The sequence below is a fragment of the Lonchura striata genome, chromosome 35, assembly GCF_050655825.1.
Source record: "Lonchura striata isolate lonStrDom1 chromosome 35, ASM5065582v1, whole genome shotgun sequence".
Classification (NCBI taxonomy): domain Eukaryota; kingdom Metazoa; phylum Chordata; class Aves; order Passeriformes; family Estrildidae; genus Lonchura; species Lonchura striata.
The window spans coordinates 1,765,819-1,823,225 of NC_140737.1; the positions used below are offsets into that span (position 1 = coordinate 1,765,819).

At 53.9% G+C, this 57,407-nt stretch overlaps 2 protein-coding genes across 4 annotated transcripts; both read right to left on the reverse strand.

The window, feature by feature from the left end:
- Positions 1–1,678: 1,678 nt before the first annotated feature.
- LOC146764240 (class I histocompatibility antigen, F10 alpha chain-like) lies at positions 1,679–14,498 on the reverse strand. Of its 3 annotated transcripts, none has more exons than XM_085565268.1 (7): positions 14,367–14,496; positions 10,598–10,861; positions 3,740–4,012; positions 3,203–3,475; positions 3,016–3,123; positions 2,883–2,918; positions 1,679–1,872 (listed from the first exon to the last, which is right to left on the reverse strand). In XM_085565268.1, exons 1-7 carry the CDS (start codon positions 14,434–14,436, stop codon positions 1,859–1,861), a joined length of 1,038 nt encoding a protein of 345 aa, XP_085421394.1. In that variant the 5' UTR covers positions 14,437–14,496; the 3' UTR covers positions 1,679–1,858. The 3 variants fall into 3 exon arrangements, with proteins under 3 accessions (XP_085421394.1, XP_085421392.1, XP_085421393.1); XM_085565266.1 differs by lacking the exon at positions 1,679–1,872 and adding an exon at positions 2,527–2,763 and having other exon boundaries at positions 14,367–14,498; XM_085565267.1 differs by lacking the exons at positions 1,679–1,872; positions 14,367–14,496 and adding exons at positions 2,527–2,763; positions 12,743–12,879.
- Positions 14,499–30,229: 15,731 nt separating this feature from the next.
- On the reverse strand, positions 30,230–49,365 carry LOC146764241 (class I histocompatibility antigen, F10 alpha chain-like). Its single transcript, XM_085564986.1, has 13 exons — positions 49,198–49,365; positions 48,371–48,421; positions 39,397–39,524; positions 39,115–39,255; positions 38,297–38,359; positions 37,783–37,928; positions 35,645–35,908; positions 34,092–34,364; positions 33,556–33,828; positions 33,375–33,476; positions 33,242–33,277; positions 33,090–33,122; positions 30,230–32,678 (listed from the first exon to the last, which is right to left on the reverse strand). The coding sequence occupies exons 1-13, from the start codon at positions 49,363–49,365 to the stop codon at positions 32,665–32,667; spliced, it is 1,692 nt and encodes a 563-aa protein (XP_085421112.1). The 3' UTR covers positions 30,230–32,664.
- Positions 49,366–57,407: the final 8,042 nt, after the last annotated feature.

The following is a 57,407-nucleotide window of genomic DNA, read 5'->3' on the forward strand; positions in this document are numbered from 1 at the left end:
ATTTTGAAATTGTGGTAATTCAGAGGGAGGGGGTTTACCTTTTCCATTTCATAGGAGGGTCTTACCTTCCTTCACAGACTCCTGTCTTTTCAAACCAAGACATTGCATCAGCCCATTCATGGAAAATGGCTAAAGATGTCTCTAGAACTTCACTGCTGCTTTTGTAACTCTTGGTATACCACCTGAAGTAAAGACAATGGCCCAGCTTATACTTCCTGCTGAGTTGCTACCTTTTTTGCCTTATGGGGAATTATGCACAAAACAGGTATTCCTCATTCCTCAAAAGGCCAATCTGTCACTGAATGGGCTCATGGCTCCCTCAAGCATCTCTTGGCACAATAGAAATGGGGGGGCAGAGAGAACAAGCCTTCGTATTATAATCAGCTGAATATCCATTACGGCTGTGCAATCGTGTTTCCTTAACTGGGTCTTTGGGATTTTGAAATAAGGGAGTGGGTGTAAGGGAGGAAGAAAGCCGTCTTCCTCAAGGTAAACTCTTCACTCATGGCCAGTTTGCAGGACTTTTTGATCTGCTGGTCACGGTAGCCTCTCCTAACTGCTTTATTCTTAAGGCAAGATATTTCTATGGTCTCTGCTCCTTCACAATTCCTACATCTATCCCTGTCACTCCTAGCTTTACTTTTCAATATATTTGCTACTCTTTAACTAAGGCATGTGATTTTTGCTAGCTAACTTGACTTCTTAACTAATTTTAGAATCTTAACTAAAATATGTAATCTTCTGCTATCTCAGTTATATTCCCAGCTGTCCCCTCGACTCATCCACAGTTTTCAATTATCCTAAATACATTTCCAGCTGACCCCTTGGCTCATTACGATGAGATAGGAGTGGAAACCACTTCCTACACTTGGGACACACATAGGGCCTCTCCCTGGTGTGAATCTTGTGGTGATTGATGAACTTGGAGATCTGCCCAAAGCCTTTCCCACACTCCCCACACTTGTAGGGCAAATTGATTCCCCATCTGGATCACCTGGTGCCACATCAGGTCTGATCTCTGGAGCTCCGGCGGAGGCCCTTCCCACATTCCAAGCACTTGTGGGGCTTCTGCCCGCCATGAGTCGTCTCCACCATCTCTGAGTGCCAAATGGATCTTTGGCTGACTTCTAGGCACAGAGGGGCTCTTACCTCCTCACAACTCCCAGGGCTGGGTTTGCAGATCCTTCTTGTGTGGGATGCTGTCCTAGGTTGACTGTATGATGCCTTTATCCCCAATCGTCTGCCCTGTTCATGTTGAATAATAAGTTCTACACCTTTAAGACTTGTTCCAGGAGGGAAGAGGGGGGTGGGAAGAAGCGCGGAGTTTGTTTTCAAGAACTGCACTCCCTCCTCCACATTCCTGCTCCTGGACTGAGTTGTCTGCATCCAGACGGACAACGAGACGGAGCTCTCCTTTGTTTTTTTTCCTAGTCTAGTTAGTTTTAGCTAGCTGAGGCAAAGAAGTTCCCTGGACTGTGGTTTGTTCCCTTTCTCTGGACCTGCTCTGGACTGCACACCAGAAGAGCAGCAGCGCTGGTGGCCCAGCGGCCGGGCCTGGGCCGTGGCATTTCCAGCGCCGGAGGGACTGAGCAGAGACTGAGTGAGCCCAGCTGCGACCTGAGGGATCTTTCTGGGATTGTCTCTCTCTTGGAGTGGCAAGAAGTTTTGTTGTTCAATATTGTCTAAGTTTGCTAGTTTAATAAACAGGTTTTTTTCCACTTTTCTCCAAAGAGGTATCTTTCACGAACTGGTTGGGGGAGGGGCCAATTGAATCTGCTTTCCGGAAAGAACCCTTTTGGGGGTCTTTCCCTAAATTTGTCCTGAACCAGGACAGGCCGGATGCAGCTCCATGGATCACTCAGACGGTGATTCCTGTCAGGATGAGAGAGGATCACAGTGTCACCCTGTCCCTGTCCCCATTCCACAGGACAGATGTGGCTGGAGCCCATGGGGAGCGGGACCTGCTCCAGAATCCCACCTGATCCCACCCCAATCCTGCTCCATCCCATCCCATCCCATCCCATCCCATCCCATCCCATCCCATCCCATCCCATCCCATCCCATCCCATCCCATCCCATCCCATCCCATCCCATCCCATCCCATCCCATCCCATCCCATCCCATCCCATCCCATCCCATCCCATCCCATCCCATCCCATCCCATCCCATCCCATCCCATCCCATCCCATCCCATCCCATCCCATCCCATCCCATCCCATCCCATCCCATCCCATCCCATCCCATCCCATCCCATCCCATCCCATCCCATCCCATCCCATCCCATCCCATCCCATCCCATCCCATCCCATCCCATCCCATCCCATCCCATCCCATCCCATCCCATCCCATCCCATCCCATCCCATCCCATCCCATCCCATCCCATCCCATCCCATCCCATCCCATCCCATCCCATCCCATCCCATCCCATCCCATCCCATCCCATCCCATCCCATCCCATCCCATCCCATCCCATCCTGCCCTGATCCTGCTCCATCCAGCCCACCCAATCCTGCACTGGAATCTCTCCCTGATCCCACTCCATCACTCCTGCCCCAATCCCGCTCCATCCATCACAAATGATCTCACTCCAGAACCCAGCCCCAATTCCACTCTACAATTCCCCCTGATCCCACTCTGGACCCCTGCTCTGATCCAGAATTCTTCCCTGATCCCAGTCCATCCATCCTGCCCTGATCCCCCTCGAATCCCACCCTGATCCTGCTCTGTACTTGCAGCTGAGCCATTAATTCCCACATCCTTTCCTTCAGAAAGAGAAGATCCATGAGATTCCATCATAGATCACACACTGGGATTAACCCCAGGATCCATCCTGGGATCCACACAGAGGGGACCCAGAGCTGGATCCGCCACTGGAACTCACCGGCTGCCACGTTGTATCCACTCCTGTCTCTCCTCCCTGTGGAAACAAAGTGGGATCAGTGTCGGTGGCACAGGATTCCCAGAACAGTGTGGCTGGATCCGTGCCCCTTCCCAACCCCCATCCCGTGTGTTACCGGATTGGAGCTTCCAGACAACGACTCCGATGAGGACAGCAAGGATAAGGATGGCAGCGATGACGGACACAGCGACCACCACGGTGAGATTGCTGCCAGACTTCGGCTCTGGGAAACGTGGGATAGTGAGGACGGGAATCCCCATTTGGGAATTCCAAATTCCCAATTCCCACATTCCCAGCCTCACCCCAAGCGAAGATCCCGGGCTCCAGCATTCCGGGATGATCCACCCTGCACCGGTACTGCTCCCGCTCCTCCGGCAGCGCCTCGATCCTGGCCCAGGTGTGGAAGGTGCCGTCGCTGTTGGGAACGATCCCGCCCCACTCCGTCTCCTGATTCAAGGTTGTATTCTCTTTCATCCAGCTGACTGCAATGGTGTTGGGGTAGAATCCGTACGCGTGGCAGGACAGGATCAGCGTCCCATGTTCCTCTTTTCCGGACACGTGGACATCAGGGGGCTCTGGAATGGGATAATTGTGGAATTCATGCACGGAATTCCACGGGAATGGCATTGGGGTGAGCTCTGCCCATGGAATTCCCATTAGAATGGGACTGGGGTGAGCTATACCCATGGAATTCCCAGTGGAATGGGATGAGAGTGAGATCTGACCATGGATTTCCATGGGAATGGGATGGGGGTGAGATCTACCCTTGGAATTCCCACAGGAATTACCGTGTTCCCAAGTTCTCCATTCCCAAATCCCCGCGGGAATTCTGCTCCCACCTTTGCGCTCCAGCTCCTTCTGCCCGTATCCAACATATTTCCAGAGCCATTCCGGGCAGACGTGCTTCAGGTAATTCGTCCACCTCTCAGCCACCTCCTCCTGCTCCCAGCGTCTCCTGGTGATCTCGGCAGCGCTGTCGGCCGCCACGAATCCCCCGGATCCCAGGTCAAAGGAGATGAAATCCCGCCCGTCGTAGCCATCCTTGTAGGATCCACGGACAGTCCCGTCAGACAGGAGGTCACAGCCATAAACACGCAGCCAAGTGTGGAGACCTGGGGGGATTGTACCCACAGAGACCCATGGAATTGTGTCCCGGCCACACAGAGCCCCATCCCAGCCCTATGGAGCCCCAGAGTCTGATGGAGACCCACAGAGCCTCATTCCAGCCCCCTGGATCCCCATGGATCCACATCCCAACCCCACGGATCCCATCCCAGCCCTACAGATCCTATCCCAGCCCCACAGATCCCATCCCAGCCCCACAGATCCCATTCCAGCCCCATGGATCCACATCCCAGCCCCACAGATCCTATCCCAGCCCCACAGATCCTCATCCCAACCCCATGGATCCCATCCCAGCCCCACAGATCCCATCTCTAGCCCCATGGATCCACATCCCAGCCCCATAGATCCTATCCCAACCCCACGGATCCCATCCCAGCCCCACAGATCCACATCCCAACCCTATGGATCCCATCCCAGCCCCACAGATCCCATTCCAGCCCCATGGATCCACATCCCAGCCCCACAGATCCTATCCCAGCCCCACAGATCCTCATCCCAACCCCATGGATCCCATCCCAGCCCCACAGATCCCATCTCTAGCCCCATGGATCCACATCCCAGCCCCATAGATCCTATCCCAACCCCACGGATCCCATCCCAGCCCCACAGATCCACATCCCAACCCTATGGATCCCATCCCAGCCCCACAGATCCTATCCCAGCCCCAGAGATCCACATCCCAGCCCCACAGATCCTATCCCAGCCCCACAGATCCCATCCCAGCCCCACAGAATCCATCTCTAGCCCCATGGATCACAAGATATTCCATCCCAGCCGAATGGATCCCCATTTCAGCCCCTTGGATCCCTGTGAATCCACAGCTGAGACCTACAGATCCCATCCCAGCCCCATGGACTCTCACCCCACCCTCACCCCATTCCAGCCCCACAGATTCAATCCCAGCCCCATGGATCCCATCCCAGGCCCATGGATAACAAGATAGTCAATCCCAGCCTAGTGGAACCCTATTTCAGCCACTTGGAGCCCTGTGAATCCACAGCTGAGACCCACAGATCCCACCCCAGCCCCACAGAATCCACCCCAGCCCCACAGAATCCACCCCAGCCCCACAGATCCCACCCCAGCCCCACAGAATCCACCCCAGCCCCATAGATCCCATCCCAGCCCCACAGGTCCCATTCCACCCCACAGATCCCACCCCAGCCCCACAGATCCCCATTCCACCCCACAGATCCCCATTCCACCCCACAGTTCCCATCCCAGCCCCACAGATCCCATTCCATCCCCATGGATCCCATCCCAGCCCCAGAGTTCCCATCCCAGCCCCAGAGTTCCCATCCCAGCCCCACAGAATCCACCCCAGCCCCACAGAATCCACCCCAGCCCCACAGATCCCACCCCAGCCCCACAGATCCCATTCCACCCCACAGATCCCATCCCAGCCCCACAGATCCCATCCCAGCCCCACAGAATCCACCCCAGCCCCACAGATCCCATCCCAGCCCCACAGATCCCATTCAATCCCCATGGATCCCGTTCCACCCCACAGATCCCCATCCCAGGTCTACAGATCCCCATTCCACCCCACAGATCCCACCCCAGCCCCACAGATCCCATCCCAGCCCCACAGAATCCACCCCAGCCCCACAGATCCCATCCCAGCCCCACAGATCCCTCCCCAGCCCCACAGAATCCACCCCAGCCCCACAGATCCCATCCCAGCCCCACAGATCCCATCCCAGCCCCACAGATCCCATTCCACCCCACAGATCCCATCCCAGCCCCACAGATCCCACCCCAGCCCCACAGATCCCACCCCAGCCCCACAGATCCCATCCCAGCCCCACAGATCCCACCCCAGCCCCACAGATCCCATCCCAGCCCCACAGATCCCCATCCCAGCCCCACGGAATCCACCCCAGCCCCACAGATCCCATCCGAGCCCCACAGATCCCACCCCAGCCCCACAGGTCCCATCCCAGCCCCACAGATCCCACCCCAGCCCCACAGATCCCATCCCAGCCCCACAGATCCCACCCCAGCCCCACAGATCCCACCCCAGCCCCACAGATCCCATCCCAGCCCCACAGATCCCATTCCACCCCACAGATCCCACCCCAGCCCCACAGATCCCACCCCAGCCCCACAGATCCCATTCCACCCCACAGATCCCATCCCAGCCCCACAGATCCCATCCCAGCCCCACAGAATCCACCCCAGCCCCACAGATCCCATCCCAGCCCCACAGATCCCATCCCAGCCCCACAGATCCCCATTCCACCCCACAGATCCCCATTCCAGCCCCACAGATCCCATCCCAGCCCCAGAGATCCCCATTCTACCCCAGCCCCACAGATCCCATCCCAGCCCCACAGATCCCATCCCAGCCCCACAGATCCCATCCCAGCCCCACAGATCCCCATTCCACCCCACAGATCCCCATTCTAGCCCCACAGATCCCATCCCAGCCCCACAGATCCCCATTCTACCCCAGCCCCACAGATCCCATCCCAGCCCCACAGATCCCCATCCCAGCCCCACAGAATCCACCCCAGCCCCACAGAATCCACCCCAGCCCCACAGATCCAACCCCAGCCCCACAGATCCCATCCCAGCCCCACAGATCCCATCCCAGCCCCACAGATCCCATCCGACCCCACAGATCCCACCCCAGCCCCACAGATCCCAGCCCAGCCCCACAGATCCCACCCCAGCCCCACAGATCCCATCCCAGCCCCACAGATCCCCATCCCAGCCCCACAGAATCCACCCCAGCCCCACAGATCCCATCCGAGCCCCACAGATCCCACCCCAGCCCCACAGATCCCACCCCAGCCCCACAGATCCCATCCCAGCCCCACAGATCCCATTCCACCCCACAGATCCCATCCCAGCCCCACAGATCCCATCCCAGCCCCACAGATCCCATCCCAGCCCCACAGATCCCCATTCCACCCCACAGATCCCCATTCCAGCCCCACAGATCCCATCCCAGCCCCACAGATCCCCATTCTACCCCAGCCCCACAGATCCCATCCGACCCCACAGATCCCACCCCAGCCCCACAGAATCCACCCCAGCCCCACAGATCCCATCCCAGCCCCACAGATCCCACCCCAGCCCCACAGATCCCATCCGACCCCACAGATCCCACCCCAGCCCCACAGATCCCAGCCCAGCCCCACAGATCCCACCCCAGCCCCACAGATCCCCATCCCAGCCCCACAGAATCCACCCCAGCCCCACAGATCCCATTCCACCCCACAGATCCCATCCCAGCCCCACAGATCCCCATCCCAGCCCCACAGAATCCACCCCAGCCCCACAGATCCCACCCCAGCCCCACAGATCCCATCCCAGCCCCACAGATCCCACCCCAGCCCCACAGATCCCACCCCAGCCCCACAGATCCCATCCCAGCCCCACAGATCCCGTTCCACCCCACAGATCCCATCCCAGCCCCACAGATCCCATGCCACCCCACAGATCCCATCCCAGCCCCACAGATCCCATCCCAGCCCCACAGATCCCGTTCCACCCCACAGATCCCATCCCAGCCCCACAGATCCCATGCCACCCCACAGATCCCATCCCAGCCCCACAGATCCCATTCCACCCCACAGATCCCACCCCAGCCCCACAGATCCCATGCCACCCCACAGATCCCATCCCAGCCCCACAGATCCCGTTCCACCCCACAGATCCCATCCCAGCCCCACAGATCCCCCTTCTACCCCATGGATCCCATCCCAGCCCCAGAGATCCCACCCCAGCCCCACAGATCCCATCCCAGCCCCACAGAATCCACCCCAGCCCCACAGATCCCATCCCAGCCCCACAGATCCCACCCCAGCCCCAAAGATCCCATTCCACCCCACAGATCCCATCCCAGCCCCACAGATCCCATCCCAGCCCCACAGAATCCACCCCAGCCCCACAGATCCCATCCCAGCCCCACAGATCCCATCCCAGCCCCACAGAATCCACCCCAGCCCCACAGATCCCATCCGACCCCACAGATCCCATCCCAGCCCCACAGATCCCATTCCACCCCACAGATCCCATCCCAGCCCCACAGATCCCGTTCCACCCCACAGATCCCATCCCAGCCCCACAGATCCCATCCGACCCCACAGATCCCATCCCAGCCCCACAGATCCCATTCCACCCCACAGATCCCATCCCAGCCCCACAGATCCCATCCCAGCCCCACAGAATCCACCCCAGCCCCACAGATCCCACCCCAGCCCCACAGATCCCATTCCAGCCCCACAGATCCCATTCCACCCCACAGATCCCACCCCAGCCCCACAGATCCCCATTCCACCCCAGAGATCCCATCCCAGCCCCACAGATCCCATTCCACCCCACAGATCCCATCCCAGCCCCACAGATCCCAGCCCAGCCCCACAGATCCCATCCCAGCCCCACAGATCCCATTCCACCCCACAGATCCCATCCCAGCCCCACAGATCCCACCCCAGCCCCACAGATCCCATCCCAGCCCCACAGATCCCATTCCACCCCAGAGATCCCATCCCAGCCCCACAGATCCCATTCCACCCCACAGATCCCATCCCAGCCCCACAGATCCCATTCCACCCCACAGATCCCACCCCAGCCCCACAGATCCCCATCCCACCCCACAGATCCCATTCCACCCCACAGATCCCATCCGACCCCACAGATCCCACCCCAGCCCCACAGAATCCACCCCAGCCCCACAGATCCCATCCCAGCCCCACAGATCCCATCCCAGGCCCACAGATCCCCATCCCAGCCCCACAGAATCCACCCCAGCCCCACAGATCCCCATTCCACCCCACAGATCCCATCCGACCCCACAGATCCCATCCCAGCCCCACAGATCCCATCCCAGCCCCACAGATCCCATCCCAGGCCCACAGATCCCATCCCAGGCCCACAGATCCCCATTCCACCCCACAGATCCCCATTCTACCCCAGCCCCACAGATCCCATCCCAGCCCCACAGATCCCCATTCCACCCCACAGATCCCATCCCAGCCCCACAGATCCCATCCCAGCCCCACAGATCCCCATTCCACCCCACAGATCCCATCCCACCCCACAGATCCCATCCCAGCCCCACAGATCCCATCCCAGCCCCACAGATCCCATTCCACCCCACAGATCCCATTTCCACCCCACAGATCCCACCCCAGCCCCACAGACCCCATTCCACCCCACAGATCCCACCCCAGCCCCACAGATCCCATCCCAGCCCCACAGATCCCACCCCAGCCCCACAGGTCCCATCCCAGCCCCACAGATCCCACCCCAGCCCCACAGATCCCACCCCAGCCCCACAGATCCCATGCCACCCCACAGATCCCATCCCAGCCCCACAGATCCCGTTCCACCCCACAGATCCCATCCCAGCCCCACAGATCCCATCCCAGCCCCACAGATCCCAGCCCAGCCCCACAGGTCCCATTCCACCCCACAGATCCCACCCCAGCCCCACAGAATCCACCCCAGCCCCACAGATCCCATCCGAGCCCCACAGATCCCACCCCAGCCCCACAGATCCCATTCCACCCCACAGATCCCATCCCAGCCCCACAGATCCCACCCCAGCCCCACAGATCCCACCCCAGCCCCACAGATCCCATCCCAGCCCCACAGAATCCACCCCAGCCCCACAGATCCCATCTGAGCCCCACAGATCCCACCCCAGCCCCACAGATCCCATCCCAGCCCCACAGATCCCAGCCCAGCCCCACAGATCCCAGCCCAGCCCCACAGATCCCCATTCTACCCCATGGATCCCATTCCAGCCCCACAGATCCCATCCCAGCCCCACAGATCCCATTCCACCCCACAGATCCCACCCTAGCCCCACAGATCCCACCCTAGCCCCACAGATCCCATCTGAGCCCCACAGATCCCAGCCCAGCCCCACAGATCCCATCCCAGCCCCACAGATCCCAGCCCAGCCCCACAGATCCCATCCCAGCCCCACAGATCCCCATTCTACCCCATGGATCCCATTCCAGCCCCACAGATCCCATCCCAGCTCCACAGATCCCATCCCAGCCCCACAGATCCCCATTCCACCCCAGAGATCCCATCCCAGCCCCACAGATCCCATTCCACCCCACAGATCCCAGCCCAGCCCCACAGATCCCAGCCCAGCCCCACAGATCCCACCCCAGCCCCACAGATCCCATCCCAGCCCCACAGATCCCATTCCACCCCAGAGATCCCATCCCAGCCCCACAGATCCCATTCCACCCCACAGATCCCACCCCAGCCCCACTGATCCCAGCCCAGCCCCACAGATCCCATCCTAGCCCAGAGTTACCATCCCAGCCCCACAGATCCCACCCCAGCCCCACAGATCCCACCCCAGCCCCACAGAATCCACCCCAGCCCCACAGATCCCATTCCACCCCACAGATCCCACCCCAGCCCCACAGATCCCACCCCAGCCCCACAGATCCCACCCCAGCCCCACAGATCCCCATTCCATCCCACAGATCCCCATTCCACCCCACAGATCCCATCCCAGCCCCACAGATCCCATCCCAGCCCCACAGATCCCCATTCCACCCCACAGATCCCATCCCAGCCCCACAGACCCCACTCACCCCCGCTCTGGTTGTACCGCTCCCGTGCTGTCTCCAGGTTCCTGGCATCCACGTGCTGGCTCTCCACACCAATCTGGGTCTCCTCATCCCAATATCCCGGCTCGGCTCCATCCTTTATCCACTGCGTCAGTGGCTCCATCCGGCCCCGCTCGCTGTCATAGCGCGTGAAGGGGATCCCATCCACAAACCCAATGATCATATACTGGGGGACCCCCGGGCTGGGCTCTGACACCGCCACGTGCAGGTTATGCAGGGAGTGGAGAACTGGGGGGAAACAGAGATTTGGGGCGGTTGAGGGGGTCATGGATCAGTGAAAGGGGAACTGGGAGAGCTTGGAAGGGGTTTGGGGATGCTGGGGCCAAGGAAAGGGTGTGCAGGGGTGGGAGAGCTGGGATGGACAGAAAAGGGCGTGCAGGGGGGTCCTGGTGTCCAGGAATGAGGGCTCAGAGGGATCCAGGGCTATGGAAGGAGCGTGCAGGGACTGGGAGAGGCAGGATGGGGGTTCCAGGGGATCCCTGTGCCCAGGAAAGGGCATCCAGGGGTCCCCAGTGCCAAGGAAAGAAGGGTCACAAGGTGGGCAGACCTGAGAATAGGAGGCTCAGGGGTCCTTGATGTAGAGGTAAGGGGGGGCTGGGGGCTGAGAAAAGCAGGAATGGGGGCCATGGGGGCTCAGAGACAAGGAAAAGGGGGGTCTGGGGACTGGGGAAGCCAGAATGGATGGGAAAAGGAGGCAGGCAAAGGGGAACTGGTAATGGATAAGGGGTTGCAGGGAGGTGCCAGTGCCCAGAACTGGAAATTCAGGGGGGTCCCAGTGCCCACAATCTCCCTGGGACCCTCCCGGACCCCCTGGTGCTCCTCCACAAGACATGCCAGGAGCGAAGAATGGGGGGAACACAGAGACTTGGGAGCTGGGGGCATCCAAGGTCAGAAGTGGAACTGGGAGAGTCAGAAGGGTCTAAGGTTCAAGGAAGGGACTGGGAGAGGCAGGATGGGATCCAGGGGGTCCCTGGGCCCACAAAAGGGGGTCTAGAGGTCCCCGGTGTTGAGGGAAGTGGAGTCTGGGAGCTGGGAAAGGCAGGAATGGGGAACCAGGAGGTCCCTAGTCTCGGGAAAGGGGGGCCTGGGGCTGGGAGAGGCGGGCGGATCCCGGGGACGAAGCTTCGGAGACGGGAAAGAGACCGAGGGAACGTGGGGGGATGGGACGGCTGAAAAGGGGAATTCCAGGGAGATCCTCTGGATTCCTCTGGATCCCTGCAGTGGCCCCCCGAGATCCCTGGGGACCCCGGGACCCTCTGGGACCCCGTTTCGGGAAGTGGTGGGAGTGGAAAGCAGGAGAGACACGGAAAGTTAGGAGATCTGGGGGGTCCAAAGGTCAAGGAAAACGGCGGGTCTGGGGTCTGGGAAAAGCAGGATGGCCGGAAAAGGGAGAGCAGGGAGTCCCCGAGCACTGTGGGTGTGCAGGGGGATCCGTTTCCCGGATAAGGGGGTGCAGGAGGGTCCCAGTACCAGGAAATGGAGATTCAGGGGTCTCCCAGTGCCCAGGAACGGGGGTTCAAAGAGGATTCCCTGCCCAGGAATGGGGGTTCAGGAGGGTTCCTGTCCACGATTTGGGGTTCAAAGGGATCCTGACCCCCAGGAATGGGAGATCCGGTGGGTCCCGGGGCCGGATAAGGGGCTGCAGAGGGGTCCCACTGCCAGGAAATGAATGTTCATGGGGTCGATGCCGAGGAATGGGGGTTCAGGGGGGTTTCCCTGCTCAGGAATGGGGGTTCAGGGGATTCTCTTCCCGGAATTCGGAGTTCAGGTGAGTCACGTTGCCAGATAAGGGGGCACAGGGGGGTCCTGGTGTCGGAAATGGGCGTTCAAGGGGGTCCCGATGCTCAGGAATGGGGGCTCAGTGGATTCTGAGGCCCGGGAATGGCGATTCAGGGGGCTTTCTCTGACCAGGAATGGGGATTCAGGGGGATCCCAATGACAGATATGGCGGTACAGGGGGTTCCGTTGCTGGCGAAGGGGATTGAAAGGGGTCAGTGGATCCAAGATGGGGTTCAGGGGAGCTCCCCTGCCCGGTAATAGAAGTTCAGGAGGATCCCGGAGCCCGGAAATAGAAGTTCAGGGGGTCCCGGTTTCGGGGTTCCCACTCACCTTTCGTCGCGCCCCCCGGGTCCGCCAGGAGCCCCAGGAGCCCCAAGAGCAGCCCCAGCCGCAGCGCTGGAGCCATGGCGCTGCTCCGCTGCAGCCCCGAGCACTGCCCTGGCCCCGCCCCGGCCCTGGCCCCGCCCCCAGAGCCGCCTCCGGCCCCGCCATTGGCCCCGCTATTTCCTGTCCACCAATGGAAGCTCGCTCTGTTACTGACGTCACCGGTCGCCGGGTAGATCCCGGCTTCACAGGTTGGGACGCGGAAACGAAAGGGACCGGGGAGGGCGCGAGGGAGGGGGGACGGGGGAATTCCACAGAATTCCTCTGGATCCCCGCTGCGACCGCCCTGGAGCCCTCTGAGAACCACCTGGGGACCCCTGGGACCCCCCTTAAGAAAGCGCCGGGAGTGGAGAACTGGGGGTCACGGAAATTTGGGAGCTCTGGGGGTGCAAAGGTGAAGGAAGAGGGCGAGTTTGGGGCCTGGGAGGGGCGGGATGCCCGGGGAGGTGGGCAGGGGGTACCAGAACACGGGAAGAGGGTCCAGGACGGGATCCCAGTCGCGGATAAGAGGGTGCAGGGGGTCCCTATGCCCAGAAACTAAGGTTCAGGGGTTCTCCGGTCAAGAAAAGGGGGGTGAGGGCAATGGGGGACCAGGGGGTCCCCGGGCCCAGGGAAGGGGTGCACGGGGCCCCGCTGTTGAGGAAGGTGGTGGGTGGGGGCTGGGGAAGGCAGAAGTGGGGGTCCAGGGGGTGCCGGGCTCAAGGAAAAGCGGGGGCTGGGGCTGGGAGAGGTGTCTGAGAGCGTCTCCCAAGCTGCGTCCCCGGGATGCGCTAAAGCGAGACCGGGGAAAGGGGAATTCCAGGGGATTCATTTGGATCCCACTGGATCCTCGCTGAGATACCCTGGGGCGTGGGGGGAACGCTCCAGGAGCCCCTAGAACCCCTTCCAGGAAACGCCGGGAATGGAAAATTGGGAGGACACAAAAATTTGGGAGATCTGGGGGTCCAAAAGCCGAGGAAAAGGCGGGACTGGGGCCTGGGAAGGGCGGGATGGCCGGCAATGGGGGTGCAGGGGGTCCCAGAGCACTGACGGGGGTGCGGGGAGATCCCAGTCCCGGGGTAGGGGGTGTAGAGGGGTCCCGGTGCTGGAGAAGGGAGTACAGGGGATTCCCCGTGCTCGAAAATGGGGGTTCAGGGTGTTCCTGTGCCGGGAAATGCGGGTTCAGGGGGAGTTTCCTTCCCGGAATTCGGGGTTCAAGGGAGTCTCCACGATCGCGTTTCCGGGGGCGCCGGTGACCAGAAGTGGGGGTTCAGGGGTGTCCCGGTGCCAGGTGAGGGGGTACAGGAGTGTCCCGGTGCTCCCGAAGGGGTTGCAGGGGGGTCGGGGTGGTAAATGGGCGCTCAAGGGGGTCCATGTGCTCAGGAATGGGGGTTCAGGGGGATCTCATTGCCGGATAAGGGGGTGCAGGGGCGTCTCGATGCTGGGGAGGGGGATTGAGGTTCGGAGGGCTTCCCCTGCCCGGGAACGGAGATTTAGAGGGGTCCCGGTGCCCGGAAATGGAAGTTCAGGGGGTCCGGGTGCCCGGGAGTTGCCGTTCTGGGGGGGTCCCGGTTTCGGGGTTCCCACTCACCTTTCGTCGCGGCGCTCGGGTCCCCCAGGAGCCCCAGGAGCCCCAAGAACAGCCCCAGCGCCGCAGCCATCGCAGCCGCCCCGATCGCGGCTCTGGCGCAGCTGGAGAGACGCGAAAGCGAAAGTGCCGAGGGAGCGCGGGGGGAGGGGAAAAGGGGAGGGGAAAAGGGGGAATTGCAGGGAACGGACCGGGATCCCCTCCTGGCACCCCTCCGGATCCCTCGGGGATCCATCTGGGACCCTCCACGGCCGCGCCCTGCGGGACCCCCGGGCCGGGCCGTGCTGAGCTCCCGGGCCCTGCGCTCCAGCTCTGCCCGGACCCCGCTGGCTCGGCCCAAAGCCGGGCAAGCACCGGGAGCAGCGGATCCCATTTTTCCTGCGGGTGCGGGTCTGACCCTCGGCGGAGCGGGACTGGGCACTTGGATCTCGATCTCTGATTCCTTCTCTCTCTCTGCTGTTCTCTCCCTTTCCTTTGGGGGATCATAAATCCCAGAGCGGCTGCAGAGCCCCGTGCCCAGGCCGGGTTTCCCAGCAAAGGGAGGCATGGGGGTGATGTGCCCCGGGCTGGCTGGGAATGGGGGCCCGGGGGTCCCCGGGGTCACGGAAACGGGGGATCCAGGGGCTGGGAGAGGAGGATACCCGGGAAAGGGGGTGCAGGGGTGTGTTGTTGCAGGATAAGGGGGTGCAGGGGGGTCCCAGTGCCCGGGAATGGGGTGAGAGGGGGCAGAATCTGGGAAATGGTAGTGGCTGCCAGGAAAGGACCAGGACAGGCTGGGATGGACTGGGACAGACTGGGAAAATAACCCACTGGGAGCAGAACTGGGGCACCAGGGATCATACTGGGATATACTGGGACCCCACTGAGGGCCACCGGGAACAACTGGGACCATGCTGGGGACAGTTGATATACTGGGAGAGACTGGGAGTGGTTTGGATCATCCTGGGACTGACTGGAATCATACCGGGAGTGATCAGATCTGTAGTAGGGGTGAATAGGAGAAACTGGAATAAAGCAGGGGGCAACTGGGATCACACTGGGAGCAGCTGGTCCATGCTGGGGTCATACTGGGATCATACTGGAACTGACAGGGTAACACTTGGAGTGACTGGCATTGTACTGGGAGTGTCTGGGAGTAACTGGGATCATACTGGAGGCGACTGGGATCAAACCAGACTCATACTGGGAGCATCTGGGAGTTACTGGGATCATACTGGAGGTGACTGGACTTATACTGGGAGCGGCTGAGACCCAGTGGGGCCAAATGACATCGTGTAAGATGCGACTGGGTTCATACTGGAAGTGACTGAACTCAGGGGCCACATCGAACTCTTCCTGAGAAGGACTGAAAGGAACCATACCGGGGATGACTGGGAACACTGGGACCGTGTTGGGGGCAACTGGGATCCTGCTGGGAGTGATTTGGACCATACCGGGAGTGACCGGGAACCACCGGCGAGGCGGCGGCGGCGGAGCTCGGAGGCGGCCCCGGCGCAGGTGGGAGCCGCGCTGGGTTCTGCGGGGGCTCGGGGCTGGCTGCGGGCGGAGGGGGCGGCAGGGGGCTCCGGCGGCTCGCCGGTGCCGTGTCCGGCCCGTGCCGGCCCCGGGCTGAGGGCGCTGCGGGAGCGGCTGCCCGCGGTCTCCTTCCCGCCGGGGCTGGGCAGGAGCCGCTGCCGGAGCAGCGCTGGCTCGGCCCGGCTGCTGCGGGCAGGACGGAGGGGCTGCCCCGTCCCCGGAGGCTGCGCTGGGGCCGCTCCGAGCTCCGCCACCGCCGCCTCACCGGGCTCCGCTCATGGCGGCTCTGCGGAGCCAGGGGCGCCCTGGGCGCGGCACCGGGGCCGTGCTCGGGCCCGCTCTGGCCAATCAGCGCGCCAGATCCAGGAGTGACGGCAGAACCAGCCAATCGCGGCGAGGGCGGGCTCTGCACACGGCGCGGCCTCGCCTCCATTCCCCGAACTCCGGCGTTTCCCGGAGCCCGCGGGGGAGGAGCGGCCCCGCCTGGGCCCGGCCCGGGCAGGAGGCCCAGAGCCGCCGCTGCCGCGCACCGCCGGGAGCTCGGCTGACCGCTGTTATGGACGAATTCAATTGTGGGGCTATGTATAGATAAATTAATTAACAAGAATTTATTAAGCAAGCGGTATTAAGCAAAAGAAGAGCGCTGGGCGCCCGGGGAGCCTCTGCTCTGCCACGGCGCACCTTCCCCCTTTGACCTTTTTGTTTTTATAATCCCTTTTTTTTGTCCGTTGACGTATTTTCCCTCGATGCACTCTGCGCCGATGCAATTGGTTCCTGGGGGTATTTTTTTCTGCCCTTGGTGGTCATAGGAATGAAGACTCCTCATCTTCCTTGCAGATTGTCCTTGGCCTAAAAGTTAACTTGTATATAATTAGTTACACAGCCTTCTATGCTAGTTGCATTCCCTACTCAGTTCAAATTCTTACCTCCATTAATTTTCATTTTGATGAACAAAGACCTTTTTATTTATTACAATCCCCCCTTTTTCTCTTGACCAATTTGTTCATTAAAACACTTTAACTCTTGGTAGCTTAAGACCAGGGTTTCATCTACTTGTAAGTCCCTGGGCAATGTTTCATACCTATCTCTAATAAGCATTAGATGAGCTGTCTCTAGTCTTCCTTTTTATAAAAATGTAAGTTCTGAAGGTTAAATTTAGTAACAACAATAGTATGGGACCTGCAATCCCCCTTATACAGAATTTCTCCTTGAGTGCCATACCCCGGAGTTTTGCACCTCTCAGGTGAGACCTTTAAAAAGTTATCTGGATGGTGACAGCCAAGGCGGTTGCTATGGTTCCACAGCCCCAATACTCACACAGATATTCCCCAGGATAATGACAATATCCCCTCCCAGGATTGGAACTAGGACACCAATAGGTAGCCCGGAGTTCAGGTTTACTCCATCCCCACATAGAGTTTACCAAGTCTTTGTTAGTAACAAAAAAATGGGAGCTACAGTGGTGGCATTATGCTTAACAACTTTCCCTTGGTCTGTTTTGGTCAGAGTCCAATTAAATGGCTGGTGTGCATAGTCCCCTTGTACAGGCCAGGTACAACATATAACTAATATGCACAGGATTTGCCAGCAAGGGTGGAGTCCAAACTGCCCCAGGGTTTGATTATCATTATCTCCCCATTCCCAGTGTTTGTTTTGACATGTTATTGCTGGGCTCACCTTTACCCTTGGGAGATCAGTATCCTTGAGGCAGTTCTTGAAATACTTTGAATTGTCCCATTTGAGGGCTCTTTCCTCCACCGCTTCTCATCCCTCTGCCTCGCTCGCCGACTCGGTTGCTCCGGGCCGTGAGGCGCACCATCTTCTCGGAGCAAGGATATTCTTCAGGAGGACCCAAACTCTGTTTTTGTTGCCTCTTTTTGAATGATTCCCAGCTTTTATCCTTCACTTGTGGTGAGTCACACTGAATCCCAGGTAAAGGTTTCCGGCAATTCCCTTTGATAATTTGAACAATTAGGGGAATTGGTTCATTGGAGTGGAAACAACCATTTTCAGGCCTAGCCCCCTTAGTAAACACCTCCCACCACTCTTGGGATTCCCTTGGTAGGGTCCCGTTCTCTTCTCCAATCCTTAGGACTGACTCTGTCAGTTCTCTTTCTAACTGATAACACCTTTACAAATACCCCTAGGAGGAGTGCCTCTGTAACTATGGACCCACCACCGTTCCTGCAAATTTTACAAATATAGCATACAAAAGGGTAACAATCACAATCCTTATTTGTACAATATACTCTAAAATCATTAGTTATAGGATATCCATAGTCCAATATCTCTCTACCAGCTGGTTGGTACAATTCTTACTGAGTCCATTCAGTCCATTTAAATGTGACCTTAAGGTCCCCGGGCTGGCTGGTTATTCTCCACGGCTCTTGGGCAGCAGCAGGAATCGCTCCCTTTATTCGGCTCGCATGGGTCCACCCCTTCTCGGCGGTTCTGACTGCAGTTTCTGTAGTGAGTAAAACAACATAGGGGCCTTCCCAGTTTGGGGTTAGTGAGGTTTCTTTCTAGGTTTTTTATTAACACCTTATCACCTGGATTTATATTATGGATTGCTAGGTCTAAAGGAGGTTGTTGCACTAGTAACCCAGCTCTTCTAAGCCCTTCCCGAGCCTTCATAAGTTGCATGACATATTGGTTAATTTGTTGATTACTTATTTCAGGGTAATCTATAGGAGAATCCATGTCATAAGGCATCCCAGAAAGCATTTCAAATGGAGAAATTTCAATATCGGTTCTGGGCTGAGTTCTTATATTTAACAAGGCTAAAGGTAAACATTTTACCTAAGATAACTGTGTTTTATACATCAATTTGGTTGTTTCTTAATTTTCCCATCTACCCTTTCCACTTTACCTGAGCTTTGTGGATGTCAGGGGGTATGATATTGCCACTTTGTTCCTAGAGCTGTAACTACTTCTTTAATTATTTTGGAGGCAAAGTGTGGCCCTCTGTTTGAGTCTATTACTCCTGCTAGTCTGTAGTGGGGGATTATCTCTTCTAATAGTATTTTTACTACTGTTTGTGTAGTTGTCCTGGAGGTAGGGAATGTCTCTACAAAGTGAGTCAAGTGATCTATTATCACCAATAAATGTTTATACCTTCCTACTTTAGGCAAATCAGTAAAATCAATTTGAATGTGGGAAAACAGTCTATGTGCTAATTCCTGTGCCCCCCATTTCCCACACTAGTCAGGATTTCTCACACCTGGGTCTACTCCTGGGTCAGGTGTCTCTTTAGCCCCTCTAGAAATCTCAGCCCTCATTCTAGAGAGACTGCAGACTGTAGAGAGAGAGCTTACCAGATTAAACACCAGGAAGATGGTCTCTTTAACAGTCAGGGGAAATGGAACATTCTCTAATAGGGAGCTGAGAGATTCAGAGGAGAAGAAGGAAAGCAACAGCTGAAAAGCCTCATCCCCTGCTTCCCCTCTAACAAACTGGCTGCACAACCATGACCATGAGCCATGCATTCCTGGAACAGACTTCAGCACCCTCATAAAACCCTGAAAGCCATGACACCCAAGCCCAACCCGATGGATATTCTGGTCAGTGCCCTTCTACTCCAAAAACTACGTATTAGGGACAATACCAGAGCTATTCCTGGATAAGAAAATAAACCTAGGGACCATAGAGGGATTAAGATCTCAAAAAACCCTAGGGACCAGAAACATATACAGGCCTCCACTCTAAAAGACACTATGAATTCAAACAACATAGCCAGTAACTGCTCCATACTAACACAAAGTAATTGGAACAAAAATATGATTAGAACAGGGTTTTTTTCCACTCTCTCCAGCCATGAGATGGGCAGCAAAATATTTGTCCTTGTTTAGGGCAAATTTGGGAGAAAAACCTCTGGAAGGAGCCCCCAGAAAACAAACCCCCACGGCCCCTCCCCACCCACCTGATTCAGGAAGAATTTTCTTGGAGAGAAGTGGAAAAGAACCTATTTATTTAACAAACAAATCCCTTCCCAGCACTAAAAAAATGAACAACACCAGATGACAACAAAACTCTTTCACCACTCTGAAGAGATGACAAATCCAGAAAGTCTCTCCTGGGGGTGGTCGCCCGGGTCTGGGCGCTGGGGATTGCTCTGGGCGCTGGGGATGGCTGCTGCAGATCACAGAGCGCAGGCTCCCGGTGCTCCTCGGGGTTCCCAGGTCCCAGTCTGGAGCAGGCTGGATGGTATTCAGGAAAGGGAAAGGAAAAAAAAAAAAAAACAGTCTAGGGAAAGAATTAGACTGCTTAGCTAAACTAATTTAAAAAGCAAAGGCAAAAGCAAAAGCCAGCAAGCAAAGCAAAAGCCAGCCAGCACTGGCCTCTTCTAGACAGCAGAGCATGGGGGGAGGTGAGCCAGCTGATAACAAGGCAAAACAAACCTTCTCTTTCTGAGTCAGTTCTGAAAGCACAGAACAGAATATCAAACATGAACAGAACACACAATTGGGGATACAAACACCAGAACCTCACCCTAGGACATTCCACCCCATATCTCCTTATCTTCAACATCATGTAAAAACTCCATCAAGTTAAAACTTCTATCTTTCACTTACTCATACATATTTCCTTCCATCTCACTTGCTCATACCTTTGACACTTCCTCCTATTTCACTTGCTCAAACCTTTGACACTTACACATTTCCTTCTGTCTCACGTCTGTGCGTTTTCGTGTACAGACACTGGCAGTAACACCCAGCAAACAGTGATATTTGCACGAGTCTCACCCCACAATCAGATTCCCCTGAGGTACACATCGTGTTGCTCCATCTCTCTGCATTATCCACCATGTACAACCTGGTCCCTGAGCAAAGACAATCCCACAAATGGGTTTGTCTGTACTCGAGGCAGAATTGATCCACACTGATTTCCCTAACAAACCTCTGACATGTGCCACTGGGACTTCTTGTGGGACGGACGGGTGGATTTTGTCTGGAGGATTTGTGCCATCTCCATCTCTATCTCCATCTCCATCTCCATCTCCATGCAGAGCTGGTCTCATCTTTTGGGTCTTCTGTGCTGGTCTCAGGATTTTTTGCCACTGGTATATTTGTTGGTCCAAGAAACAGTTTTAGAAATTTCCCTGGGAGCCACCTGGGTCCTGATAGTGTTGAGATATAGGCATATCCTCTTCCCCAAGTTATTAAAGGGAAAGGCTAGAAATGTGTTTGGTGTCTGGGTCTTTGATCAGTACCAGCACTTTTTCAACTAGTTTTCCTTGGGACGAGTTGGAAAAGTGCCAGCGGACAAGCTTTTAAAAAAATTTATTGCATAAAGAGCCTTACAGAGCATCTTAATTGCAGAGGTTGTCCCTGTCCCTCCCTGTTGCTGATTGAGGACCCATTTAAGGGTAGAATGGGCTCTTTCAATGACAGCTTGGCCCATGGGAGAATGAGGTATACCCATATTGTGCTTTACCCCGCACTGATTGAAGAAGTCTTTGAGCTTGTGGGAGGTATAAGCCGGACCATTGTCTGTTTTAATCTCTCTGGGGACTCCCAAGGTGGCAAACAAAAGGAGAAGGTGCCTGATGGTTTCTTTGGCGCTTTCTCCTGCCCAGGCCAAGACAAATACTGCACCTGAGAATGTATCAGTTGACACATGTAAGTATTTGGATTATCCAAAGGCAGGGTAATGTGTAACTTCTGTTTGTCACAATTGGCAGCTGTTCAGGCCTCGGAGGCTAACCCCTAAGGCTAAAGGTGGAATTTTATAAACTTTGCAATCTGAGCAGGTGGACACCATTGCCCTGGTTTGATCCTGAGGTAGTCTGAATGTTTGCATTAACGCAGGAACATTTTGATGAAAGAAATCATGGCTTAGTTAGGCCTGTGAAAGGATATCTGGCGTGTTGGCATGGTGCACAGACATGGCCAGGGCATCTGCTCTATGGCTGCCTTCCGCAAGGGGTCCTGGGAGGTCGGTGTGCGACCTCACATGCATAATGTGAAACGGGTGCTTTCAGTAGGAGAGGAGGTATATTAATTCTGAAAGCAACTTGTAAAAATTTGGGTTTGTCACCTCCCTTAATAACTAATGTTCTGCCCTCATAGCTACTCCAGCAACATAGGCCAAATCAGTGACTAAATTAACAAGTTCTTGGAACCTCTCTGACACGGTGCCAGAGTCTCACAGCTAGCTCAGTCACCCCACAGCACCATGCTGAGAGTGGGACCCACCCCAGAAGCAGGGTGATCTGGGGTGCAGCTTAGAGTGAAAGCTCTACGGCACTTGGATGAAACAGGCACAGAGTGTGGAGGCAAGGATGAGGAGGAGGCTGTCAGTCTGGGTTCCAGGGAAAGGTTTATTTCAGGGAAGATGCAAGGACGAAGAGCCCTGATCAGAGGTTTGCAGACACCTTTAAACAGGGGAGGTTTAATAGGATAGTACAAAGCTTCAACCAATTAGGGATATCCTGGGGAGGAGCAAAAGGTGGGGTCTTACAGTGTATCAACCAATGAGGGAGATTAGGGGAGGAGAATGGGTCACATAGTCCAATGGGGCATTGAGGATGAGGGAATTTCCAAAGGGGAGGTCCAAGCCAGGGTGGTACAAAGAGAGATTGGCAGGGAACTTGCTAGAACAAGGGGCTGGTATGAAGGGGGATTGACATGCATGGGCTGGGCTGAGGGAGGATTGACACAGAACATTCGAGAGCAGTGGGCAGGGTTAGTGTTGGAACTCAAAATGTCTCTCAGACATTTTTAGAGGTTCCAGGCCTTGGTCAGAAGCATTTTAGACTCAGACAGGCAGCTGGAAACAGCTGTGATTTTGAGTTTGAGCCATGGAATGAGTTACCAACTTTGGAGGTGGAACAAGCAGTCACAAAAGGTTAGATAGTATAGTAAAAGTATTTACAAAACAGAGGGAAATTTTTTTAGTATTGTACAGGGGGGTTTTAGCACTTGTACAGGGGGGCTTTTACTTTTTACATGGGGTCAGAAGTTCTAAGATGGAGGAAAGTGGGCTGATCCTGTTCTTCCTCCTTCTTCTTCCTTGTCTCCATGTTCTTGGTGATGTTGGCACTGACAGATTGGTTTAGAGTAGAAAAGCACTTTGTAATATAGGTAGTAGGTACTGGGGGAAAACTATAAACATGTAATACGTAATATATCATATAAAAGATAGCAGCAGCCCTGGGCGGGGAGGGGAGAAGAAGAAGACAGCAGACAGAGAGGATGTCAGGGTGTATGTGTGCCTCTGCCCGGGCCACTGACCAAGCAGCCACAGCCCGAGAAGACAATCTTTTAGATAACTCACAATAAACTGCCTTGAGACTGAACAGCAAGAGCCTGCGCAGTTTTTCTTTGGAAGCACGGGTTGGAGGAGGAATTTCACCACCACATGGGACCCCAGAACAAGCCTGGGGTTCCCACAGGTTAGGTGAGACAGACAACTCAGGGGAAGATTACAATTTCAGGGACAAACCATTAACTCTGGGGAATAAGGGGGATACAGAAAAGTCCATTAAATGTAAACATGCACCATAACACCTCTCAAAGGCTCTGATTATGGCAGCAAGTTCATCCATTTGAGGGAACCCCTCAATAATTTGGACATCAGACTCCCAATTCTGGATCAAAGGATACCTCCAAGTCATCACTGATGTGTGGGTTGCTCCTGAGCTGTCTGTGAAAATTGTCAATGCCTTTAGAGGTTTCCTACTTTGGACTAGTTTTGGGACCAAATTAAAAACTTAATTGAACAGCTTATGACTTGGTGGATGGATGGATATTTGGCCTGGGTAGCTATTCAGGGAGAACTGAAGGTGTTTGTCCGGAGCAAATTGTCCAGACCTCTAGCTGTCAATGGCACAGATATGCATGTGAAGTCACACCCAGCAGGGTGGGAGGCATTTTCTGGCTCTAGCAATTAGTTGTGCCTTTAGTTCCTGCGAGGTGGTGACTGTTTTCGTCAGTTGATCATGAAGAAAGACCCACTCAATCATGAGGAGTGGATGTCTCAGCTGTGTGTCCCAACAATAAATATTAGTGCATGGAATTTGAGTGATTTATCCAGAATTATAAGTTCCCTTCAGGGAAGTGTCGGATACATTAGATGAGCTGTCGGGAGGAGAGGGCTTCTTGCACTTTTTTGATGGATTCCTGGGCCTCCAGAGTGATGCTCCTTGGGGAATCAAGCTCCTTGTTGCTGCAAAGGAGGCAGAAGAGCAGGGCGAGGTCTTCCATCGTAATCCCCAGCAGCGGATGCACTCGGCTGATGGATCTGCAAAGCAGGTGAAGATCACAGAGGGTCCTGGCGTTGTCCTTGATGGAAAGCTGCAGGGGTATGATGGTGTGCTCATGGATCCAAAGTCCCACGTAAATCCAAGGGCAGGTATGTTGGATTTTGTCCTCCCAGATTTCAAATCTGGCTTCCTCAATTGTCTTGATGGTCTTGGAAAGAACTATATTAAGGTAAGTCTCTTCCGGGGCACAAATAAGAGTATGTCTCAGGTTTAGCTGGGTATTAATTACTCGGTGTTGAATTACCATCTGTTAAAGGTGGGGCAGTTATCCTGTTAATTGGGCACTTTTCTTTATCTCTTCCACAACCAATCCTCCCTCCAGAGAAGCATCTACTGTTAATGAGCTATTGAATGTCACTGCATGACTGATAAAAATTACATCATCTCATTGTAAAATGCTCCACCCAGAGGGAGGGGCCAAGCATTCCTACCTGGATATAATCTGATGTTTGGAACACCAAATCAGCCTTTTCCCACCGGATTCCCAGAGGAGCAGCTTTCTTCCTTACTGGATTCCCAGGCCCATCTACACCACCACTTGACCTTCAGAGGAAGACTACATCCTTCTACAGGATTACTGCTTCAACAGAACCACAGCTGTCACTCCAGGAGCACTGAGCCACCATTTAATGGGACTGCTACCACCACCCTGACCCTCAGGGTGTCAGGTCATATTCTGACTCTTTCAGTCGTTTGGGGATTTATTTTGTTTGTACTATTGCATTCGTACTTTTAGTTTTCCCAGTAAAGAACTGTTATTCCTATTCCCATATCTTTGCCTGAGAGCCTTTTAATTTCAAAATTATAATTCAGTGGGGGGGTTTACATTTTTCATTTCACAGGAAACTCCCGCCTTCCTTAGCAGACACCTGTCTTTTCAAACCAAGACAAAATGTCATCCATATAATGTCGGATGATGGCATCTGGGATGGCCTTTCAGATGGAAGACAGGACATGGGCCACGTACCACTGGCATATAGACAGCGAGTTTTGCATTCTTTGGGGGAGGACTCACCAGTGGTACCTCTTCCGTCGTGCCTGTCTGATCAGGGAGGGGACTGGAAAGGCAAATCTGGGAGCATGTTGAGAATGGAAAGGGATGCTAAAAAAGCAGTCTTTGATATCAATGGCTGCCAGTGTCCAGTCACGAGGAACATGGAGGGAAAAGGAAGACTGCAAGGGACCCAAGTCCTCAATTACCTTATTAATTTTACAAAGGTCATGGAAGAGCCTCCACCTGTCCTTGCCAGGCTTTTTAAGAACAAAAACAGGGGAATTCCAAGGGCTGTTGGTAGGTATGATGTGGCCCTTGGAAAGCTGCTCCTCCACAAGGAGCTCGAGGGTACATAATTTCTCCATTGAGCGGGGCCACTGATCCACTCATGCTGGGGTGTCAGTCTTCCAGGTGAGTAGTGTGTTGGTGCACTCTGCAGTGGCCCCAGCTAGAAATCCCAGGATGGAGGTGGGATTTCTAGCAGAGCTCCCCATTGAGACAATACATCCCTGCCCCACAGGGTGATGTCAGAGTGACTACAAATGGCCTGATGCTGGCAGTTTGACCCTCTGGTCCCTCTAGTATGATAGCATGTTTGCTTCTCATGGAGACAGCGGCTCCTCCAGTGCACAAGATGACTCCAGTGACAGGAGTCAGCTCCCTGTTTGGGGGCCATTTAGGTCGTGTGATAATAGTAATGTTGGCCCCTGTGTCCACCATCCCTTCTAGGTAGATGTTATTACCTTTATTTGACAGGCTGCACTCTATAAGGGGTTTTTCTTGGCCCATGATGTCAACCCAAAATGCCATCAGGTGCTCCAGGATATTGTCCCTGTTTAATAGCAATAAAATGGCTTGGGGGATCACAGTCTCTTTGCGCAGGAAGTATGGTGGTTTTGTACAGCAGACAGTGACTGTGATTTTGTTGGTTGGCCCAACAGGTTGTACTTGTTGGTATAACGTGTATTTAACTTGGTCCATCGTCCTGGCTTGTAAGATGAGCATGTATTCTATTTGCCATCTGTTGCAGGTGGGGCAGATATCTTCTGTTAAGCTGGGCAGTTTCCTTATCACTTCCAAGAACAATGTCTCCCTCCAAGGAGATATCTTCTGTTAATGGACCATTAAATTATTCACTGCATGACTGGCAAAGTTACATCATCCCATTGTGAGATGCTCCACCGAGAGAGAGGAACCAAGCCACCCTACCTGCATAAAATCAGCATTTTTGGGAAACCAAAGCAGCCTCTTCGCTGCATTCCCAGAGGAGCAGCTTCTTCTCTGCTAGATTCCTAGAGGAGCAGTTTCTTCCCTGCTGGATTCCCAGAGGAAGACTGGGCCCATCTATCACCAGACCTTCAGAGAAAACTATACCCTTCTACAGATCACTGCTTCAGCAGCAATTCATCTGCCACTCCAGGAGGAGCAGCCACCATTTAACTGGACTATTACCAGCACCCTGACTCCTCAGGGTGTCAGGTTTCTGACTCTATCAGTAGTTTTATTCATATTAATTAATTTTTTTTATTTAGTTTTTTTTCCTAGTAAAGAACTGTTATTCCCATTCCCACATCTTTGCCTGAGAGCCTTTTAATTTTGAAATTGTGGTAATTTGTAGGGAGGGGTTTACCGTTTCTGTTTCACAGGAGGCTCTTCCCTTCCTTCACAGATTCCTGTCTTTTCAAACCAAGACAGATTTTGGCGCCCAATGTGGGGCTCGAGGGCATTGAGAGGGAAAAAGCATTAACAGTTCTTAAGTAATTAAATTTTTTGTGTGTGTGTGTGTGTGTGTGTGCTGCTATAGACATATCTTTAAGTGTCACCATATGGTCTAGTTTACCTTGGTTTGGGTGGCATGTGGTTGCAGCTGTATTTCTCTTATTTGCAGGTCCTTATCTAAACATTGGTCCTATAACTAAGGCTACTGTGTCTGTTATCCAGTTTGGCTTATGGGTTAATAAGGTGAGGAATTCATGGATCTTTAATTCCCTCTGGAAGGCAGATACATGGATTCAGAGCTATCACACGCTATGTTTTTGGGGTTACTTTAATCATGGTACCTACTGTGAGGAAATGACACTGGGGGAAACTTTCTCCCAACTTTTTAACCATCTTTTTGGGTCTGCTTCACCAGTTTTCAAAGGGTTAAGATCCACTCTAAGTGCTAATGATATCACACAATTGGTAGTGTTGCTGATATGCCTGTCAAGCCTGTTATATTTAGCACTCAGAGATAAGGGAAGACTAACCTGGATAACCACCCTGACACCTACACCAGAGACTGGAGATGCTGCTGCCCCGGAGCCTGACCCTGCCCCACAGCCCACCTCAGAAATGAGCCACACAGATTGGGTGAGGGTTCCGGTTAAGGAGATACTGAAGCGATATGCGGAATAAATAAATAGACTCCACAACTCAATGTAGTTATGAAGTAGGTATGTATGACAGCGCCCGGCACAAGTAAGATAGCTCTCCAAAATCTTGTGCTCCGAGCTGGAATTTGTCCCACAATTTTATTCACAAAGGTGTTTCATATGCAATACATTACACAACTTTTCTATGCATATTCAACCCCTGGCCCCACCTGTCTTCGCCTCTCATGCTAAATAGGTCCATGCCATTCTGGGCATGCGTGGTTTTTTGTGGTGGTCTTTACGGGGGTCTCTGATGGCCTTTTGAGGCTGAAACCATAGTCTTCTTCTGCATTAAACTTTTGAACTCTTCTCCTCCGCGCATGCGCTTTTGGTCTTCTGCTCTGTTATCTGGATAAGTCCATCATCCTTGACAGAGGGGCCTCCTTATCTGAGTTCTTTGCATTCCTGATCTTCTCTGGTATTTGTCTTTATGCAAGAAGCTTTAAAGATTTTTTTTTTTTTTCCTCTCTCTTTCCTATGCCTTTTGCGCCATGGCAGAGGTTTCTTAAAATTCAACACAGGATTCTACAAACATGATACATTCATTTTGATACATTCATTTTTGATACATTCATTTTTGATACATTCATTTTGTTAGCTCAAGTGATCTCTGGAAGATCTCTTATTTCAATACGAGAGATGCTGAAGGAGTGCATTTCCCCAGCTGGTGAGAAACCTGCTCCTTGCCTTGAGGAGGGACAGTCTAATAGTACAGCTGTGGAACCCACAGATTTTACAACTGCCCAGGTGCCAGCAGAACCACAAAGGCAGTCACAGCCAGCAGAAGTTGTCTTGGTAGAAACAAGGAGGTCTAAGATGAAAGCAGAGCGCCCAGATAGGGGTAGGAATGGAGGAACCTCACAACCCACAGGGGAGCCAGAGGTTGCGATCATCACCAAGTGCCTGACGTACGAAAGTCTCAGTAATCTGCACAAAGACATTGTAGGGCGACGTCGTGAGGCTTATACTACCTGGTTACTCCAGGTCTAGGACCTTATGGGTACAGGCGTGCAGCTGGACGGTGGTGAGGCAAGGAACTTGGGACCCTTGACCCAGGACTCAGGTGTGAATCAGATTTTTGTACGGGAGCCAGGGTCACTTTTCCTCTGGGAGTGGCTTTTAATGAGTGTCAGGGAGAGGTTTGTCCACAGGGAGAGAATGCAGGAGCACCATCATAGAATGTGCTGGAAGACCCTTGAGGAAGGGATCCAACAGCTGAGGGAAGTGGCAGTATTGGAGGTACTCTTTGGGAAGGATGGACAGCATAATAATGACCCCGACAAGGTCAGGTGCACAGGGCAAATGCTGTGGAGTCTGGCAAATCTTGGGCCATCTCAATACACCACTTTCATTGCAACAATCAATGCTGACACTCACCGAGAGACAGTGGGCTCTGTTGCCAACAAACTTAGGAATTATGAGAGTATGATCAATGGCCCAATGCAGGCTCATATCTCAGCTGTGATTAAGAAGTTCAAAGAGGAGATGAAGGAGGATATGAGGAAGGTTAATGCAGCACCTGTGCGAGTCATAAGCCCCAAAGTCAGAGCCCAACATTATCCAGCTAGACAGAGAAGGTCCACCCTAAGGGCTAATCTGTGGTTCTTCCTGTGACCATGGAGAAGACATAGGGAGGTGGGATGGGAAACCCACTTTTGTTCTGGCAGCACGGGTGTGTCAACTCAAGGAGGGAAACTCTAACTGGGGGAGTTCCACCAAAGTGAAGGTAGCCTCAACCTCCCATGACCAAGCTTTTGGGTACGATCTGTCAGATCCCCTTGAAGGAACCTCTAGTATGATGCCTCTGGTTATCAGGGTAGAGATGCCACCTACAAGTGGGCACAAGAATGAGGGGTGGATCTAACCATAAACAGTATTTCTCAGGTCATCCATGACTCTGAGACCTGTGCTGCCATCAAACAGGCCAAGCGGGTGAAGCCCCTGTGGTATGGTGGGCGGGGGTCCAAGTACAAGTATGGGGAAGCCTGGCAGATTGACTACATCACACTGCCCCAGACACACCAAGGCAAGCGCTACGTGCTGACCATGGTGGAAGCCACCACTCGATTGCTGGAGACCTACCCTGTGCCTCATGTCACTGGCCCGGAACACCATCTTAGGCCTAGAAAAGCAAGTCCTGTGGAGACATGGCACCCCTGAGAGAACTGAGTCTGACAAGGGCACCCATTTCAAGAATGTCCTTATCAACACCTGGGCCAGAGCACATGGTATCGAATGGATATATCATATTCCCTAACATGCTCCAGCTACCAGCAAAGTTGAACAGTGCAACGGACTCCTTAAGACTACCCTCAAGGGACTTGGTGGGGGAACATTTAGAAACTGGGAAATGAACCTGGCAAAAGCAACCTGGATGGTCAACACCCGAGGGTCCATCAATCGAGCTGGTCCCGCCCAGTCAGAACCCTTGCACACAGTAGATGGAGATAAAGTCCCTGTGGTACATATGAAAGGTATTTTAGGAAAAACTGTTTTGATTAATCCCACCCCAGGCAAAGACAAACCCATCCGTGGGATTGTTTTTGTTTTGGTGGGTAATACAGAAAGATGGGGAAACTCATTGCGTACCACAGGTAAACCTGGTCTTAAGTGAGAACTGGGTGTAAGATTTCATTGTGATGCAGATGGAAATAGAATAACGGGTGGATGATGTCCGGGCTTGTAAGATAAGCATGTGTTTTATTTGCCATCTGTTGGAGGTGGGGCAGGTATCTTCTGTTAAGGTGGGCAGTTTCCTTATCACTTCCAAGAACAATGTCTCCCTTCGGAGAGGTATCTTCTGTTAATGGACCATTAAATGTCTGCACTACATCATCCCATTGTGAGATGCTCCACCCAGAGGGAGGAGCCAAGCACCCCTACCTGCATAATATTAGCACTTTTTGGGACATCAGGACAGCCTGAATTCCCAGAGGAGTAGCTTCTTCTCTGCTGGATTCCCAGAGAAGCAGTTCTTCCCCGCTGGATTCCCAGAGGAAGACTGGGCCCATCTACTCTATCACCAGACCTTCCGAGAAAACTACACCCTTCTACAGGATCACCACTCCAGCAGCATTTCATCTGCCACTCCAGGAGGAGCAGCCACCATTTAACTGGACCATTACCAACACCCTGACTCCTCAGGGTGTCAGGTTTTTGACTCTATCACTAGTTTTGTTTGTAATAACTGCATTTTTTTTTTTAATTTAGTTTTTTCCTAGTAAAGAACTGTTATTCCCATTCCCACATCTTTGCCTGAGAGCCTTTTAATTTTGAAATTGTAATTCAGAGGGAGGGGGTTTACCTTTTCCATTTCATAGGAGGGTCTTACCTTCCTTCACAGACTCCTGTCTTTTCAAACCAAGACATTGCATCAGCCCATTCACGGAAAATGGCTAAAGATGTCTCTAGAACTTCACTGCTTTCACTGCTGCTTTTGTAACTCTTGGTATACCACCTGAAGTAAAGACAATGGCCCAGCTTATACTTCCTGCTGAGTTGCTACCTTTTTTGCCTTATGGGGAATTATGCACAAAACAGGTATTCCTCATTCCTCAAAAGGCCAATCTGTCACTGAATGGGCTCATGGCTCCCTCAAGCGTCTCTTGGCACAATAGAAATGGGGGAGCAGAGAGAACAAGCCTTCGTATTATAATCAGCTGAGTATCCATTACGGCTGTGCAATCGTGTTTCCTTAACTGGGTCTTTGGGATTTTGAAATAAGGGAGTGGGTGTAAGGGAGGAAGAAAGCTGTCTTCCTCAAGGTAAACTCTTCACCCATGGCCAGTTTGCAGGACTTTTTGATCTGCTGGTCACGGTAGCCTCTCCTAACTGCTTTATTCTTAAGGCAAGGTATTTCCATGGTCTCTGCTCCTTCACAATTCCTACATCTATCCCTGTCACTCCTAGCTCTACTTTTCAATATATTTGCTACTCTTTAACTAAGGCATGTGATTTTTGCTAGCTAACTTGACTTCTTAACTAATTTTAGAATCTTAACTAAAATACGTAATCTTCTGCTATCTCAGTTATATTCCCAGCTGTCCCCTCGACTCATCCACAGTTTTCAATTATCCTAAATACATTTCCAGCTGACCCCTTGGCTCATTACGATGAGATAGGAGTGGAAACCACTTCCTACACTTGGGACACACATAGGGCCTCTCCCTGGTGTGAATCTTGTGGTGATTGATGAACTTGGAGATCTGCCCAAAGCCTTTCCCACACTCCCCAAACTTGTAGGGCAAATTGATTCCCCATCTGGATCACCTGGTGCCACATCAAGTCTGACCTCTGGAGCTCCGGCGGAGGCCCTTCCCACATTCCAAGCAGTTGTGGGGCTTCTGCCCGCCATGAGTCGTCTCCACCATCTCTGAGTGCCAAATGGATCTTTGGCTGACTTCTAGGCACAGAGGGGCTCTTACCTCCTCACAACTCCCAGGGCTGGGTTTGCAGATCCTTCTTGTGTGGGATGCTGTCCTAGGTTGACTGTATGATGCCTTTATCCCCAATCGCCTGCCCTGTTCATGTTGAATAATAAGTTCTACACCTTTAAGACTTGTTCCAGGAGGGAAGAGGGGGGTGGGAAGAAGCGCGGAGTTTGTTTTCAAGAACTGCACTCACTCCTCCACATTCCTGCTCCTGGACTGAGTTTCTGCGTATAGACGGACAAGGAGACTGAGCTCTCCTTTGTTTTTTTTCCTAGTCTAGTTAGTTTTAGCTAGCTGAGGCAAAGACGTTCCCTGGACTGTGGTTTGTTCCCTTTCTCTGGACCTGCTCTGGGCTGAACACCAGAAGAGCAGCAGCGCTGGTGGCCCAGCGGCCGGGCCTGGGCCGTGGCATTTCCAGCGCCGGAGGGACTGAGCAGAGACTGAGTGAGACCAGCTGCGACCTGAGGGATCTTTCTGGGATTGTCTCTCTCTTGGAGTGGCAAGAAGTTTTGTTGTTCAATATTGTCTAAGTTTGCTAGTTTAATAAACAGGTTTTTTTCCACTTTTCCCCAAAGAGGTATCTTTCACGAACTGGTTGGGGGAGGGGCCAATTGAATCTGCTTTCCGGAAAGAACCCTTTTGGGGTTCTGAACCAGGACAGGCCGGATGCAGCTCCATGGATCACTCAGGCGGTGATTCCTGTCAGGATGAGAGAGGATCACAGTGTCACCCTGTCCCTGTCCCCATTCCACAGGACAGATGTGGCTGGAGCCCATGGGGAGCGGGACCTGCTCCAGAATCCCACCTGATCCCACCTCAATCCTGCTCCATGCATCCCATCCCATCCCATCCATCCTGCCCTGATCCTGCTCCATCCACCCCACCCAATCCTGCACTGGAATCTCTCCCTGATCCCACTCCATCACTCCTGCCCCAATCCCGCTCCATCCATCACAAATTATCCCACTCCAGAACCCAGCCCCAATTCCACTCTACAATTCCCCCTGATCCCACTCTGGACCCCTGCTCTGATCCAGAATTCTTCCCTGATCCCAGTCCATCCATCCTGCCCTGATCCCCCTCGAATCCCACCCTGATCCTGCTCTGTACTTGCAGCTGAGCCATTAATTCCCACATCCTTTCCTGCAGAAAGAGAAGATCCATGAGATTCCATCATAGATCACACACTGGGATTAACCCCAGGATCCATCCTGTGATCCGCACAGAGGGGACCCAGAGCTGAATCTGCCACTGGAACTCACCGGCTGCCACGTTGTATCCACTCCTGTCCCTCTTCCCTGTGGAAACAAAGTGGGATCAGCCTCGGTGGCACAGGATTCCCAGAACAGTGTGGCTGGATCCGTGCCCCTTCCCAACCCCCATCCCGTGTGTTACCGGATTGGAGCTTCCGGACAACGACTGCAATGAGGACAATAAGGATGGCAGCGATGATGGACACAGCGACCACCACGGTGAAATTGCTGCCAGACTTCGGCTCTGGGAAACGTGGGATAGTGAGGATGGGAATCCCCATTTGGGAATTCCAAATTCCCAATTCCCACATTCCCAGCCTCACCCCAAGCGAAGATCTTGGGCTCCAGCATTCCAGGATGATCCACCCTGCACCGGTACTGCTCCCGCTCCTCCGGCAGCGCCTCGATCCTGGCCCAGGTGTGGAAGGTGCCGTCGCTGTTGGGAACGATCCCGCCCCACTCTGTCTCCTGATTCAAGGTTGTATTCTCCTTCATCCAGCTGACTGCAATGGTGTTGGGGTAGAATCCGTACGCGTGGCAGGACAGGATCAGCGTCCCATGTTCCTCTTTTCCGGACACGTGGACATCAGGGGGCTCTGGAATGGGATAATTACGGAATTCATGCATGGAATTCCACGGGAATGGCATTGGGGTGAGCTCTGCCCATGGAATTCCCATTAGAATGGGACTGGGGTGAGCTGTACCCATGGAATTCCCAGTGGAATGGGATGAGAGTGAGATCTGACCATGGATTTCCATGGGAATGGGATGGGGGTGAGATCTACCCTTGGAATTCCCACAGGAATTACCGTTACCCAAGTTCTCCATTCCCAAATCCCCGCAGGAATTCTGCTCCCACCTTTGCGCTCCAGCTCCTTCTGCCCGTATCCAAAGTATTTCTGGAGCCATTCCGGGCATTCGTGCTTCAGGTAATTCGTCCACCTCTCAGCCTCCTCCTCCTGCTCCCAGCGTCTCCTGGTGATCTCGGCAGCGCTGTCGGCCGCCACGAATCTCCCGGATCCCAGGTCAAAGGAGATGAAATCCCGCCCGTCGTAGCCATCCTTGTAGGATCCATGGACAGTCCCGTCAGACAGGAGGTCACAGCCATAAACACGCAACCGTGTGTGGAGACCTGGGGGGATTGTACCCACAGAGACCCATGGAATTGTGTCCTGGCCACACAGAGCCCCATCCCAGCCCTATGGAGCCCCAGAGTCTGATGGAGACCCACAGAGCCTCATTCCAGCCCCCTGGATCCCCATGGACCCACATCCCAACCCCACGGATCCCATCCCAGCCCCACAGATCCACATCCCAACCCCATGATCCACATCCCAACCCCATGGATCCCATCCCAGACCCACAGATCCCATCTCTTGCCCCATGGATCCACATCCCAGCCCCAGAGATCCCATCCCAGCCCCACAGATCCACATCCCAGCCCCATGGATCCCATCCCAGACCCACAGATTCAACCCCAGCCCCAGAGTTCCCATCCCAGCCCCACAGATCCCTATTCCACCCCACACATCCCATTCCAGCCCCATGGATCCCATTCCACCCCAGAGATCCCATCCCAGCCCCACAGATCCCCATTCCACCCCACAGGTCCCATCCCAGCCCCACAGGTCTCATCCCAGCCCCACAGATCCCATCCCAGCCCCACAGATCCCCATTCTACCCCACGGATCCCATGCCAGCCCCAGAGTTCCCATCCCAGCCCCACAGATCCCATCCCAGCCCCATGGATCCCATCCCATTCCACAGATCCCATCCCAGCCCCAGAGATCCCATCCCAGCCCTACAGATCCCATCACAGCCCCACAGATCCCATTCCACCCCACAGTTCCCATCCCAGCCCCACAGATCCCACCCCAGCCCCACAGATCCCATTCCACCCCACAGATTCCATCCCAGCCCCACAGTTCCCATCCCAGCCCCACAGATCCCTATTCTACCCCATGAATCCCATCCCAGCCCCACAGGTCCCATCCCAGCCCCACAGATCCCATCCCGGCCCCACAGATCCCATCCTGGCCCCACAGATCCCATCCTGGCCCCACAGATCCCACCCCAGCCCCACAGTTCCCATCCTGGCCCCACAGATCCCATTCCATCCCACAGATCCCATCCCAGCCCCAGAGTTCCCATCCCAGCCCCACAGATCCCCATTCTACCCCATGGATCCCATCCCAGCCCCACAGGTCCCATCCCAGCTCCATAGATACCATTCCACCCCACAGATCCCACCCCAGCCCCACAGATCCCCTTCTACCCCACAGATCCCATCCCAGCGCCACAGGTCCCACCCCAGCCCCACAGATCCCCATTCCACCCCACAGATCCCATTCCAGCCCCATGGATCCCATTCCACCCGACAGATCCCATCCCAGCCCCACAGACCCCACTCACCCCCACTCTGGTTGTACCGCTCCCGCAGTGTCTCCAGGTCCCTGGCAGCCACGTGCTGTTTCCTCTCACAGATCTGGGTCTGCCCATCCCAATATCCCGGCTCGGCTCCATCCTTTATCCACTGCATAAGCGGCTCCACCCGGCCCCGCTCGCTGTCGTAGCGCACGAAGGGGATCCCATCCACAAACCCAATATCCACATACTGGGGGACCCCCGGGCTGGGCTCTGACACCGCCACAGACAGGTAATGCAAGGAGTGGAGAACTGGGGGGAAACAGGAGATTTGGGGGGGTTGAGGGGGTCATGGATCAGTGAAAGGGGAACTGGGAGAGCTGGGAAGGGGTTTGGGGATGCTGGGGCCAAGGAAAGGGTGTGCAGAGGTGGGAGAGCTGGGATGGACAGGAAAGGGCGTGCAGGGGAGTCCTGGTGTCCAGGAATGAGGGCTCAGAGGGATCCAGGGCTATGGAAGGAGCGTGCAGGGACTGGGAGAGGCGGGATGGGGGTTCCAGGGGATCCCTGTGCCCAGGAAAGGGCATCCAGGGGTCCCCAGTGCCAAGGAAAGAGGGGGCACAAGGTGGGCAGACCTGGGAATAGGAGGCTCAGGGGTCCTTGATGTAGAGGAAAGGGGGGGCTGGGGGCTGAGAAAAGCAGGAATGGGGGCCATGGGGGCTCAGAGACAAGGAAAAGGGGGGTCTGGGGAAGCCAGAATGGATGGGAAAAGGAGGCAGGCAAAGGGGAACTGGTAATGGATAAGGGGGTGCAGGGAGGTGCCAGTGCCCAGAACTGGAAATTCACGGGGGTCCCAGGGCCCACAATCCCCCTGGGACCCTCCCGGACCCCCTAGAGCCCCCCCACAAGATATGCCGGGAGTGAAGAATGGGGGGAACACAGAGACTGGGGAGCTGGGGGCATCCAAGGTCAGAAGTGGAACTGGAAGAGTCAGAAGGGTCTAAGGTTCAAGGAAGGGACTGGGAGAAGCAGGATGGGATCCAGGGGGTCCCTGGGCCCACAAAAGGGGGTCTAGAGGTCCCCGGTGTTGAGGGAAGTGGGGTCTGGGAGCTGGGAAAGGCAGGAATGGGGAGCCAGCGGGTCCCTGGTCTCGGGAAAGGGGGGCCTGGGGCTGGGAGAGGCGGGCGGATCCCGGGGACGAAGCTTCGGAGACGGGAAAGAGACCGAGGGAACGTGGGGGGATGGGACAGCTGAAAAGGGGAATTCCAGGGAGATCATCTGGATTCCTCTGGATCCCTGCAGTGGCCCCCCGAGATCCCTGGGGTCCCCGGGACCCTCTGGGACCCCGTTTCGGGAAGTGGTGGGAGTGGGAAGCAGGAGAGACACGGAAAGTTGGGAGATCTGGGGGGTCCAAAGGTCAAGGAAAACGGCGGGTCTGGGGTCTGGGAAAAGCAGGATGGCCGGAAAAGAGAGAGCAGGGGGTCCCCGAGCACTGTGGGGGTGCAGGGGGATCCCTTTCCCGGATAAGGGGGTGCAGGAGGGTCCCAGTACCAGGAAATGGAGATTCAGGGGTCTCCCAGTGCCCAGGAACGGGGGGTCAGAGAGGATTCCCTGCCCAGGAATGGGGGTTCAGGGGGGATCCTGTCCACGATTTGGGGTTCAAAGGGATCCTGACCCCCAGGAATGGGAGATCCGGTGGGTCCCGGGGCTGGATAAGGGGCTGCAGAGGGGTCCCACTGCCAGGAAATGAATGTTCATGGGGTCGATGCCGAGGAATGGGGGTTCAGGGGGTTTCCCTGCTCAGGAATGGGGGTTCAGGGGATTCTCTTCCCAGAATTCGGGGTTCAAGTGAGTCCCGGTGCCAGACAAGAGGGCACAGGGGGGTCCTGGTGTCGGAAATGGGCGTTCAAGGGGGTCCCGATGCTCAGGAATCGGGGCTCAGTGGATTCTGAGGCCCGGGAATGGCGATTCAGGGGGGTTTCTCTGACCAGGAATGAGGATTCAGGGGGATCCCAATGACAGATAAGGCGGTACAGGGGGTTCCGGTGCTGGCGAAGGGGATTGAAATGGGTCAGTGGATCCAAGATGGGGTTCAGGGGAGCTCCCCTGCCCGGTAACAGAAGTTCAGGAGGATCCCGGAGCCCGGAAATAGAAGTTCAGGGGGTCCCGGTTTTGGGGTTCCCACTCACCTTTCGTCGTGCTCCCCGGGTCCGCCTGGAGCCCAGGAGCCCCAAGAGCAGCCCCAGCCGCAGCGCTGGAGCCATGGCGCTGCTCCGCTGCAGCCCCGAGCACTGCCCTGGCCCCGCCCCGGCCCTGGCCCCGCCCCCAGAGCCGCCTCCGGCCCCGCCATTGGCCCCGCTATTTCCTGTCCACCAATGGCAGCTGGCTCTGGTACTGACGTCACCGGTCGCCGGGTAGATCCCGGCCTCACAGGTTGGGACGCGGAAACGAAAGTGACCGGGGAGGGCGCGAGGGAGGGGGGACGGGGGAATTCCACAGAATTCCTCTGAATCCCCGCTGCGACCGCCCTGGAGCCCTCTGAGAACCACCTGGGGACCCCTGGGACCCCCCTTAAGAAAGCGCCGGGAGTGGAGAACTGGGGGTCACAGAAATTTGGGAGCTCTGGGGGTGCAAAGGTGACGGAAGAGGGCGAGTTTGGGGCCTGGGAGGGGCGGGATGCCCAGGGAGGTGGGCAGGGGGTACCAGAACACGGGAAGAGGGTCCAGGACGGGATCCCAGTCGCGGATAAGGGGGTGCAGGGGGTCCCTATGCCCAGAACCTGAGGTTCAGGGGTTCTCCGGTCAAGAAAAGGGGGGTGAGGGCAATGGGGGGACCAGGGGGTCCCCGGGCCCAGGAAAGGGGTGCACGGGGCCCCGCTGTTGAGGAAGGTGGTGGGTGGGGGCTGGGGAAGGCAGAAGTGGGGGTCCAGGGGGTGCCGGGCTCAAGGAAAAGCGCGGGCTGGGGCTGGGAGAGGTGTCAGCGTCTCCCCAGCTGCGTCCCCGGGATCCGCTAAAGCGAGACCGGGGAAAGGGGAATTCCAGGGGATTCATTTGGATCCCACTGGATCCTCGCTGAGATACCCTGGGGCGTGGGGGAAACGCTCCGGGAGCCCCTGGAACCCCTTCCAGGAAACGCCGGGAATGGAAAATTGGGAGGACACAAAAATTTGGGAGATTTGGGGGTCCAAAAGCCGAGGAAAAGGCGGGACTGGGGCCTGGGAAGGGCGGGATGGCCGGGAATGGGGGTGCAGGGGGTCCCAGAGCACTGACGGGGGTGCGGGGAGATCCCAGTCCCGGGTTAGGGGGTGCAGGGGGGTCCCGGTGCTGGAGAAGGGAGTACAGGGGATTCCCCGTGCTCGAAAATGGGGGTTCAGGGTGTTCCTGTGCCGGGAAATGCGGGTTCAGGGGGAGTTTCCTTCCCGGAATTCGGGGTTCAAGGGAGTCTCCAAGATCGCGTTTCCGGGGGCGCCGGTGACCAGAAGTGGGGGTTCAGGGGTGTCCCGGTGCCAGGTGAGGGGGTACAGGGGTGTCCCGGTGCTCCCGAAGGGGTTGCAGGGGGGTCGGGGTGGCCGTAAAAGGGCGCTCAAGGGGGTCCACGTGCTCAGGAATGGGGGTTCAGGGGGATCTCGTTGCCGGATAAGGGGGTGCAGGGGCGTCTCGATGCTGGGGAGGGGGATTGAGGTTCGGAGGGCTTCCCCTGCCCAGGAACGGGGATTTAGAGGGGTCCCGGTGCCCGGAAATGGAAGTTCAGGGGGTCCGGGAGTTTCAGTTCTGGGGGGTCCCGGTTTCGGGGTTCCCACTCACCTTTCGTCGCGGCGCTCGGGTCCCCCAGGAGCCCCAAGAACAGCCCCAGCGCCGGAGCCATCGCAGCCGCCCCAATCGCGGCTCTGGCGCAGCTGGAGAGACGCGAAAGCGAAAGTGCCGAGGGAGCGCTGGGGGAGGGGAAAAGGGGAGGGGAAAAGGGGGAATTGCAGGGAACGGACCGGGATCCCCTCCTGGCACCCCTCCGGATCCCTCGGGGATCCATCTGTGCCGCGCTCCCGCCCCGGTTCCCTTTGTCTCAGCCCCGGCTAGCTCTTGTGGGGCGAGGGCGGGCGATGGAGGCACCCTCCGCCGCTCCCAGCTGGGGTTTGGAGAGTGCCTTTGTGGGTTCCGGGCAGCGCTAGCAAGCCTCGCGGTGGTAAATGAAGAGCGGATCCTGCTGGGGGCTAAGTCCGAGTTTATTGTAGCCCAACGGGGCCAAATATCCTAGAACGATACCAGCCAACAGGAACAAGCACAAGGTGCTTGCACTGGCTTATAAACTGTAAGGGAGGGGTATCCAACGACCAATGGGGATAGGGATAGGGGGTGGCTCCGGGATGGGGGGATATGGTGGGGTCCAATGGGGGAAGGATATGGGGGGAGCCCCAGGTCCTCGCCCAATCACCCGGTGCCCTGAGTAGAAGCTTCTGGATGGATGGGAAGGGGCACCGAGTGATAGACAAGGCACCCGGGGGGGTAAAATGCCTCTTTCAGGGTGATGGATAGATACTGGGAAGGCGGGAAGGGAGGACAAGGCGGGAAAACTGGGGATAAACCAAGTTGCACACGGGGGTACAAAGGAATAAACCAATACATAATACAGGGATAATAAAACATATACATAACGCAACTCCACATCTCCTCTTTTTTTGTTTAAAAAGAAAGAAAGGTGAAGAGGATAAAGTAAGTCTTTAAACGGGGGCTTCACAGTCACTGGGCTCATTTTGAAACTAGATGTTTCCTTTTTCTGGAAATTCTTCTTCTTGAAACCCTTCTTTGTTCAAGGGTTTCAGTTCATCACTATGTTAAAGCTTGTAATAAACACAATGAGTCCCAGCAGCAGCAAAAGTCCTGTTTCTTTAGAAAGCAACTGAAATTAATAGTCGAGGTAGGGGAGGTCTAACTCAAAGGGGAACAGAGAATCCCAGGAGCCAGGGAGGGAAGAGGGGGGACCAGGTGAGGGGGACCTTTTCCGCCGTCGGAGGGCGGCGTACCCAACTTGAGGACTGTCCGGTTTTCTCTTCTGGGTCTTAGGGACATATGGTCTGACGAATTTGGAAGGGACCCATCTCAGGCCTGAGGGCGTGGATACGCAAGCGTACCCCCGTCCCCAGGTGACCAAGTCATAGGGTCCCTCCTGCCGCCAGGTCTCAGGGTTTTTAATGAGAACTGGCGGCTTTTCCTTGACCTTGCTCTGCTCGTAGGAATTAAAGTGCCTCGCGATGGGGGGGTTGAGGCACTCGAAGGAACAGTTTAAGAAATTGATGGTAAAAAGGGCCCGCGCTAACTGAACCTGGGGGGACTCATTTTTAGCTGACGACTGTTGTTGTTTAAGCATCCTTTTGATGCTTTGATGAGTCCTCTCTATCACGGCTTGACCTGTCGGGGAATAGGCGATGCCAGTTTTATGTTCTATTCCCCATTGCTGCAGGAAGCCTGCGAATTCCTTGGATGTGTACCCGGGGGCATTGTCTGTTTTTATCTGTTTTGGGACGCCTAGCATGGAGAAGGCTTGTATCAGGTGTTTCTCTACTTCCTTGGCCTTCTCCCCTGTGTGGGCAGAGGCGAAAACTGCTCCAGAGAAGGTGTCCACGGAGACATGGATGTACTTCATCCTCCCGAAGGAGGGGATATGAGTAACGTCCATCTGCCACACCTCACAGGACTTTAGACCCCTAGGGTTAGCCCCTGCGCTCACCGATGGTAGAGGGAGCGACTTACAGGACGGGCATGTGGCCACAATGGCCTTGGCCTGGTCCCAGGTTAGATGGAACTGCCGGACCAGACCAGGCGCATTTTGATGGTAAAGCTGGTGGCTTATTTTGGCTTGCTGGAACTTGTCCGGGAGCGGCGCCAGCTGTGCGGGGGCGGCAGCGAGGGAATCGGCGCGGCGATTGCCCTCGGCCAAGAACCCTGGCAGGTCGGTGTGTGACCTGATATGCATCACATAAAACGGTTGCTCTCGGTGGGAGACTAGCCTTATCAGCTTAGAGAGCAACCTGTTAAGGGCATCGTTGGAGACACCTTGCAGGATTGCATCCTGTGCTCTAGACACTACACCTGCTACATAGGCCGAATCAGTTACCAAATTAAAAGGTTCAGAGAACCGCTCAAAAGCTCTAACGACTGCGGCCAACTCAGCTACTTGAGGGGATCCTTCTACTTCAACAACATCTGCCTCCCACTGCTGAGTTTGAGGATCTTTCCAAGTCACTACTGACTTGTGGGACCCTCCGGACGCGTCCGTAAAAACTGTTAGAGCCTTTAAGGGTTTTTTGCTCTGAATCTGTTTTGTTGACAGAGTGAATTGGATTTCGGAATTGAAAATTTTGTGGGCCGGTCTCAAAACAGAAATTTTTCCGGTGTAGCTGTCCAGTGCAAACTGCAATGATTCATTCTCTTGCAGCAGGTGTTCTAACATTGCCTTTGTGAATTGGCCCGATTCTAATTTCAAAGGAATGTGGATGTGATCAAAGTCACACCCCGCCAGCTCCCGAATCCGCGTTCTCGCTTTGCGGATTAGCTCTGCCACCAGCTCTTGTGGCCGTGTCAATCTTTTGGATCGTGAATGACTCAGGAATACCCACTCTATGATGGAGAGTGGGTCCCTTTTGTCCTGATCCTTGCCCTTTCCTAGGGTGTCTGCCCATTGGAAGATGACACCGTGGAGGTGTGGCAGTCTGCCCAATATGATGAATCTGAAGGGCAGGCCCGGATCGTACCTGTGGGCCTGCCTGGCAGACATTGCCTCCTGAACCTTCTGCAAAGCAGCTTTGGCCTCTGGAGTGAGTTCCCTGGGAGAACTAGGCTCTTCCCCCCCTTTCAATAAATTGAAAAGAGGGGCTAGGTCTTCGTTGTTAATACCTAACCAGGGTCTCACCCAGTTTAAAGACCCACACAGCTGCTGTACGTCGGCTAGAGTCCGAATTGAATTTTTTATGGCCAATTTCTGCGGAACAATGGTCCGCTTGTTTATTTCTAAACCCAGGTACTTCCAAGGTGGCATTTTTTGAATCTTATCCTCTCGCAGCTCGAACCCTACAGCAACCAACGCACTGGTTGTCAGTTCAAGCGCGTGTGTAAGTAGATCGCTGTTGGGGGCACAAATAAGAATATCATCCATATAGTGCTGGATGATCACGCCCTCGGTGGCTGCACGCACAGGGGACAGCAATGAAGAGACGTACCACTGGCAAATGCTTGGGCTGACTTTCATGCCTTGGGGAAGAACTTTCCAGTGGTATCTCTCCATTGGGGCTTCTCGGTTGATGGAAGGAACCGAGAAGGCGAACCGTGGTGCGTCATCAGGGTGTAGGGGAATTTGGAAAAAACAATTTTTGATGTCAATGACAGCTAATTCCCAATTTTCTGGTAACATCGTGGGGGACGGCATCCCTGGCTGGAGAGGACCTATGTCTTCTATTACATTGTTGATGGCGCGAAGGTCATGAAGGAGGCGCCACTCGTCTTTGCCAGGTTTTTTCAGGACAAAGACAGGGGAATTCCAGGGGGATGTTGTTTCCTGGATATTCCCTTTGGCAAGTTGCTCCTTCACGAGCTCCCGAAGCGCTTTTAATTTCTGTTTATTGAGCGGCCACTGCTCTACCCACACTGGTGTATCTGTGAGCCAATTAAGTTTCCGGGTAGGACGCTTCTCAGTGACTGTTGCCCGAAAAACCTGGGGGGTCGGGATGTTAATTGTGACCCCCCACTGGGCCATCAGGTCTCTCCCCCATAAGGGTTCTGTGTAATCTAATACGAACGGGCGTAAATAGGCCGATTGTCCGTTCGGCCCCTCAAATTTTATGATGTTTTTTGATTGCTTTGCCAATTGAGAACCCCCTACACCTTGAATTTTCCCCGCCACGTTTTGCAATTCCCAGCGTGACGGCCAATCCCGTGCGGGAATGACTGTCACGTCTGCTCCTGTATCTAGGAGACCGCTTAGGTGTTTGTACTCCCCATCCTTCCGCATATAGCAGGAGAGCTTTGGTCTTTCCTTCCCTATGACCTGGGCCTGGCACACCTGGTAGCTCTTCTTCGCTGACTTCTTCCATAGATCCTCAGGGTGTGCCGGAGGCCCAGATGCTGGAATGGCTTGGGCAATGATTTGGCCCTTGGGAAGGAAGACTGGAGGATGGGGGCAGTGCAGCCACACTACTAATCGTTCGGTGTTCTTAGATGTCAGGGATGGTGCAATAGTGACTTCGAGAGGCGTGAATTTTGTGTCCCCAAGAACGATGTACTTACTGTGGAGGTTCCTCCAGGTTCCTGGGTCCTCTGTTGTCACCCTGATTCTTAAGACTTCTTAAAGCCTTCTGAGTTTACATTCCTTTGGAGAACTTTTCCACACAATTTCTGTAAACAACGTATTGTTTACATTCTTTTATGGGGGTAGAAAGCACTTGATGTACTAGTGGTTTGTCCAATGTCTTTGGAGAGGTGGACCGTTCACTCTCCAATCCAATGTCACCCTTGGGAAGGTATAAAAGACAGAGTCAAATAATAAACGTCCCTTTTTTACCTTGCAAGCAGCAGGTGGTCCGCGTGGTGCTTTCACGTGTCCCACAGCAACACTCTGTGTCGACAGCGATGGAGTGCCAGTCGCTGTCCCTTAGGTGCAGAGCCTCAGTCAGGGCCAACCTATATGGGGAGAAACAAGATACGATGTTAAGTATCGGCTTGGGCTGGTTCGGGCCTCGACCCAGCCAAGCAGTGGGAATGAAATCCACATCTTCTCTCATATAGGCTGGTTTGTCAGCCATAATCTGGTGTGTCAAGTCCAGTGAAATGTCCTCAGGTGGGCATTGCAGGTAGTCGTCCCTCCCCTCCTCTGATGTTATAGAACCCACCATATTTATGTCCTCGCGCAGGGAGGGACTGCGCTGATGACTCAGTTTTTTTGTTTTCCCCCCGAGTTGGGGGCACTCTTTTCTTGTCGCTGTTGTTTAAACCTAAAAAACTCGTCCCTCAGCGGGCATTGGGAAGCCCAATGTCCCTTCTGCCTACATAGATTGCAGGCCTGATGGTGCTGTTGTCCCCTCGGGGGTGCTCCTGTAGGGCGGCGATCTGGAGAAGGGGTGGCTGGCGGTGTCACGGCTTCAACGAAGGCTACTCTCTTTGTGGGTGGTTTAGGAGTCTCTGGAATGTCTTTAGCAGGAACTGTCACCTTCCTCGCACAGACTTGTAGCATGCTTTGAAGGGTAGGCTCAGGGTCCAGGGGCAGACTGAGGATTGCTTGCCGGCACGCGTCGTTAGCGTTCTGCCTCGCAACTGTGGCAAGCATCCCCTCTCGCAGCCTCTCGTCCGGGACCTGAGCCTCCATCGCGTGATGCAAGCGATCCACGAACGCGACAAAAGGTTCTAGGGATTCCTGCTTTAGGGACAAGAAGTTAATAACCGTACCGCTGGGTCTTAACTTAAAAAACGCCTTTTCTGCTGCCCTAGTGCTGACTTGCAGCGCCTCTCTGGGGATTTTTTCCGCCTGCTTGGTCCCCATTTTCCAATCCCCCTCCCCGCACAAGTGGTCTAGCGATATTACAGCCCCATCCTCATCCCTAGAGCTATCTGCATTGGCCCAGAGGTCAGGTAACACCTCTCTGATCTCCCGCTTCCACTCGGACTCCCAGATGAGGAATTCTCCGTGGGTAATTAAACAGGAGAAGAGAGTTCGCATGTCTGCTGGGACATATTCTTTGGAGGAGAGGGTTGCTTTTAATAAGCCTCGGAAGTATTCGCTTTCCATCCCGAACCCCTTCTTGGCCTTGCAGAGCTCTTTGATGGTCTGCTGGGGGATGGGGGACCACTGTGCAAGGGGCCTACCCCCCTGCCGCGGGGTACAGGTGACAGGTGCGGCCGAGAAGGCAGGTAGGGACTGGGGTGGATCGGGGTTCCCACGCTCCCCCCCCCCGGAACCGAAAGCGTGGGAACTGGAAGTGGGGTCGTGGGAACCAGGGGACAAGGCGTGGTCTGGAGCAGGAGGAGTGGTATGTTGGGGACTCCCCTCCCCGGGGGTGGAGCTGAGGGGTGGGGTGTTGAATAATTCAATGGAGGGGGAGTTGACGGGGGGTGGAGGAGGGAGGTGGGCGGAGAAATCTGGGGAGCAGAAGGGGTTGGTCTGCTGGAAGGGGTTATGGGAGGGGGGAGGACAGGGATCATGGGAAGAAGGAGCACGAGTGGCGGGAAAACCCACGCGGTCACTTCCATCTTGTGTCCTGGGGAAGGGGGAAGAAGGGAAGCCATTTCGTGGGGTTTGGGGATGGAGGATGGGGGATGAGGGATCTTCGGGGGTCTGGGATAACTGAAAACGAACGGAGTCTCTACGGGACGGGGCTGTACAGCGCGGGGAAGAAGGGGAACGGGTAGAAGCAGAGACAGTGCCTGCACCGCTCTGCGGGGTGTCTAGGGTATTCTCAGAGGGGCCAGAATCTGCCTGCGGGCAATGCCGGGATGCCTGTCTGATAATACCCGACTTCGGGAGAGAGGGAGAGTTTTGCCGCAGTTTTCCCGCAGCGCCCGCCGCAGCCGCGGGAGCAGCGACAGCAGCCGCCCCGTGCCCTGCCGCAGCCGCAGCCTCGGGAGCAGCGACAGCAGCCGCCCCGCGCTCTGCCGCAGCGGCGGCTGCCGCATCGTACTGCAGCGACCGGGCTGAGGGACAGGGAAGCGGAGTAGGGTTATATGAACTACCCGCCGAACTGGGGATCGGTTTGTTTGCGGCTGGCAGTGGCAGACTTTCGTAGCGATATTTAATTATATCGCGAATTTGGAGAGCCAAATGGGTGAATATGGAGAGAGAGAGATCTGACTGTTGCAGGATCTTCCCCGCTACCTGTTCCCAAAAAGGAGCTTGGTATAATTTAGCTGGCGAAATGTCAGGGAAAGTTTGCGACAACCACTGAACGAACCGTTTTACTTCAGATTTTTTAACCTTAATTCCCCCCACTAAAAGGATACCCACAACTTGGGAATAAATGCTCTTCTGCGGCACGGACAGCCTTGCACCCATGGCTGTTAGATGTTAAATCGTGCTGCAGTGCCTACGATTGGGAAAACACGAACGAAAAACAAAAGACCACACTTCCGGCTTTGTCGCGGTCCTTAAGCTTCCCGCCCGGAAAGGGAAGCACCAAAAACAGGAATTTTTTCCCCGAACCCCGGGGAAAAAGAAACCCACCAAAAAGGTATCCTTCCCCTAAAACTTAGGGGAAAGGAACCAACCAAAAAAAAAGGACCGGGAAAGCCCCAGGGGCCCCTATACTCACAAACCACAGGGGTCCGAGAGGGAAGGGTGGAAAAGAAAAACCAATCGCAGGGCTTCTCCGCGAGAGAATCGACTCCGGAGGTGCGTTCCAGAGCTGCCGATCCTGTCCCCAAGAGTGCCACCCACTAAAACGTGGGTCTGCTCTCGCCGGGGTAGCTGACGGCCAGGAGGACGATTCTTCAGGTCTGCGCGACCCTAAAATCCTCAAACGAGGGTCCAACGCCGCGAAAACGGGGCCCCACGTTGGGCGCCAGCTGCCGCGCTCCCGCCCCGGTTCCCTTTGTCTCAGCCCCGGCTAGCTCTTGTGGGGCGAGGGCGGGCGATGGAGGCACCCTCCGCCGCTCCCAGCTGGGGTTTGGAGAGTGCCTTTGTGGGTTCCGGGCAGCGCTAGCAAGCCTCGCGGTGGTAAATGAAGAGCGGATCCTGCTGGGGGCTAAGTCCGAGTTTATTGTAGCCCAACGGGGCCAAATATCCTAGAACGATACCAGCCAACAGGAACAAGCACAAGGTGCTTGCACTGGCTTATAAACTGTAAGGGAGGGGTATCCAACGACCAATGGGGATAGGGATAGGGGGTGGCTTCGGGATGGGGGGATATGGTGGGGTCCAATGGGGGAAGGATATGGGGGGAGCCCCAGGTCCTCGCCCAATCACCCGGTGCCCTGAGTAGAAGCTTCTGGATGGATGGGAAGGGGCACCGAGTGACAGACAAGGCACCCGGGGGGGGTAAAATGCCTCTTTCAGGGTGATGGATAGATACTGGGAAGGCGGGAAGGGCGGACAAGGCGGGAAAACTGGGGATAAACCAAGTTGTATATGGGGGTACAAAGGAATAAACCAATACATAATACAGGGATAATAAAACATATACATAACGCAACTCCACACATCTGGGACCCTCCACGGCCGCGCCCTGCGGGACCCCCGGGCCGGGCCGTGCTGAGCTCCCGGGCCCTGCGCTCCAGCTCTGCCCGGACCCCGCTGGGCTCGGCCCAAAGCCGGGCAAGCACCGGGAGCAGCGGATCATAAATCCCAGAGCGGCTGCAGAGCCCCGTGCCCAGGCCGGGTTTCCCAGCAAAGGGAGGCATGGGGGTGATGTGCCCCGGGCTGGCTGGGAATGGGGGCCCGGGGGTCCCCGGGGTCACGGAAACGGGGGATCCAGGGGCTGGGAGAGGAGGATACCCGGGAAAGGGGGTGCAGGGGGGTGTTGGTGCAGGATAAGGGAGTGCAGGGGGGTCCCAGTGCCCGGGAATGGGGTGAGGGAGGGCAGAATCTGGGGAATGGCAGTGGCTGCCGGGAAAGGACCAGGACAGGCTGGGATGGACTGGGACAGACTGGGAAAAGAATCCACTGGGAGCAGAACTGGGGCACCAGGGATCATACTGGGATATACTGGGACCCCACTGAGGGCCACCGGGAACAACTGGGAACATGCAGGGGACAGTTGATAAACTGGGAGAGACTGGGAGTGGTTTGGATCATCCTGAGACTGACTGGAATCATACTGGGAGTGATCAGATCTGCAGTAGGGGTGAATCGGAGAAACTGGAATAAAGCAGGGGGCAACTGGGATCACACTGGGAGCAGCTGGTCCATGCTGGGGTCGTACTGGGATCATACTGGAACTGACGGGGTAACATTTGGAGTGACTGGCATTATACTGGGAGTGTCTGGGAGTAACTGGGATCATACTGGAGGCGACTGGGATCAAACCAGACTCATACTGGGAGCATCTGGGAGTTACTGGGATCGTACTGGAGGTGACTGGACTTATACTGGGAGCGGCTGAGACCCGGTGGGGCCAAATGACATCGTGTAAGATGCGACTGGGTTCATACTGGAAGTGACTGAACTCAGGGGCCACATCGAACTCTTCCTGAGAAGGACTGAAAGGAACCATACCGGGGATGACTGGGAGCACTGGGACCGTGTTGGGGTCAACTGGGATCCTGCTGGGAGTGATTTGGACCATACCGGGAGTGACCGGGAACCACCGGTGAGGCGGCGGCGGCGGAGCTCGGAGGCGGCCCCGGCGCAGGTGGGAGCCGCGCTGGGCTCTGCGGGGGCTCGGGGCTGGCTGCGGGCGGAGGGGGCGGCAGGGGGCTCCGGCGGCTCGCCGGTGCCGTGTCCGGCCCGTGCCGGCCCCGGGCTGAGGGCGCTGCGGGAGCGGCTGCCCGCGGTCTCCTTCCGGCCGGGGCCGGGCAGGAGCCGCTGCCGGAGCAGCGCTGGCTCGGCCCGGCTGCTGCGGGCAGGACGGAGGGGCTGCCCCGTCCCCGGAGGCTGCGCTGGGGCCGCTCCGAGCTCCGCCACCGCCGCCTCACCGGGCTCCGCTCATGGCGGCTCTGCGGAGCCAGGGGCGCCCTGGGGGCGGCACCGGGGCCGTGCTCGGGCCCGCTCTGGCCAATCAGCGCGCCAGAACCAGGAGTGACGGCAGACCCAGCCAATCGCGGCGAGGGCGGGCTCTGCACACGGCGCGGCCTCGCCGCCATTCCCCGAACTCCGGCGTTTCCCGGAGCCCGCGGGGGAGGAGCGGCCCCGCCTGGGCCCGGCCCGGGCAGGAGGCCCAGAGCCGCCGCTGCCCCGCACCGCCGGGAGCTCGGCTGACCGCTGTTATGGACGAATTCAATTGGGGGGCTAAGTGTAGATAAATCAATTAACAAGAATTTATTAAGCAAGCGGTATTAAGCAAAAGAACAGCGCTGGGCAGCCGGGGAGCCTCTGCTCTGCCACGGCGCACCTTCCCCCTTTGACCTTTTTGGTTTTATAATCCCTTTGTTTTTCGGTTGACGTATTTTCTCTCTATGCACTCTGTGCCAGTGCAATTGGTTGCTGGGGGTCTTTTTTTCTGCCGTTGGTGGTCATAGGAATGAAGACTCCTCATCTTCCTTGCAGATTGTCCTTGGCCTAAAAGTTAACTTGTATATAATTAGTTACACAGTCTTCTATGCTAGTTGCATTCCCTACTCAGTTCAAATTCTTACCTCCATTAATTTTCATTTTGATGAACAAAGACCTTTTTATTTATTACAATCCCCCCTTTTTCTCTTGACCAATTTCTTCATTAAAACGCTTTAACTCTTGGTAGCTTAAGACCAGGGTTTCATCTACTTCTAAGTCCCTGGGCAATGTTTCATACCTATCTCTAATAAGCATTAGATGAGCTGCCTCTAGTCTTCCTTTTATAAAAATGTAAGTTCTGAAGGTTAAATTTAGTAACAACAATATTATGGGACCTGCAATCCCCCTTATACAGAATTTCTCCTTGAGTGCCATACCCCGGAGTTTTGCACCTCTCAGGTGAGACCTTTAAAAATTTATCTGGATGGGTGACAGCCAAGGCGGTTGCTATGGTTCCACAGCCCCAATACTCACACAGATATTCCCCAGGATAATGACAATATCCCCTCCCAGGATTGGAACTAGGACACCAATAGGTAGCCTGGAGTTCAGGTTTACTCCATCCCCACATAGAGTTTGCCAAATCTTTGTTAGTAATAAAAAAAATGGGAGCTACAGTGGTGGCATTATACTTAACAACTTTCCCTTGGTCTGTTTTGGTCAGAGTCCAATTAAATGGCTGGTGTGCATAGTCCCCTTGTACAGGCCAGGTACAACATATAACTAATATGCACAGGATTTGCCAGCAAGGGTGGAGTCCAAACCGCCCCAGGGTTTGATTATCATTATCTCCCCATTCCCAGTGTTTGTTTTGACATGTTATTGCTGGGCTCACCTTTACCCTTGGGAGATCAGTATCCTTGAGGCAGTTCTTGAAATACTTTGAATTGTCCCAGTCTGAGGGCTCTTTCCTCCACCGCTTCTCATCCCTCTGCCTCGCTCGCCGACTCGGTTGCTCCGGGCCGCGAGGCGCACCATCTTCTCGGAGCAAGGATATTCTTCAGGAGGACCCAAACTCTGCTTTTGTTGCCTCTTTTTGAATGATTCCCAGCTTTTATCCTTCACTTATGGTGAGTCACACTGAATCCCAGGTAAAGTTTTCCAGCAATTCCCTTTGATAATTTGAACAATTAGGGGAATTGGTTCATTGGAATGGAAACAACAATTTTCAGGCCTAGCCCCCTTAGTAAACACCTCCCACCACTCTTGGGATTCCCTTGGTAGGGTCCCGTTCTCTTCTCCAATCCTTAGGACTGACTCTGTCAGTTCTCTTTCTAACTGATAACACCTTTACAAATACCCCTAGGAGGAGTGCCTCTGTAACTATGGACCCACCACCATTCCTGGCAAAGTTTACAAATATAGCATACAAAAGGGTAACAATCACAATCCTTCTTTGTACAATATACTCTAAAATCATTAGTTATAGGATATCCATAGTCCAATATCTCACTGTACCAGCTGGTTCGTACAATTCTTACTGAGTCCATTCAGTCCATTTAAATGTGACCTTGAGGTCCCTGGGCTGGCTGGTTATTCTCCAGGGCTCTTGGGCAGCAGCAGGAATCGCTCCCTTTATTCGGCTCGCATGGGTCCACCCCTTCTCGGCGGTTCTGACTGCAGTTTCTGTAGTGAGTAAAACAACATAGGGGGCTTCCCAATTTGGGGTTAGTGAGGTTTCTTTCTAGGTTTTTTATTAACACCTTATCACCTGGATTTATATTATGGATTGCTAGGTCTAAAGGAGGTTGTTGCACTAGTAACCCGGCTCTTCTAAGCCCTTCCCGAGCCTTCACAAGTTGCATGACATATTGGTTAATTTGTTGATTACTTATTTCAGGGTGATCTATGGGAGAATCCATGTCATAAGGCATCCCATAAAGCATTTCAAATGGAGAAATTCCAATATCGGTTCTGGGCTGAGTTCTTATATTTAACAAGGCTAAAGGTAAACATTTTACCTAAGATAACTGTGTTTTATACATCAATTTAGTTAGTTGTTTCTTAATTTTCCCATTTACCCTTTCCACTTTACCTGAGCTTTGTGGATGCCAGGGAGTATGATACTGCCTCTTTGTTCCTAGAGCTGTAACTACTTCTTTAATTATTTTGGAGGCAAAGTGTGGCCCTCTGTCTGAGTCTATTACTTCTGTTAGTCTGTAGCGGGGGATTATCTCTTCTAATAGTATTTTTAGTACTGTTTGTGTAGTTGCCCTGGAGGTAGGGAATGTCTCTACAAAGTGAGTCAAGTGATCTATTATCACCAATAAGTGTTTATACCTTCCTACTTTAGGCAAATCAGTAAAATCAATTTGAATGTGGGAAAACAGTCTATGTGCCAATTCCTGTGCCCCCCATTTCCCACACCACTCACGATTTCTCACACCTGGGTCTACTCCTGGGTCAGGGGTCTCTTCAGCCCCTCTAGAAATCTCAGCCCTCATTTTAGAGAGACTGCAGACTGTAGAGAGAAAGCTTACCAGATTAAACACATTAAAGATGGTCTCTTTAACAGTCAAGGGAAACGGAACATTCTCTAATAGGGAGCTAAGAGATTCAGAGGAGAAGAAGGAAAGCAACGGCTGAAAAGCCTCATCCCCTGCTTCCCCTCTAACAAACTGGCTGCACAACCATGACCATGAGCCATGCATTCCTGGAACAGACTTCAGCAACTTCATAAACCCCTGCAAGCCATGACACCCAAGCCCAGCCCGATGGATATTCTGGTCAGTGCCCTTCTACTCCAAAAACTACGTATTAGGGACAATACCAGAGCTATTCCTGAATAAGAAAATAAACCTAGGGACCATAGAGGGATTAAGATCTCAAAAAACCCTAGGGACCAGAGACACATGCAGGCCTTCACCCCAAGAGACACTATGAATTCAAACAACATAACCAGTAACTGCTCCATACTAACACAAAGTAATTGGAACAAAAATATTATTAGAACAGGGTTTTTTTCCACTCTCTCCAACCATGAGATGGGCAGCAAAATATTTGTCCTTGTTTAGGGCAAATTTGGGAGAAAAACCTCTGGAAGGAGCCCCCAGAAAACAAACCCCCATGGCCCCTCCCCATCCACCTCATTCAGGAAGAATTTTCTTGGAGAGAAGTGGAAAAGAACCTGTTTATTTAACAAACAAAACCCTTCCCAGCACTAAAAAAATGAACAACACCAGATGACAACAAAACTCTTTCACCACTCTGCAGAGATGACAAATCCAGATAGTCTTTCCTGGGGGTGGTCGCCCGGGTCTGGGCGCTGGGGATTGCTCTGGGCACTGGGGATGGCTGCTGCAGATCACAGAGCGCAGGCTCCCGGTGCTCCTCGGGGTTCCCAGGTCCCAGTCTGGAGCAGGCTGGATGGTATTCAGGAAAGGGAAAGGAAAAAAAAAAAAAACAGTCTAGGGAAAGAATTAGACTGCTTAGCTAAACTAATTTAAAAAGCAAAGGCAAAAGCAAAAGCCAGCAAGCAAAGCAAAAGCCAGCCAGCACTGGCCTCTTCTAGACAGCAGAGCATGGGGGGATGTGAGGCAGCTGATAACAAGGCAAAACAATCCTTCACTTTCTGAGTCAGTTCTGAAAGCACAGAACAGAATATCAAACATGAACAGAACACACAATTGGGGATACAAACACCAGAACCTCACCCTAGGACATTCCACCCCGTATCTCCTTATCTTCAACATCATGTAAAAACTCCATCAAGTTAAAACTTCTATCTTTCACTTACTCATACATATTTCCTTCCATTTCACTTGCTCATACCTTTGACACTTACACATTTCCTCCTATTTCACTTGTTCAAACCTTCGACACTTACACATTTCCTTCTGTCTCATGTCTGTGTGTTTTCATGTACAGACACTGGCAGTAACACCCAGCAAACGGTGATATTTGCACGAGTCTCACCCCACAATCAGATTCCCCTGAGGTACACATCGTGTTGCTCCATCTCTCTGCATTATCCACCATGTACAACCTGGTCCCTGAGCAAAGACAATCCCACAAATGGGTTTGTCTCTACTCGAGGCAGAATTGATCCACACTGATTTCCCTAACAAACCTCTGACATGTGCCACTGGGACTTCTTGTGGGACGGACGGGTGGATTTTGTCTGGAGGATTTGTGCCATCTCCATCTCTATCTCCATCTCCATCTCCATGCAGAGCTGGTCTCATCTTTTGGGTCTTCTGTGCTGGTCTCAGGATTTTTTGCCACTGGTATGTTTGTTGGTCCAAGAAACAGTTTTAGAAATTTCCCTGGGAGCCACCTGGGTCCTGATAGTGTTGAGATATAGGCATATCCTCTTCCCCAAGTTATTAAAGGGAAAGGTTAGAAATGTGTTTGGTGTCTGGGTCCTTGATCAGCACCAGCACTTTTTCAACTAGTTTTCCTTGGGACGAGTTGGAAAAGTGCCAGAGGACAAGCTGTTCAAAAAATTTATTGCATAAAGAGCCTTACAGAGCATCTTAATTGCAGAGGTTGTGCCTGTCCCTCCCTGTTGCTGATTGAGGACCCATTTAAGGGTAGAATGGGCTCTTTCAATGACGGCTTGGCCGATGGGAGAATGAGGTATACCCATATTGTGCTTTACCCCGCACTGATTGAAGAAGTCTTTGAGCTTAGGGAGGTATAAGCCGGACCATTGTCTGTTTTAATCTCTCTGGGGACTCCCAAGGTGGCAAACAAAAGGAGAAGGTGCCTGATGGTTTCTTTGGTGCTTTCTCCTGCCCAGGCCAAGACAAATACTGCACCTGAGAATGTGTCAGTTGACACATGTAAGTATTTGGATTATCCAAAGGCAGGGTAATGTGTAACTTCTGTTTGTCACAATTGGCAGCTGTTCAGGCCTCGGAGGCTAACCCCTAAGGCTAAAGATGGAATTTTATAAACTTTGCAATCTGAGCAGGTGGACACCATTGCCCTGGTTTGATCCTGAGGTAGTCTGAATGTTTGCATTAACGCAGGAACATTTTGATGAAAGAAATCATGGCTTAGTTAGGCCTGTGAAAGGATATCTGGCGTGTTGGCATGGTGCACAGACATGGCCAGGGCATCTGCTCTATGGCTGCCTTCCGCAAGGGGTCCTGGGAGGTCGGTGTGCGACCTCACATGCATAATGTGAAACGGGTGCTTTCAGTAGGAGAGGAGGTATACTAATTCTGAAAGCAACTTGTAAAAATTTGGGTTTGTCACCTCCCTTAATAACTAATGTTCTGCCCTCATAGCTACTCCAGCAACATAGGCCAAATCAGTGACTAAATTAACAGGTTCTTGGAACCTCTCTGACATGGTGCCAGAGTCTCACAGCTAGCTCAGTCACCCCACAGCACCATGCTGAGAGTGGGACCCACCCCAGAAGCAGGGTGATCTGGGGTGCAGCTTAGAGTGAAAGCTCCAGAGCACTTGGATGAAACAGGCACAGAGTGTGGAGGCAAGGATGAGGAGGAGGCTGTCAATCTGGGTTCCAGGGAAAGGTTTATTTGAGGGAAGATCCAAGGACGAAGAGCCCTGATCAGAGGTTTGCAGACACCTTTAAACAGGGGAGGTTTAATAGGATAGTACAAAGCTTCAACCAATTAGGGATATCCTGGGGAGGAGCAAAAGGTGGAGTCTTACAGTGTATCAACCAATGAGGGAGATTAGGGGAGGAGAATGGGTCACATAGTCCAATGGGGCATTGAGGATGAGGGAATTTCCAAAGGGGAGGTCCAAGCCAGGGTGGTACAAAGAGAGATTGGCAGGGAACTTGCTAGAACAAGGGGCTGGTATGAAGGGGGATTGACATGCATGGGCTGGGCTGAGGGAGGATTGACACAGAACATTCGAGAGCAGTGGGCAGGGTTAGTGTTGGAACTCAAAATGTCTCTCAGACATTTTTAGAGGTTCCAGGCCTTGGTCAGAAGCATTTTAGACTCAGACAGGCAGCTGGAAACAGCTGTGATTTTGAGTTTGAGCCATGGAATGAGTTACCAACTTTGGAGGTGGAACAAGCAGTCACAAAAGGTTAGATAGTATAGTAAAAGTATTTACAAAACAGAGGGAAATTTTTTTAGTATTGTACAGGGGGGTTTTAGCACTTGTACAGGGGGGCTTTTACTTTTTACATGGGGTCAGAAGTTCTAAGATGGAGGAAAGTGGGCTGATCCTGTTCTTCCTCCTTCTTCTTCCTTGTCTCCATGTTCTTGGTGATGTTGGCACTGACAGATTGGTTTAGAGTAGAAAAGCACTTTGTAATATAGGTAGTAGGTACTGGGGGAAAACTATAAACATGTAATACGTAATATATCATATAAAAGATAGCAGCAGCCCTGGGCGGGGAGGGGAGAAGAAGAAGACAGCAGACAGAGAGGATGTCAGGGTGTATGTGTGCCTCTGCCCGGGCCACTGACCAAGCAGCCACAGCCCGAGAAGACAATCTTTTAGATAACTCACAATAAACTGCCTTGAGACTGAACAGCAAGAGCCTGCGCAGTTTTTCTTTGGAAGCACGGGTTGGAGGAGGAATTTCACCACCACATGGGACCCCAGAACAAGCCTGGGGTTCCCACAGGTTAGGTGAGACAGACAACTCAGGGGAAGATTACAATTTCAGGGACAAACCATTAACTCTGGGGAATAAGGGGGATACAGAAAAGTCCATTAAATGTAAACATGCACCATAACACCTCTCAAAGGCTCTGATTATGGCAGCAAGTTCATCCATTTGAGGGAACCCCTCAATAATTTGGACATCAGACTCCCAATTCTGGATCAAAGGATACCTCCAAGTCATCACTGATGTGTGGGTTGCTCCTGAGCTGTCTGTGAAAATTGTCAATGCCTTTAGAGGTTTCCTACTTTGGACTAGTTTTGGGACCAAATTAAAAACTTAATTGAACAGCTTATGACTTGGTGGATGGATGGATATTTGGCCTGGGTAGCTATTCAGGGAGAACTGAAGGTGTTTGTCCGGAGCAAATTGTCCAGACCTCTAGCTGTCAATGGCACAGATATGCATGTGAAGTCACACCCAGCAGGGTGGGAGGCATTTTCTGGCTCTAGCAATTAGTTGTGCCTTTAGTTCCTGCGAGGTGGTGACTGTTTTCGTCAGTTGATCATGAAGAAAGACCCACTCAATCATGAGGAGTGGATGTCTCAGCTGTGTGTCCCAACAATAAATATTAGTGCATGGAATTTGAGTGATTTATCCAGAATTATAAGTTCCCTTCAGGGAAGTGTCGGATACATTAGATGAGCTGTCGGGAGGAGAGGGCTTCTTGCACTTTTTTGATGGATTCCTGGGCCTCCAGAGTGATGCTCCTTGGGGAATCAAGCTCCTTGTTGCTGCAAAGGAGGCAGAAGAGCAGGGCGAGGTCTTCCATCGTAATCCCCAGCAGCGGATGCACTCGGCTGATGGATCTGCAAAGCAGGTGAAGATCACAGAGGGTCCTGGCGTTGTCCTTGATGGAAAGCTGCAGGGGTATGATGGTGTGCTCATGGATCCAAAGTCCCACGTAAATCCAAGGGCAGGTATGTTGGATTTTGTCCTCCCAGATTTCAAATCTGGCTTCCTCAATTGTCTTGATGGTCTTGGAAAGAACTATATTAAGGTAAGTCTCTTCCGGGGCACAAATAAGAGTATGTC

What these genes read in the sequence shown, in the direction of transcription:
- LOC146764241 (XM_085564986.1), bottom strand. Translation starts at nt 49,365, where the DNA reads ATGGCGGCGAGGCCGCGCCGTGTGCAGAGCCCGCCCTCGCCGCGATTG. An exon ending in CCCGAGCGCCGCGACGAAAG is followed by an intron (nt 39,256 to 39,396) that starts GTGAGTGGGAAC and finishes CCCCCTCCCCAG; the next exon opens with CATCGAGACGCCCCTGCACC. An exon ending in TGGATACAACGTGGCAGCCG is followed by an intron (nt 33,123 to 33,241) that starts GTGAGTTCCAGT and finishes CTCTTTCTGCAG; the next exon opens with GAAAGGATGTGGGAATTAAT.
- LOC146764240 (XM_085565267.1), bottom strand. Translation starts at nt 12,818, where the DNA reads ATGGCTCCAGCGCTGCGGCTGGGGCTGCTCTTGGGGCTCCTGGGGCTC. An exon ending in CCCGGGGGGCGCGACGAAAG is followed by an intron (nt 10,862 to 12,742) that starts GTGAGTGGGAAC and finishes GTTTCCCCCCAG; the next exon opens with TTCTCCACTCCCTGCATAAC. An exon ending in GCCCGGGATCTTCGCTTGGG is followed by an intron (nt 3,124 to 3,202) that starts GTGAGGCTGGGA and finishes CACGTTTCCCAG; the next exon opens with AGCCGAAGTCTGGCAGCAAT.